This window comes from Gossypium raimondii, chromosome 6 (genome assembly GCF_025698545.1).
Source record: "Gossypium raimondii isolate GPD5lz chromosome 6, ASM2569854v1, whole genome shotgun sequence".
In the NCBI taxonomy this organism is placed as follows: Eukaryota; Viridiplantae; Streptophyta; class Magnoliopsida; order Malvales; family Malvaceae; genus Gossypium; species Gossypium raimondii.
Window position 1 is genome coordinate 34,840,798 of NC_068570.1, and position 72,089 is coordinate 34,912,886.

The window sequence follows — 72,089 nt, forward strand, 5'->3', positions numbered from 1 at the left end:
TAAAAGGTTGGGTATATTTCCAGTATAAATGCCAAGGCAATTCTAGGAATGTAACAGTCTGATTTTAGGCCTAGTCGGAACAATGGTTTCGGGGTCACAAATTTGACGAGGAAAAATTTAATATTCTTATATTTTTATGACCTATAGTTGTACGAAATGATTTTGTGAAAATTTCATTCGAAAATTTTGATGTTTGGGCACTCAATTTAGTCAAAAGGACTAAATTGTAGAGAAGTGCAAAACTTGAGTTCTAGAAGCTAGAGGTGTCTAATTACTATGAAATTTTAAATTGGAGGTCCTTAAAAGGTAATTAGACCATTGGTTAATTTGTTGGACAAAAATGGACATGAAATAGGTGAAATATAATATTTTTAAGGTAAAGGCATTTTAGTAATTTGGTGATTAAATGAATTAAAAAGCCGAATTAAAAGCAAATTTTTGCTCATCTTTAACCCCTGAAACAGATGAATCAAATAAATTGCCTATGGTGATTTCGCACATGTCTGGTCAGAAATACATGAGAAAAGGGTGTAAAGCTTATCTTGCATACATGTTGAATACTGCGATGTCTGAGTCAAAACTTGAATCAGTGTCGGTGGTTTGTGAATTCCCAGATGTTTTTCTAGAAGAATTGCCTGGGTTATCTCCGATTAGAGAGATTGAATTTGCTATTGATTTATTACATGGGACTGCACCAATCTCGATTGCTCCGTACAGAATGACTCCGACTAAATTGAAAGACTTAAAAGCTCAGTTGCAAGAATTGATAGATGGGGTGCTCCCATACTATTTGTAAAGAAGAAAGACGGATCTATAAGACTTTGTATTAACTACCATCAGCTCAACAAAGTGACTATAAAGAACAAGTATCCGTTGCCAAGGATTGATGATTTGTTCGACCAGTTGAAAGGGGTGACAGTGTTTTCAAAGATCGAATTGAGATCCGGTTACTATCAGTTGAGAGTTAAAGAGTCAAATGTGGCAAAAACTGCTTTCAGAACGAGGTATGGACACTATGAATTTCTTGTGATGCCTTTCGGTTTAACTGATGCTTCGGCTATTTTTATGGACTTGGTGAACCGAAATTTTTGACCGTATTTGGATAAGTTTGTAGTTGTGTTTATAGATGACATCCCGATTTACTCCTGAGATGAGTCTGAGCATGCCGAACACTTAAGAACTGTGTTGTAGATTTTGTGAGAAAAGAAATCGTTTGCTAAGTTCAGCAAAAGTGAGTTTTGGCTTCGTGAAGTTGGATTTTTGGGACACATAGTTTCAGGTGATGGTATTCGGGTTGATCCGAGCAAAATTTCGACAATTGTTGATTGGAAACCGCCAAAGAATGTATCCAAGGTTAGAAGCTTTTTGGGCTTAGCCGGGTATTATAGATGTTTTGTCGATGGATTCTCAATGATTGCCTCTCCTATGACTAAGTTGCCACAAAAGAATGTTAAGTTTGATTGGACCGATAAATGTCACCAAAGTTTCGAGAAATTGAAAGCATTATTGACTGAGGCGCCAGTTTTGGTGCACCCTGAGACGGGGAAAGAGTTCGTGATTTATAGTGATGCGTCATTGAATGGTCTTGGTTGTGTGTTGATGCAAGAGGGCAAAGTGGTAGCTTATGCCTCGAGACAGTTGAAACCACACGAGAAGATTTATCCGACGCATGACTTGGAATAATTGACCCTAAAATGTTGGTCTATGTTATTTGACAGTTCATTTTGTATAAGGCCATTGATGTTGGCTATTATTGGTTAAGTTTTACGTTTATGATAATGTCATGTTGTGTGTTGATAAATTTGGTATAAGTGTGTAAATGTTTGGATGGAAAAAGGCTTGGTAAATAGCCTAACTTTCATCCACACGGCTGGCCACATGGCCATGTGCTCAGGGCATGTGTTCCTATTTTTCAAGAAAATGAAGATCTAGTCACAATAATGCCTGATCATTAATGGAAATAAAGATTAATCAAGTAATTCCAACTCGATGAGATTAGCTCATGGGTTGGACATTAACGTCAAAAATGAAGGTATCATTCAACAACATCATTTAAAATTTAAAAATCTATAGAAACTAATGAAGATAATGAAGGAAGAACTTCAGAAAGCTTTCGCCAAATCAGCTCTCAACTCCAGTGTTGAAATATTGTGCAAGACTTAGGGTTGAATGCTTCGTCCCCTTCCTTGCATCTCTGCTTTTCTTTAGATTTTTTTATGAGAGTTTGTTGGAGAAGAAGAATCACTCCTTAAATCTTTTGTAAATCCTCTTCCTTTTATTTTTCTTCTCACTTTCCTCTTTTACAAGGTAGGCCCCCTCTCTCAGCACACAGTTTTCTCCATCTTTTATAGGTGGATTTATCTGGTATACATCCAGCTGGGTAAGAGTGACGAGACTTGAGTGCTAGACCAACTTCTTCCTTGTAACACCCCTTACCCGTGTCAGACGTCGGGACCCGGTACGAGGCATTACCAAACTTAAACATAACCAATCATACAAAATCGAGTAATGAAATTTCATCCAAATTAAAACTTTTCATATTTCATCATAAAGTCCCTATTATGGGCTTACGAGACCCAATACATACTTCGAAAGTGGTTCGGGACCAAATCGAGAACTTTTGAAAACTTTGTAAATTTGGTATAAGTGTGTAAATGTTTGGATGGAAAAAGGCTTGGTAAATAGCCTAACTTTCATCCACACGGCTAGCCACATGGCCATGTGCTCAGGGCATGTGTTCCTATTTTTCAAGAAAATTTTCAAAGTTTTCAAAAGTTCTCGATTTGGTCCCGAACCACTTTCAAAGTATGTATTGGGTCTCGTAAGCCCATAATAGGGACTTTATGATGAAATATGAAAAGTTTTAATTTGGATGAAATTTCATTACTCGATTTTGTATGATTGGTTATGTTTAAGTTTGGTAATGCCTCGTACCGGGTCCCGACGTCTGACACGGGTAAGGGGTGTTACAAGGAAGAAGTTGATCTAGCACTCAAGTCTCGTCACTCTTACCCAGCTGGATGTATACCAGATAAATCCACCTAAAAAAGATGGAGAAAATCGTAGGCCGAGAGGGGGCCTACCTTGTAAAAGAGGAAAGTGAGAAGAAAAATAAAAGGAAGAGGATTTACAAAAGATTTAAGGAGTGATTCTTCTTCTCCAACAAACTCTCATAAAAAAATCTAAAGAAAAGCAGAGATGCAAGGAAGGGGACGAAGCATTCAACCCTAAGTCTTGCACAATATTTCAACACTGGAGTTGAGAGCTGATTTGGCGAAAGCTTTCTGAAGTTCTTCCTTCATTATCTTCATTAGTTTCTATAGATTTTTAAATTTTAAATGATGTTGTTGAATGAGACCTTCATTTTTGACGTTAATGTCCAACCCATGAGCTATTCTCATCGAGTTGGAATTACTTGATAAATCTTTATTTCCATTAATGATCAGGCATTATCATGACTAGACTAATGTTTCATTCAATTTGCATTATTTTCAATACATGCCTGCAATATCTAGACATAGATGGATGTATGATATGTTCACAAACTTGATTTAATTCTAAAAGGGTTAGACTAGATGGATTGTGATCGAACGATACAGACGTGTACTTGAAAGAATATTCATAGCACTCTAGACAGAGAGTTGTGCTCTGTAGAGAGTAAGAAAATATATTGGGTACCATCCTTGAAGAAAATATATTGGGTACCATCCTTGAAGCTTGTAGACATACAAAGCCTTAGGAATGGTAGCTTGAAGTCTGAATCTTGAAAGAAGCAAACTATTGTAGCTAGAATCTGAACAGTAGATTGGTTACAACTTTGGCATGACATTATTGTGTTTTAAGGATGTATTTGAGTAATTCCAACCTTCTCATTCAATAGTGTTTTTCCTCTCAACTTTGTCTCGCTACATTGCCACAACATTTAAAGTTTGTTATCTAATTTTAATATTTCATACATGACTATCCTTTACAAATTTGTTATTTTGTTTCTTTTGTCATAGCCTTATTCATATAGTTCATAGTGATAACTTAACAAATTAATCCTAACCAATCCTTGTGGAGACGATCTTACTTACTACTTTATTACTTGATTCGATGTGTACACTTGCACATTCGCATATCATTTACACGTGAAATTAATGTTTGATAAATTGTTTGCATGCTTGTTATTCTAGGCATTCACTAAGCTTGTTAAGCTCACCCACTCCTTTTAAACCTTTGCAGAGTAACTGTGTGAGAGGTATGGTTCCAAGGGGTGATCCAAGCAAGTCCTTTTCCATGATTTCGTAAGTGTTATTGTTATTTGTTTATGTTTTGGGGATAAGGCAATGTGGTAGACTTTTATTGGTATTTACCATGATGTTTTGGATGATTTCATACATTATTTGTTCCTAATTTTATGAGATTCATTTCGTATTAATTGATTATAGCTCAAACTTATTTTCAATGTTGGAGACTACTATTATGATTGTTTTGATGTTTATTTGATGACGTTATGTTAGCATGATGGATTGGTACATGTTGGAATGATTTATTTGCTCAAGTATGCTGTATTTTTCTGGTCTAGAGCAAAGGTATCAATATTCGTATTGTAAAATCAATACCTCTAAGATTTTGAAATGTATAGGGAGACAGTGACTTAATTTGCTATCGATACCCTACCACGAGTATCGATACTTAGGGTAGAAATATTGATACTTTGACAAAGTTACAGATAGTTTTTGAGGATTGGATTTTTAAATGAGAAATAGAATGCAAGTTTGGTACGTATTTTCCAAGCAGTATCGATACCGTTTGAGAGAATTATTGATACCTCACCTTCAGTATCAATACATATGTATTTAGTTTTGAGATTTTGCTAAATGAACCTTATACATGCTTAACAATGATTATAAGAATTTTAGATATATGTCTAGCATGTGATGATGATAATTAAATAGTATGTTGACTTAAAACCTTTATAAATGATATTATGGAAGGCGTTTCATTCAGAATGAGCTTTTACTTGTTGCGTATGACATGAGACGGTGGTGTGGCATCTTGATATTTGGGATTGGCAACCAGGCTGGGTATAGGGTGTTACACTTGGAAATTTAACAAAATTCATTCCTTTCTTTTCTTTCACATGTCAGTGCTAAAGTGCATGCATTTTGCCAATTTTTTCCATTTCACAATTTTGTCTAAATTGCTTCCTAAGTCCCTTTCCCTTTCCACTTTCCACCATTTTCATTTAAAATAATTTTTATTAACCAACTAGCATGATTAATCTCATGCATAACTAATTCCCTTTTTAGCTTTAGCCCGATTATCGCTCCGACAAAATAATCATGAGATATAAACTCGAACTAATAACTTTTCAACAGGAAATTTGCTATCACTCTAAAATATGGGATAGTACAAATTCATCCCTTAAAATTAGTTCAATTTCATTTCAAAAAGTGCACGTTGGGTTGGAGTTATTTGGCATACAGTTGGGAGGTTGAGTCAGTCATGTTGTATTCGAATTCCCGCGAACAAATTGGCATGTCTAGGTAGGAAACGGCCAGTTGGATTTAGTCAAGGGAGATAGTGATCAATTTAAACAACCTATGTGGTTGAGGTCGTTGATTCGATTTGGGTTCTTCAGAGCGCAAGGCTTTCGGGTCTTGAATTGCGAACATGTGTATCGCTGTTAGACAATCGATAAGGGTTGGTTTGCAGGTCGTACCGGAATCAACTATGAAAGAAAGAATTGGCGTTGGGATGTTCTTAATCGCTATATCCAACTTATCGCTTGGAAGGGAAAATCCATTTTTTAAGGATTGGTTCATGTTCGGAGTGTATCGAGGTCGAGGCTACACTTTAATATATTTAATTTACCAATTTAATTTAATTCATTTTATTTTGCAAACATAATTCTGTTTTTATTTTATTTTATGTTTGTTTATTTTATTTTCTTTATCAACTTAATTCCTCCCCTTTATTTATTTATTTTACAGCTTCACACATTCAAGTTGAGGGCACGACAACTGCCTAGACTCAGAAATCTAGTCACAAAAAAAATAAAAAAAATTAGGAGTCCCAATCCTTGTGGGATCGACCCTACTACTTTATACTACTATTTAGTATTATTTTCTCGTAGGAATTTATATTTAGTGGTTTCAACACCCATCAAATTTTGGCATTGTTGCCGAGGATTGGAAATATTTTTTTTCTAATTGTCATTTGTTTTCCTTATGATCAGGTTAGAATCAAGGACTCTAGAGTTAGAACCAGAAATTGAGAAACTAGCTCGAATGCTAAAGTAAAAACTCATTTTTCAATGGTGTCGGAAATAGTGGTTTCAAGACTATAAATTCGACAAGCGAGTCCGTAAATATTATTTAATATTTACGACTCAAATATAGTGTTATAATAAATTTTGATTTGATAATTTATGCTATTTGAACGAATAATTAGGTTCAAATGGTATATCCCTAAAGTCAAGTGGTTTTAGAAAAGGTGGTACCGATACCTCATTTTTATAAATCGGGCCCTTAAATATTTTATTAAATATTTACGAGTATTATTAGGTCATACTAAAATTTGATTAAGAATTTTAACATTTAAATAGTTAATTAATTGAAAATGACTAATTTATAGAAGATGTAAAAGTTAATATTTAATAGCTAAATGCGTTTATTGAGTTTAACAAAAATTGGAACGGGTTTATTATGTAATTTGACCATTAATCATTATGGTGGACGGTTGGTGCATTGAAATGAATAAAATATATGTTAATTTTATAACTTAAAATGCTTAAATAATAAAAGTAACATTAGTGGAATTAAAAAGAAAGACAACATCATTTTCTTGCTTTTTTTTTTCCTATCACAGTTGCAACCATTAAAGCTTTGGGGAGGTTCGACCAACTTAATTTCAATTGTATGGTATATTTTTCTATTCTGTTTTGAGTAATTTTTATATTTTTGTTATCGTATTAGCTTAATTTAGTCGAGTCGGGGGTCAATTTGTAAATTTGTTAAAATTTTAGGGACTTTCTATCAATGATTTTGATGTGTTTTTGAATTTAGTTGATGAATTATTAAAGTTAATAGCTAGATATAAGTATTTTGTTAAGTATTTTTATGATTTTAATGCTTATGGATTAAATTGTTGAAATAGTAAAATTTAATGTAAATTGTGTGAAATGAGGAAAAATATGGGATGTTATAAGACTAAAGGAAAATTAGCTAGCATGAATTTTAATTAAAATTTGTTAAATTGCAAGTTTTGAGTTTATGGACTAAATTGCATAAAAGGTAAAATATTGGAGGTAATTTTGTAAATTTTCCATTGATAAAGGTTATAAGTTGAATTAATTATATTAAGTTATTTGAATGGTTTAATTGAATGAAAATCTTTATTTAGATCAAGAAACAAACCAAACGGATCTAAACTGAGGAAAAGCTAATTTGTTGGATTAGTTGTCGGCTTCGTTTTTACAACTATTATTGTCGAGGTAAGTTCGTAACTTGATTAAGCCAATTAGTTGTTTTTCGGTTGTTTAATATCTAATTTTTTTTATATATTCAAGTTCGTTGGCTTGAAGGAAATGATTTAGACCATAGTTTAAAGACACTATGGCACTATACCAGAAATAAATAACACCAGAGATGAAAGACACTATGGCACTATACTAGAAATGAGTAAGACCATGGCTAAAAGACGTTATGACATAACGATTCTATCGAGTAAGATCATAGCTGAAAGACGCTATGGCATCACGAATCAAACAAATAAGACCATAGTTGAAAGACACTATGGCAACATGACAGAAAATGAATATGACCATAGTTGAAAGAAACTATGGCATCATGACAGAAAATGAATAGCACCATAGTTGAAAGACACTATGGCAACATGATGGAAAATGAATAAGACCATAGTTGAAAGACACAATGGAAACACAACGAAAAATGAATAAGGTCATGGTTGAAAGACACTATGGCACCAAGTCGAGAATGAATAAGAACATGGTTGAAAGACACCATGACATCATCCGATCATTTACTATTCAGGTAACATGTTTCAAGTGAGGTACATATCATAAGTATGAATACGAGTTAAACATTTGACTAGTATAGTTTGATAATGAATATTAATGCATTGGTGTGATTATATGCTTCATTTGTTTATAAATATGTTAACTCGTGATGTTGTGGTGTGTTTAGGGAATTAAATGGTTATATGAGTATTTTCCAAGTATTCGATGTTATTTCATTTGATCTAATGGATGATTTAAGTTTTAATGAATGGATATTTAAATGAAAAGAATTGTGTTATGGAAACATGAAATGGAAAATGTTGGTATATAAATATGAAATGAAAAGAGATTGAGGAATTTTGTATTGACCTTCATATTGATATGTTTCATGTTCAATTGATTGTATATGCTCTTTAATACACCTACTAACCTTGTGGTGTGTTGTAAATTAGAAGGAAAAGTATGCATAATTTTAAATGAGCAATGTTTTAATAGTTTAATCATTTATGTTCAGTAAGTTAAGTTTCCTTTATACGAGCTTACTAAGCACTAATTACTTACGTAGTTGTTTTTCCTTGTCTTGTAAATTGTCGAAAAGCTCGACGATTGGAATCAATTCGGAGTACATTCACACTATCCATCCTTTATCTCAGCAGAAGATTTGGATATACTAATATCAAGTTATAAATGGATGAACTAGGAGCCGTTAATTTATTTTGTTTATGATGATGTTTTTTATAAGTTAGATTGAGTAAGCTTTGTGGTTATAAATGTTTAGTATCTGGAAACAAAAAAAAATATAAATACTTTCTCAGCACCTTTTGAGCTCTAATTCATGCAATTCCATAGTAATTTTTGTCAAAATTCATACTTTATTTATAAAATAATTAATCTGGACTTAAATTATTAACATATTGAATTTTAATTATTTTTATAATAAATTTTCACAAATTTGTGAAAATTAGCTCGGTAGACGCCTCAAAAGGGTTAAACCATTGTGGTAATTTTTGCATCATGTGAATCAAGAGCATGGCTAAATTATTTTCCAGCTAAGGACAGTCCAATAATGATTATTATACATACTTTATATTTAACGTTATCCAATATTAATTGGGTCAAAAATTAATATAAAGTCTGAAGAAGAAAGTGGCCCAGTGTGCTAACTATAGAGGGCTGAACCACCAAGCAATTGGGCAGCCCAAAGTCGTCCCTGTTGTTGATCCAATCAGGTGATTTTAGCTTATTTTCATACTTGCAAAATAGCCCTTAAGCTTCCCCTAAATTCTATTCAAACCTCTCCACTTTTTTTCCTCCAGCTAAATATAGCACAGTTTGAAATATTCAAACTTGCTCAATTAATAGTATTAGAAAGAACATATGTTTCCTCCCTACTTATTGGTTAATTTGTCCCCATTTAGTTATCTTTAGCACATATTTTAGCACTTTCAGTTCAGTAAATTGCATTTTATAACTCATTGGAACTTATCCTATTTATCCTTAATTTTGTCATGTTTTGGTACCAATGTCGCTGCATGAGTATTTTCAGATTGCGCCCAGAATTGTCGCTGCACCTAACAACTTTCTGGATAAGAACAAAAATGTGTGCACTGCCCAATCTGGTATAACCAACTTGTATGTACAGAGGCAGCATGATTCTGATGAAAGGACACTTGGGCTATTTGGGAAGAATATAAATATTCATGTGAAAAGAAAAAAAAGAGGCTTTTTGGGAGAGTATCTTCTTTAACCTATCTTTTGAAGCCTTTCGGCTATGGTGACTTAAGCTTCCTATGGGTGAACCGATGTGAAAGGGACGCAGATAAGCTCTTGACGAGGACCTTGAGTGCGACACAAGAGGGAGTTGAGAGATCAAGTCGAGATTTTTTAGGAATAGTACTCTCTACTTGTTTCTTTTATATTTCATTTCTAACTGTTGGTGGTTACTTTCTATTTCATGTTTGTATGGAAGTATACACTCTACTGTTTGAGATACACCACAACAGAATGGGATGGCAGAACGTATGAATCGGACTATACTGGAGAAAGTTATTGTAGTTACTAACACTAGAAAGTGCAACAACAATTCAAGCTAACAAGCATGACAAAGGAAGTTGCTTGAGGATTAGAGGAATTTATTGTTCTTAATAGTGTTCCATTGCCATCATCGGAAGGTGTGGTTAATGTGCATGTTTAAGTCTTTGATTAAACATAGAAGTTAAGCTTGGTAAGATATTCATTGCAATTTAATGCATCGACAATCACCTATCCTTTTATACCTTGTGAGCACTTAGTATTCCGTTGAATATTCGCGTTGGGGATCCAAGTTTATCATTATCATAATTTATCTTATTGTTTTCAAGTTATTGCTTCGACAACTACTCTCACAATTTATCTCGTTTCTATTTATTTATTGCACTGACATTAATAGATGAAAGACAACCATCCTTATGGGATTGATACCGACAGACTCATATTTGTCTACTATACTTGCATCGACAGTGTATGCTTGCACATTATTACTGTGACGTTAAACAGCCGATCAAGTTTTGGTGTTGTTGCCGGGAACGGCTTTTGTTTGATGTTTATTTTTGTTTGTTTTTATTTCTTAATATTTAGTTGTTACTAACTTGTTTTCTTTTTGTCGCTATTTTCACATTCTATTTTAGGTGTTGTATAACCCGAAGTAATTTAGAGTTTATTGCCGAATTTGATCCAGAAATTGAAAGAACCATTAGAGGAGAATTCATCTTCTATTCATCTTCTATTCGGGCGTTGGAGGCATAATTAGGACAACTTGCTTCAAATCTGAATACTCGACCACCGGCCACACTACCTAGTGACATGGAAAATCCCAGTCCGAAGGGGAAAGAACACTGCAAGGCTATCACTCTCAAGAGTTGTAAACAAACAAGCGAGCCAACTACAGGCTCTACTGTAGCACCTCAAGACACTGGTGAAGTGATCCCTATTGAGAAGGTTGAATCTGAAGAGCTTGTCAATTTGCCAAACAAAGAAGTTCCACAAATTGTCACTCATATGCCTAAGGTCCGACCTTCGAGACTGTCAACGCAATCAAAGGTGTCGGCACAATCAAATGTATCTCCACCTTTACCTTTTCCACAAAGATTCAAGAAGAATGAGTAGGATAAGCAGTACCAACAATTCCTTAACACACTAAAGCAACTTCAGGTCAATATTCCTTTAGTAGACGCTATTGTGCAAATTTCGGATTATGGGAAATTTATGAAGGAGCTCTTTTCCAAGAAGAAAAAGCTTAGTTATATAGAAACTATTGCACTCACAGAAGGTTGTAGTGCTGTTTTGACAAATAAGTTGCCCCCACAAAATGAAAGATCCTGGGGGCTTTACTATCCTTTGTTCAATTAGCAACCATTATTTGGGCAAGGCTTTATGCGACTTGGGGGCTAGCATCAACCTAATGCCACAATCTACTTTTCGAAAGTTAGAAATTGGTCACATGAAACCTACTACAATGACATTGCAACTAGCTGATTGATCAATTGCTCAACCTGAAGGGAAAATCAAAGATATCTTAGTTCATGTGGATAAATTCGTTTTTCCGACTGATTTTATCATACTTGACTGCGACGTAGACAAGGAGGTTCCCATAATCTTAGGACAACCATTTTTACCACCGGACAAACTCTTATTGATGTTTACAAAGGTGAACTGACCATGAAACTTAATGATGAGCACATTACCTTCAGTCATTTAGAATCTATTCAATGCAAGGATAAAGAATAATGACATACTGTCAATGTGCTAGATGTCTAATTGAGGAAGAATTCAATGACCAAAGCACAATACTTTCTGACAAGTTTTCAGTAACATCTAATGATGAATTCTTAGATAATTGTGACAACATGGTTGAAGCTAATAATATTGAACTCAAGCATGGATGGAAGATTGAATCCTTAGACTTAACCAATAGAACAGGTCCAATTTTCAAGTCATCTATCGACGAAGCTTTGACTCTGGATGTAACTCAAGAAGAGAAATTGGTCTATATTCTTAAGCAACATAAAAGAGCTATTGCTTGGAGTATTGCCAATATTCGAGGCATTAGTCCATCATTTTGCATGCACAAGATCAAGTTGGAAGATGAAAGCAAGCAATCGATTGAGCAATAAAGGGGATTAAACGAGAAGATGAAGGAAGTTGTTAAGAAAGAAATTATAAAATGGCTTGATGCTGGAATTATTTACCCTATTTTTTATAACAATTGGGTAAATCTAGTACAATGCGTTCCTAAAAAGACTGGCATCACTGTGGTTAGCAACGAATAAGACAAATTAATTCCTACACGCATTCCTATAGGATGACGAGTCTGTATGAATTATCGCAAACTTAATGCTACCACAAGGAATGACCACTTCCCACTTCCTTTCATTGACCAATGTTGGACAAGCTTGCTGGAAGAGCCTATTATTGCTTCTTAGACGGCTATTCTGGGTACAATCATATTGCTATTGCATCGAAGGATCAAGATAAAACAACTTTCACCTGTCCCTTTGGTACTTTTGCTTTTCGTCGTATGCCTTTCGGTCTTTGCAACGCACCAACCACATTTCAAAGGTGCATGATGGCGATATTCTAGGTTATGGTTGAAGATTCTTTAGAGGTTTTTATGGATGATTTCTCAATCTATAGGAATGATTTTGATCATTGTGTTGATAGTTTGGATAAAGTATTGAAGCAATGTGAAGACACACATCTTGTTCTAAATTGGGAAAAATGTCATTTCATGGCAACTGAAGGCATTGAGTTAGGCCATCGCATCTCTAGTCGAGGTATTGAAGTAGACAAAGCTAAAGTGGAAATCATTGAGTAATTGCCTCCACCAACAAATGTGAAAGGTATTCATAGTTTTCTTGGGCATGCGGGTTTTACCGAAGATTTATTAGAGATTCTTCGAAAATTGCAAAACCCTTATGCTTATTACTGGAATAGAATCGAAAATTCTTCTTTAATGATACATGTCTGGATGCATTTATTCAATTAAAGAAGCAACTATTAAATGCACCCATAGTCGCTGCACCAAATTGGTCTCAACATTTTGAAGTTATGTGCGATGCAAGCGACTTTATTGTGGGTGTTGTTCTAGGACAATGCAAGGGAAAAATATTTCACACCATCTATTATGCTAGCAAAACTCTTACAGAGGCTCAAATCAATTATACTACTACAGAGAAACAATTGTTGGCTATAATCTTTGCTTTCAACAAGTTTCGTTCTTATCTTGTTGGCGCAAAGGTTACCGTATTTACTGATCACTCGGCATTGAGATATCTTTTTGCGAATAAGGATTAAAACCAAGACTGATACGCTGGATCTTACTATTGTAAGAATTTGACATCGAGATAAAAGACCGTAAAAGTTTAGAGAATCAAGTTGCAGACCATCTGTCTCGATTGGAAGTTGGAAACATACTTCAAATTTTCGATGCATTCCCAGATGAGAAGTTATTTTCTGTAGATGCAACCCCTTGGTATGCGGATTTGGTTAATTACCTAGTGTGTGGAAAACTCCCATTGGGTGTCACAGGCCATAAAAAGAAAGATTTCTTCATGAAGTAGTGAAGTATCATTGGAACGAGCCCTATTTATGCAAGGTATGCAATGACAACATCATTCAGCATTGTGTTCCAGAAGAGTAGATGCTTTCAATTCTAAAGCACTGTCATGATGCTCCTTATAGAAGTCATTTCGGAGGTATGCGAACTGCTCCTAAGGTTCTCAAATTAGGATTCTACCAGCCTTCATTATTCAAAGATGCCCACAATTTTCTGAATCAATGCGATAGGTGTTAGTGCACTGTTCTATACCTTGACACACTGAAATGTTACAACAGCCAATTATGGAGGTTAAATTGTTTGATGTTTGGGGTATGGATTTTATGGGACCATTTCCAAATTCATTTGGAAATCTTAATATATTAGTAGTTGTTGACTACGCCTCGAAGTGGGTTGAAGTTGTTGCAGTCCCAAATGATGATGCAAAGATAGTGCTTAAATTTTTTCATATGTATATACTCACCCGCTTTGGCTCACCAAAGGCATTGATTAGTGATCAGGGTACACACTTTCATTGCAACCAAGTGAGACGCACTAAAGAGATATGGAGTTAATCATAGAATGGTTACTACTTATCATCCGCAAACTAATGGACAAGCCGAAGTATCGAATCGACAAATTAAAAAAATTCTTGAGAAGGTTGTAAACCCTTCAAGGAAAGATTGGTCTTCCAGACTGGATGACGCTTTATGGGCATTGTAGACAGCATACAAAACTCCATTAGGGATGTCACTGTATCAATTGGTTTTTGGGAAAGCATGTCACTTGCCAGTTGAACTGGAGCACAAAGCAATGTGGGCAATTAAGTAAGTGAACATCGACTATGAAGCTGTTGTAACACCCCTTACCCGAGACTATTGCCGGATTCGAGCACGAGGCATTATCTGACTTAACTTACTAGTTCAGAGCATAAAAATTTTACTTTTAAAAAAAATTAATTCACTTACATTCAATCAATGTTCCTAAAAAGGACCCTCGAGACCCTAAAACATGCAACGGAAACGGTTTGGGTCCAAACCAGGAACATTAAAAATTTTCCGAATACTTAAACAAATCAAAAATATTTTATTTCACTACTCAGAATAAAACTATCCACTAATTTAATTATAACTCAAGTTACAAAACTCAAAATTTAGATCCATAAATTTTCCCTAAAACTAGACTCATATATCTTCTTATCATAAAATTTCCAGAATTTTTGGGTTAGCCAAATAGTACAGTTTATTCGTTAAAGTCTCCCATGTTTCACTATCCGATGGTTCTGACCTCTATTCACTAAAAATAAATTATCTCATTTTACGGGCTTTATATGGTGTTTCTGCTTATTTATGTTGAAAATAGACTCACTAAGGAATCTAGACATATAAATTATGACTCATAATTCTTCTACACATTTTTTAATGATTTTCTAAAGTCAGAACAGGGGACTTCAAAAACCATTCTAACCCTGTCTCACTAAAATTCAAATATCTCATAATATATATTTCTTTTGCCTACATTTCTTTCATGTGAAAATAGACTCAATAAGCTTCAATTCTATATCTCATTCACTCTCTAATTCCATTTCTACTATCCTTGGTGATTTTTCAAAATCACGTCACTACTGCTGTCCAAAAACTATTCCATTGCAATTTCTTTCTCTTTTATAATTTCTTTGTATTAACTATCCTTTAGGCATACATAACACCAAAACATGTTCTTAAATAGTCATTTCAATAGCTAATCATTGTTGAATATTTACATGCTATTCAGTAGCCATATCATAAGGACACAGACACAAAATGACTAAGTCCCTATACATGCCATAACTTTAAATGTTTCATATCACAAAATACCAAGATGATCTATTGATAGTGTGAAACGATCTCCGGCGTCCTTACGATCCCCGAATTAGCTTGGCTATACTAAAAAAAGAAGGAACATAAAGGGGGTAAGCATAAAGCTCAGTATGTTTACTAGCAAATAAATAACAACAATTTATACTCATAAATCATCATCAAGTATCATGGTCTTTGCTTCTTCTTTACTTACTCTCTTACTTATTTACTTACTTGCTTACTTAAATAACTCATGATTATAACTTTCTCCTTCCTTGCTGAAATTTCTTTCTCAACTAATAATTGAGATATTCTTAATCCTTATAACTCAACTGCATCTATTTATTATGCTTTTACCTGAACTTTCATGTAACATAGTCTATTTACTAGCCCGTTGAATCACTTGGAATACTAAGGATACTCGAGTCTCCTATCTAATAATAACATGCCAAAGGCATGTCCCAGACATGTCTTACATGGGATGTTTCCTGTACTTCCAATGTCATATCCCAGATATGGGCTTACATGGGAGTTCTCATATCGGTGCCCATGCCATGTCCTAGACATGGTCTTACGGGGGACCTCTCATATTGGTACCAAGGCCATGTCCCAGACATGGTCTTACATGGGACCTCTCATAACGTCAATAATGCCAATGCCATGTCCCAAACATGGTCTTACATGGGATATCATCCCCTAATGTCATGACACTTGTATCCGATACATTCCTAATGTTTCAACGGGACTTTTTAACACTGATTCTCTATAATCTCATACTTGAGTCAACATTAAATAATTTCATGAAATAAGTACATAATAGCTGGAAAATAACAACATTAATAATAATTATTGAAATATTTCATTTTTTTACTGTAAACTTACCTCGGTACAAAATACGATCAAATCTAGCAACTTAATCCTCAACTTTTTTCTTTCCTCGGTCTAACTCTAGATTTCGTTCTCTTGATCTATAATAGAAAATTTAGCTTATTTAATACTCGTATTCATCAAAATAGTCATTGACTTGAACTTTGGCAAAATTATGATTTTGCCCATAAACTTTTGCATATTTACACTTTTGCCCCAAAGCTCGAAAATTAAACTTCATTCCTTATTCTTATTTTTTATGACATGCAGAACATATTTCCCTTTTATGGCAATATCAAATTCCTACTCTAACATTTACTTATGAACATTAGGTATTTTTACCTATTATGTCGTTTTAATCGTTTTCACTTAAAATTGCCTTGCAAAAGTTATTTAACATAATTTCAAGCTTTATATTCTACCATAAAACGTCAAAATAAACACATTTCACCTATGGGTATTTTTCCAAATATGAACCCTAACATGAATTAATGGTAGAATAAGCTAAATCGAGCTACGAGGCTCCAAAAACGTAAAAAAAAAACATTAATAACGGGGCTTGGATGCACTTACTATGAGCTTGAGAAAGTGAAGAAACCCTAGTTATAGTGTCCCTTGAAGTTTTGGCCCTATGGAAGAAGATGAGCACATTTTTCCATCTTTTTCCCTTTTAATTGTTTTTATTACCAAATAACTAAAATGCCCTTCATTAAAACTTTAGTTATTTTTATCTATGCATGCCCATTTTTTATCATGAAAATCTAATGGTATAATTACCATTTAAGGACCTCTAATTCAATTATGCACTTCAATTAAATCCTTTATCATCTAAAACTCATATTTACCCACTTTTGCAATTAAATCCTAATATGCAATTCAGACATGCAATCGCTGAAATTTCTTATCGGTATTCTAACAGATGCATCCAATCAATCGGTAAATCATAAAAATTAATCACACTAAACTTTTCTATCTCGAATTCGTGGTTTCGCAACCACTGTTCCATTTAGGCCCTATTTTGGGATGTTACACTGCTGGAAAGAAAAGGCTGTTGGATATCACTGGAATAAAGGAGATTAGGCGAAATACCTATGAAAATGCTACAATTTACATGGAAAAGACCAAACGATGGCATGACAAATTATTTTGCAATGACAATGTATCGCGGGTCAACAAGTTTTATTAGTCAATTCTAGACTGAAATTTCACCTAGGTAAATTGCGCTCACGTTGGTCTGGACCTTTCAAAGTTGTCGAAGTATCTTCTCATGGTGCAATCACAATCAGAGATTTACATGATGGACACCAGTTCAAAGTGAATGGACAGTGGTTGAAACACTATTTTGGGAATATTCGTCAAAAACAGGCAGAGACCATTAAATTGGTCAAAAAATTTTAATTTTTATTGAATTTATCATCATGTGATTTTATTTTATATTTTGTTTTTGCTCAAGTTTGTTTTACTTTTTTTCAGAATAATTAGGTACCATTGTCGACACACTTGGGCTTTATTGTCAACGCAGTTCGTACTATTGTACTGTCACTTATGACTCATCAAGGATGAGGGCATATTAGAAATTTCAGATCCCGTCGTTTGATCAAACGTAACCTAGCCGTCTGATCCATCTGAGCGGGCACAATTCTTATTAGACATATTTATTTCCGCCAGCTTTATATCCGTTCACAAAAGGCACGCCTTTCCATCTTCTTCTTTCACTCTCTATAAACACCCTCTCTACTTTAACACATACAAAGCAACCATTTTTATTCACTTTCTCTTCCCTAAGCTCATACCTTTACAACTGTAAACTATCTTCACTCAAAAATATATGGCAAGAACGAGAGGATCAATCAATAAAGCCACCAAGTCTATTTAATAACACTTATCCTCTGCAATTGCAGTTCATGAATCAGAATCCTCCATTCCAACAGAGAAAAAAGAGTCCGTGATCTTTTTAACGAAAGCGGCCAAGGACCGGTTTCAAAACAATATTTTGAAGTAAAATTTCCACCCAGGATAGGGCATTCTCCTTTCGCAACAGCGAGATTTGGGCAAGCAAGTCTACAAAACAATCTCTAAGTTGAAGTGGGAGACTTTCTGCACTCATCCTATAAGCTATTCTCCTTCATTGGTACGTGAGTTTTATGCTAACCTTTATGACCATGAGTTAGAGTTTATCTTTGTTCGAGAAAGCTTAATCCCATGGGATGCTAAAAAAATCAATGAGCTGTACAACACTGAAGTGAATGCAGATGAACATTCCGAGTTTATTGAGGATATCACAAAAAATGACCTGTTGGTGAATGATTTATGTATCGAAGGAGCATTATGGACGGGTTCACATCAAAAGAATTGTACGATGCACCGCCGCCTCCTGACACTACAAAGAAAAATATGGTTTCATGTTATCAATTATAGGCTACTACCCTCTACTCACAGCACCATAGTCAACCTTGATATAATGTGCCTAATACATTCAATTTTCAAGGGCAAAAAGATTGACGTCGGCAAATTACTCCACTAGGAAATTGTTGACTATGTTGGAAGCCAAACTGGAATTTTGGTTTTCCCATCGTTGGTGATGCTACTATGCCAGTAAAAAGGGATCATGCCCCGTAATTATGAAGAGATCCTGAAGAATAAATGCTCGATAAATAAAGCCTTTATTGAAAGAATGACTCGTGGAAAAGATACACTGTCAATGAAGGGGGCAGAGACCAGCAAAACAAGGAAAGGCAAAACCAAGGCTAAAAACAAGGGAACAAACCTAACTACAGAGACATCATTGTTGCACAAAATGTAGGATATCGAGAAGTTGGCCAATTCCATCAACAATAAGTATATCAGGCTTGTCGCTACAATAGAGGATATGGACAGATCACAAAATTTGTTCTACGCTTATACCAAGGCCTATAATAACTCTATTGTAAACGCATTAAGTCAGTTACGCCCAGCCCCACTCCAAGAATTTCTAGTGTTCCCAATGATCATTAGAGATTATGAACCCTCATCCGAGGAAGATAACTTAGGGGACCGAGACAAATCGGTGGAATCCTCTCCCATTATACACGTCTCTGATGATGAGAAAGAAGAGGACTCAAGGGACATTGAAGAATGTATGTGAAAGATTGATAGCCTGGTTGAGGGTGACTTCATTGATGATCAAGAGGTGCCTGCTGGCTGTTAAGGAGGAAGTTCGTGTTGCAGTTGTGAACGAGAAGGCTGAGGAAGAAAATATTGAGAAAGAATCTGCTGAAAACATTGTCAATGCATCCGAGTTTATGGGTACAACTATTGATAATCTAGAGCGAGATTGAGCTAGAGTGGCAGAAGCTGCAAGGGTAACCAGTGAGAAGCACCACAACTCATTGGCGATAATGGTCTATACCAGACCACTCAAGGTGACCCCTCCTACACAAGAAGCAACTGGTGATGTCGGGGCAACAATGAAAACTAAGGAGTGATCCGAGGACCGTACAAAAGCCAAAGAAAAGAAAAGAAAGCACTCCAAAGATAAAAAGTGCAAGAAAGAGGAGAAAAAGAGGAAGAAGAAACATCGTGCAGCCACATTGATAGCTGAGGAAAACTGAGTTAGTTTATTTTAAGTTTTAGCTGTAGTATTCATGCATTGCATGTAGCAGTAATTTTTATTTTGTTAGTGCATATTTTCGTTGCATTTTTATTGTCATTACATTTTAATGTTAGTACATTGGAGACAATGCAAACTTTAAATTTGGAGGAATACATATAGGGTTTAGAAATACACTCACATTTCAAAAAAAATTGAGTTTAATGAAGCATGTAATGTGATAACTTCCCATATGTTTCTCCAACAAAATAATTTTGTTTTTAATATGTGATATTAAATAAAAGGAAATATTATCCCCAATGGGTGTTAAGGTTTTTATAGTAGAATTAAGTATAGGATCGTTTTTACTCTCTATAAAAAAGTTCAAAGAAAATTTCTTTTGTTGTACGTTCTTTGACTGAGTGGACTACGTAAAGGCTGAGACACTTTTATTGTGGCTTGGATTGACATCATTCAAAGGGATCCAATCAATAATGTTACTTGTCACTTTTCAAATTTAAAAAGGTATATCTTCAACCCTTTTTTCAACTCGACTTGTTACTAGTACATGGATCCATGGTTGATGATCATCGAAATTTTCCACTGCTCCACGGGGCGTACTGGGGATTCAACAGAATTCTCATTCTTTTGAAGCGATTCCATATCTTCTTCCATTACAATGAGCCATTTGCTAGAATCAGAGGCTTGAACTGCCTCATAATAACACAAAGGATTGATTGAATCAATCCTCTCATCAACACTTAGAGCATAAGCCACTAAGTTTCCTTTACAATATTTCTTTGGTGGACAAATTTCTCACCTTTTCCTGTGACTAGCCAACTTATAATTTGTTAACTAAGTTGGTGAGGGTACCTAAGGGTCAGATGAAGTCCCAAACTGATCTGAAATAGCTTTAATTTCAAAAGAATCAAGATTTCATTATGTCATCGCAACGTCTCTTGCTTTCTCGTTGGGACAATGACCCTGTTCGTCGTGACGTTGTGATAAGGTTTTTCGTGTCATTGCGATGTTGCACCTTATTTTGACTTTTAACTCCACCTTGCTTGAGACACCCTTATTTGTAATGTTCTAAAAAGTACATGTCCCCTATTCTAATCAAAACATCATAGATTCATCAAACGTAACAACTCCGCTATCAATTATTTTGTCAGATTTCGAACACCAGAATTTAAAATCTTTTGTACTAGCAGAGTATCCTAGAAATATGCATCTAACAGCTCTTAGGTTGAGCTTTCCTTAGATAACTTTAGCATAAGTAGGACAATTGAAAATTCTAAGATTAGAATAATTCAGAGGATTACCTAACCATATGTCCTCTGGAACTATACCATTCAATGGTCGATGAGGAGATCAAGTCACTAAATAACTTGCCAGGTTTATGGCTTCAGCCTAAAATTCCTTCCCTAAACCTGCATTAGAAAGCATGCATCGGGGATTTGCCAGCAAGGTTCTGTTCATGCTTTTTGCAACACCATTCTACTATGCAGTTCCTACAACAGTTTGATGTCTTTCAATTCATTACCATTTATAGAAATCGTTAAACTCTAACGAACAGAACTCAAGGCCATTATCTATTCTCAACCGCTTCACAGATTTTCTGATTTAATTTTTTAACAGTGTCTTCCACTATTTGAATATTTCTATAGTGATCATCAATAAGAGTTACGAAATATTTATTACCTCCTTTTGTGATGTCAGGCGACGGACCCCATAAATCAAAACGAATGTAATCGCCTCACTTAGGTACAATCCTTAGAGTATTCCAATACTCTGTTGTGTAAATCAATATTACAACCTGACCCTTATACTTGGGGAAACCACCTAACGATTACATTTGATTGTAGGATTTACACTCTAGACGTTAGTACGTCTAGACGCTATCAAGTTATTGGCGCCGTTACCGGGGAGGCAACGCCACTAGATTAATTTTAGTTTTTATGTTGAATAGGATAGTTAGGAAAATTTTAAATTATAGATACGATGTTAATTTTTTTTATTTACTTTTATTCTCCCCTACTAACATTTTTCTTTTCTTTGAAGATCTCAGTGTACACCTCGAAAGAGGAAGATACTTGTTCAGTCGATAATTGAGAATAACTTGGCAGTATTATTTAATCATGGACTAATTTCATTATCTGTGGTCTAATGATGAAATGAATTATGATGATGAAATAAACGAAGAGGGAGTGTATGAAGAATGAGGGATTATGGAAAATAAAAAACTATTAATGATAGAGTTGAGGCAACGAAGAAACGAAGCCTCAACAAACCGGTGGAACAACAAGAAAGGTTTTGATATAGTTGAATATTCACATGAGTTTGCTAGCTTTCAAAGAAATATCACATACGATTCTCAAAAAAATGAGAAAGAGAAACCGACGACAACATCATCCTACACAGGAAAAGTTTTGAATAGCTTGGTCGATCTAACTTTAGAGAAGAATAAAAAAAATGCCAATGATTCTCAAGAAGAGAATACTCCAAAGGAGGATGCTAAAGCCAAACTAGAACCAGAACTCGAGTCCATAATTGAACCTGAGAATGTGCCAAGCACTGAACTTGTACTCACAAAGGCACCAGTCCCTTTGCAGTCAGAGAACGAAAAACAAAGGGATGAAATGGAATGCATAAGTTTTTTGAACATATTCCAATTACTTAATGTTAAGTTACCCCTCATTGAATCAACAAAAAAAGGATTCAAAATATACAAAGTCTTTAAAAGAAAAAATTGATGGTCGAAAGAAATTTGAAAGGGGAGATCAAATTAACATCGACACACACTCTGCATATATAATCAATAATCAAATAGCCCCAAAATTGAAAGAACCAAGGAGTTTCACGATTCTAATAGAAATAGGGAACATACACTTTGGTAAGGCTTTATGTGACCTAGGAGCCAGTATTAATATGATGCCCTTATCAATATCTATGAAACTTGGGTCAAGGAAACTTAAAAACACCCAATCCATACCAGAGCTAGCAAACAAATCTTCAGTTCAACCGAAAGGGGTGCTTGAAGCTGTGTGGTTAAGGTGCGTAAACTTACCATCCCAGTTGACTTTGTAATCCTAAGCTTTGAGACAGACTATGAGACCCCCATTTCGCTATGGAATCTTTTCTTAGCCTCCTCTAAGTCAATTATTGATTTAGAGAAAAATGAAATAAAAATAAAAATCAATGGTGAGATTGAAACATTTAACTGAGGTGCCCTACAAAATAAAGGATATATGGAACATTTAGGAAAAACATGGTATAAAATATATATAAATTTCTCTAACAACTCTGATCTGGAAAAGGTGTTTTCTGTAATAAATGAAGGATGGAAGAGTAAATTCTGATAGTGGAATAAATGGAGCATGGTGGAATGGTATGACGGGCATTGGAAAAATTCGGACAGACAACCAAAAGACAAAATGTCCAAACATAGAATAACAAAGCTAACAAATGAATTCGGCAGTAACACCTAATCCTCTTTAAACTATTTTAAATTTTTTGTAAATTATTGTATTCTATAGTAGTACAGGTAGATTGGGACTTAACTTTATTTAAACTATTTACAAATAGGTTATGTATGTACTAAACACCTTGAAATTCTAGAAAAATGGCTAAAATAGGGTTGGTGTCGCAACACGACACCTCCGTGTCGCAACACTTAGGCTAGACTCGAAGGATTTTAAAAATCTAGTCGATGTTGTGACACGAATACCCCTATGTCAGAACATCAAAGACAATAGCCTCCAAATCTAAAGATTTCAAGGTGTGTCGTGACATCGAACCCTGATGTCGTGACATCGAGACATTACCAACCAGGAGTGTCGCAACATCACTATAATTTTCTGTAGGGTTGACCTAGCTCGCTGTGCAACCAGTCGGCTTAAACCCTATCTTACCTAATTTTCTAACCTAAAAACACCACTTTTAGTCAAACAAAAACACCCTAACTCTAGTTCTAAACAATCTTAACTCTAAACCCTCTTAAAAAACCCCAAAATCCTTTTATCTTTAAAAATCCCTAATCTCCCTTTTCTTTTCTTTTCTCAATATTCTTGTTGCAATTTCTATTCTTTCTTCTCTTTTCTTTTCCAAGTATAAGTTACACATCAATAATGAATTTACAACAAATTCTAACAAGGAATCATGAGTACTCAAATGAGGTTAAGGGTTCTTTTCTGATTTTTACTGTTACATTGTATTCTTTGTTTTTGAAACATATTGCTTGGTTATTAGTTACTCTAATTGAATATATATTGAAATGCCTCTTAAGAAGTCTAGAAGAAGTAATAGAAGAACTAATGAATGAGAAGAACCAATAGTTGCAGACCCCTCTATATTCCAAAGACCCTATTGTCAAAAAATACTTTTTAGAACTTCAGGGGAAGATATTAATCTAAGAAAGGTTTCGAGCCATCAATGATTCTATGTAAAGAAATTTGGCCACTAGTTCAATATCATCAGTAGGAGTGTTTTTGTGTGACCCTCAAAGAACCCATTGTTATCCTAGTAGTCCAAGAATTTTATGCATCCTTTAGGGATCAAGAATTTAGGAGGCCGTTTGATAATGAAATTTAGGAGGATATAACAGTAAGGGGCAAGAAGGTGTACGTCAACCCTCGAGAAATTTTTGAATTTTACAATGCTCCATACTATGAAATTGATTTTCTTGAAAACACTGATTTTCTTGAAAACATTGATTTAATATATTTTAGTGATATAGATATGGATAACATTATAAACTATCTAACCGATGGGAGGGGTGAATGGAAACACCGACTAGATACCAGACAACCAACCGAGTTTAATCAAGTTATAATGTTTCATATTACGAAAATGTGGATACAAGTTTTATGCACCCGAATTGCTCCTACTTTAAACATTTCTAACATAAATGCTTTTTAAGCAGTTTTTTTATACATTGTTTTGCAAAAAAAAAAGGTATGTATCAGGGCGTAGATCTACCACTACATGAAAAGTTGCATTAGTGGCCAGAAAGCTGAGGTTTTCTTCCCCTATTTAGTGATGGCCTTGTGCAAAGAGGTTAGAGTTTTAATGACCACCACAGAACAGTTCATGAAGTCTTCTAAGAGTCTCATCAGAGATTCATTATACATGCAGTATAAGGAGCTTAAAGAAAATAAAGATGAGATTGGAACGAATGGCGAAAGGAGAAGATGGATGTCTCAACTTGATTAAAATGAAAAGCAAAATTAATGTCTCGGGGAGAATTAGATGAAGCATCATCTCAGACACAGAATAAATGATAAGGTGCATACAGGAGATGCGCTGGGTAGGACAAGAGTTTGCACGACAAAATGGTATGCAACTACCAAATTTTCCTCTATACAAATATGGCCCCATGCACAAAAAGTTGAGGATGAAAGCAAAGAAGAGGAAGGAAAGGATGGCGAGGAGGTTTGGAAGGAGGAGGACGATATGAAATGAGACTCTCAAGAGGAGGAGGAGGATGACTATGAGGCAACATTTCAGCCGTAACAGTTTACACAGGAAAGGCCAGTCATTCGCAGCTCAACCTGGCACACATATTTATTGGGTGGAGGCTCCTCTCAAGGACACATCTCAAGTAGAGGGAAAGCTTCAATGGAGGGGGAAACCACCCTATTTTTATGATTAAAAGACGATTTTTAAATTTTGGTTTTCTAAAACAATTAATTAGGATTTTTTTATTTTTTTGTTATTGATTTGGAGTAGGAGTAACACTAGTTTATATATATATGTTTTTGTTCTAAATTTTCTATGTAGGGACCCTATATAGGGAGAGCACTACAATTATGAGCGCAAACAAACAAGGAATAAAGCACCCACCATATGACCACAACAATGTCATGATCAATCGGGTAGCTTCGTTCCTTATCTATTTAGGGGTTGCACATTGTGTGGGGGTAACATAGAAAATTTTTGTTTTAGGAAATTTATGTTTTTTTTCTCTTGTCAAAATTGTGCTAGAGCTTGTAGAAACACAAGTGATTGGTTGGGAGCATATATATAGGTTGATTGTATTTATTGTAAATTTGGCATGAATGTGAATGTTTTAAAATTTTCAAACATTAGACTACTAAGTTCTATATATTACACTATAAATAGGAATTAACTAATTGAATATACCCGATGACAGAGAATATAAGGAAATGAGCATACTTGTATAAATGATCAATGGTTAGAATTGTAATTGCTTAATCAAGTAAATTTGTGAATATTGGGATACATAGCGATGACCTAAGTCATTGTTTGGTATAACCTAGTGCCAAAAAGCCAACCTTACTCATGAATCTTTAGTTTCCATATTTGATCCAGAAAAATCTTCTTGATGAACCTTTATATAAAACCCGAAACCAAAATGTGAATTTGTACTTACCATTTTGGTCCCTATATTGCACAAACCTAGACGTCGGGCCATACGTATTGAGGGATATGTAGAGACATAAAGGAGGTTTTGTAAAATTAGAGTGAAATAGGTAAAAGTAGTGTGATATAGTGATTATATGTCTAGCTAAAATGTGCAAACTAAAAGGAAAATTTAGAAAAAGTCAAAACGAGTAGAAAAAGTACTTGAATTATGAAAAAAACATTGTGAGTGAAATATGTTGAAAAAGTCAAAAGTGACTGAAAAACAAAGCCACAAAAATTAGAAAACTCAATCATTAGTGCACAAAAACTCCTAAGCTGACCATAGTTATTTTATCATTTTGTGACTTCCTACATGAAGAAATAAGGAAGGTGAGAGAAAGAGAAATAAGACGGTGAGTGGGAAAAGGTCACTAAGGGTAAATAAGGGACAATACGCTTTACATAACTAATTTCGTGCTTGAATTTATTTTACTGCTCCTTGTTCTTGAATTTCATACCGGCCTTAAGCCTCAAAACATTACAAGCTGAAAAGTGTTATATCACTTAGGTAAATCTATTTGTGAATGGACATTGTATTGAGTGATTGCAATAATAATTATTTGTATTCTGCCAGGATAATCAAATTACCTATATAATTTATCGATGGATCTATATATTTGAGGACCTTGTTGTTTGCAATTGAGAATGGTAAGTCATTTACAAATCATGCTAGAATTACGTGTAATTATGATTTTTTCCTATTTATGTGTTTCTAAAACGATCTTTGTATCATACTTGCTCAAGGGTCATCTTTTATATTTTTCATTTTTATGTTTTTTTGCTTAAGAACAAGCAATCACTTAAGTGTGGTGGAGTTTGATATGTCGCAATTCGTTGTAGCAGATCAAACCATTTTCCACACTTAATTCTCATCTTTAGTTTGTTAATAATAAAAAGTGTGGTTTTAGCCATTTATATGACCTTAGGGGTCAAAATAGGCCTAAAGGAAAGCTGACGTATTCAGTGAATGTGCAGGACATCATTCGGAGGCATATGAATAAGAAACTGACAGCAATGTTACAACACGAAGTGTCGATGTCACAATATAGTGAGAAGAGCACTCAAAAGGAGCAAACTGCCTTCACTATCATGACAAAGCCAGAAGGTGTCACGACACAACCCTGTAATCAAGCCTTAGCTCGTAAACTACCATCAGTGTCGCAACACAAGCCAGAATGTGTCACGACATTGCGTTTTAGTTCGCACAACAAACTTTAATGCAAGAACGTCAACCAAATTAGGTCAATGGATGACTGCCATCCTAATCCTATAAGTAGATGTCTCTAAACACTTCATAAATAGTTTTTATTCAAGTTTGAATAGATGACTTTTGTTTAGTTTTAGTTTTAGTTTCCTTCTAGTTTATTTTGTACTTAGGTTTCTCTTATCATTGTAATTTACTTTTGCTTCTATTTCATTCTTCAGAGAATCTGATTTATGGAGACAATCGAATCTTTATGGATTATCGTTCGTACTAAATCAATATACCAAGATTCTTCTTACACTCTTTACTTAATTCATTTATTATGTTTATCGTTGAAATTAATTTTATGATGTTTATAATATCTATGAGGAACTAATCCATTTATGAGGGATTAATGAGCAGATGTGGGAGTAATTAACTCTTATGTAGGGTTTCTTAGTGGATCAGTGATAACTCTTGAAAAGAGTTATATTTCAGGCCTTTAAACTTGGTTAATTGCTGGTACTTAGGTGAATTTAGTTACATTTTAGGGTATTATATTGGTATATTTTGTAGAACATTGCATCATGGAGCTTGGATTGTTATTATATGTTACTTTTCCTTATGGGTGGGAAGGATTTGTTTGTTGTTTGAGTGGTAGGTGCAGAATGAAGAAAACGAAGTAAAGGAGTGGAGTTTTGTCATGGCAAACGGTTGGTCAGTTTGACAACACTAATGCCATGGCAATGTCAGTAAGACACCTAGTCAGCACTCAATGTGTACTAGCCTCAGCTGTATTTTTACCAAAAAATCTACCTGGAAAGAGGAGGTGAAAAATCATGGGCTCAAGGACCTACCAAAAAAACAAAAATATAAAACGAAAGGAAAAATCTCTGAAAGGAGGGTGATTATTTTTAGAGTAGGATTTTGGAGAGTCTTTTCGGGGGAAAGATCATGAGAAAAAATGAGGGTAGCAGTAGAGGCTGAGCAACAAAGTAGAACACGAGGGAGAAGAAGAAGGCAGTCAACCTGGTCTTTGTAAGACATTGCGCCACCAGAGTTGAGGCTGGATCGATGAAAGCTTCCAGAAGTTCTTTCTTTATTTTTTTAAATTGCTTCTTTGTGAAATTAATTGTTGAAGATGTTGAATGATATTTTAAATTCTAATTTGATTAACCAACCCATGAGTTAAATCTCATCGGGTTGGGATTACTGGATGATACTATAATTTTCCATTAATGTTGAAACTTGGATCTGATCTATTTTACTGTTTCATTAATTTGTTCTTTCAATTGCATGCATGCAGTCTCTAGATATAGATGAATGTACAGTGTGTTTATAAACATAATCTAATTCTGAAAAGGTTAGGTTAGTTGGACCACAATTGATTGATACGAGTGGGTGTTCGACGCAATGACTATAGCAAGCTCTAGAGATAGAGCAGTGTTTGTACAGAGTGAAGAGTAATCAGTACTGGGAATCACATCTGAGGTCTATAGACATATATTTCCTAAAGTGAGGTATCCTTAGGTCTTGCTCTCGAAAGAAGCAACCATTTTAAATCCATTCTGAGCAGTAAGTTGATTAAGAATTTGCCGAGGTATTATTGGTTTATAGGGTAGATTCCTAGTAATCCAAGCTTTTCCATTCAATAGTGTAGACCCTCTTACTTTTGTCTTGGTATCTTTTCCATGGCATATTTTTAAATATTTTTTTGTTTACATATTGCGCACATCAACATTACTTTGATTACCATTGCATTTCTATCATTTTTTGCCTTAGCATAATTCATATATTTCATAAGAGCAACTTAACGAAGTTAATCCTATCCGATCCCTGTGGAGACGATCTTACTTATCATTATATTACTTGATTCGACGTGTATACTTGCACATATGCACAATATATTTATATACAACAATCAGCTGGTTGGGATAGGAAGAACTTTAAACCCTAGGTCTAACATGTTATAGTATGCCCAAAGACCAATCATGAGATAATTGTAATCACATACTTATTTTACCTTGTTTATTAATATAAAGTATTGTCATAATTATTTTAGTTTCTTTCTGATTTCTAATAAAGTCCTAAGAAAAATATGATTATTCTTAAAAGATCTTTGACATAGGGATGTCAAAATCAATACATTAAGACTAATGTATTAAGAACAATAATGCATTAAGACTAATGTGTAGTTAATTGATGGCAATGTGTTGTCATTGACATAGGGATGTCAAAATCAATACATGAGTATGTGCTAGAGAACAACATTTTGGACTGACCTGCTATGACTATGTTTCTTGGACTATTATGAAATAGTCACAACATTACTAATAATGATAACTATGTATACGATTCTCAAAGTTGAGATCATTATTATCTCAACATCGTGAGTAACATGTTTGGATACAATCAAACGTCTTCTGTAACATGCTGTGCTGAAAAAGACTGATGTTGGATATACCATAATATATGTAGTGGGATATGGTTGATCAATATAGGATTTGTCCTTCCTACATAATGGGAGCAATATCTTAGGCCACTTGATTGAGAGAGACTAGAAATGCATGGCCATGTTTGAATATATTGATATGACATATCATACTTATTTGTTTATTGTAGTCTACCTGAGATATCAAGAAACATGAGATTGGATTATGCAAGTGTGAATGTTCCATGACTTGTGTCCAATCTAGATATAAAGCACAAAAGGATGTAATACATGAAAGGTTTATCACAGAAAGGTTTCATCGAATTACAGCTTCTTGTAACTTAGGTAGCAATGATGCAATGCTAGATGCCACTCATTGCTTATATTATTAGAAATATTCTATTATTACTACTAACGTTACAAGAACCTATAGGGTCACACCCTATGGTTAAAACGAACAAAATTCAAACACAGTTGGTATTGTGTTTAGCTGTCACATGAATTAAATTAATTATTGAATTAATTTAATTTGATAGTTAAATATTAAATGAATTAAATGTACAAACTTATTGTACACTAGTAGAGAACATAGTTAAAATTAATATATGAATTTGATTTATATAAAATTGTAACAAGATATAGTTTACCAAAATTATTACAATTATGATTTTGGTCAAACATTGAAACATGGTAGTTATAGTTCTTTTTGGAAAGAATATAATGTTTTTAATGCTTTCCATATGTTCTCTATAGGATGATTATGTTTTCAATATATGGATACCAAAATCCCAAATTAGAGTTCAGAGTGTTTTAAAAGAAAAACAAGAAAAAGGTCTAGCAACTGTTTTAGGAGATTTTCTCTAGAAAAGTTCCAAGAGAGTTTTTGTCGTTTGTTTCAATACCAGGTGGACTATGTAGAGGTAGGGACAATTTTCGTTGTGGCTTGGAATGTAACAGCTCAATTTTTAGTGGTGAAAGAATAGTGGTTTTGAGACCACAAATTTCTGTTGTATTGACTCGTAAATATTATTTTTAGAGTATTTATAGAGTCATTATAGTCGTATTAAAATTTGGTTTAGAAATATTAACGTATAGAAAGTTAATTATAGAAAAAGGACTAATTTGTAGAAGTAGCGAAACATAGTAATTATAGTAATTAAGTGATTAAATGGTTTGATTAATAAATGAGGGAGGACTTAAGAAACAATTATACCTTAATTAGAATAGTGGGACGGCAACTAAATGGAAAATAATAAAATAGTCTGAATAGGATGGCAGTTTTGTAAATAAATGGAAGTTTAATTAAAATTAAGCTAAATTAAAGAATGAAAAAACAAAATTCATTTCATTATCTTCTTCAAATGGTCGAATGCCATAGCTAGGGTGAGGAGAAAGCTTCAGTTTGCTTTGCATGTAAGTTCATTTCGATATTGTTTCTTATAATTTTTATGTTTTTGAGATCGTTGCAACTAGATCCAACTAGCCCGTACCTTTATTTTTTATTCTGTTAAAAATTTTGAAAGTTTCCATTGATGAATATTGAATGTTCTTGATGAATACCATGTATTCGGAGCTTTGATTATGTTATTTGATGAATTTGTAAAGTGTTTTTTGTTAGATTTTTATTTTAGAATTAAATTGTGAAAATGTCCAAATTTTAGGGTTTAATAATGAATTTAGTGATTATTAGTGATTTTTAAGGGCCTATTATATTTAGATAAAATATTGACTTGAGAAAATTGGTTAATTTGATGAATTTCAAGTTAAGCGACTAAATTGTAAAAGTGGTAAAAGTTTGGGGTAATTATGTAATTTTGAAAAATAAAAGGGTATTAATTGTAAAATGGTTTGGAAATGAAATATATGCTAATAAATGAAGAATTTTACATTTTAGATCAAAATCCTATAGAAACTCGTAGAAAATGAAAAATAGTGGAATAGTCCCTAAACTTCTACAACGACTACAATTCAATCCAGGTAAGTTCGTACGGTTAAAATTTAACATTTTTATTAATTGGTGATTCGTATTTTATATATTCTATTGTTGGAAATGAATTGTTTTCTGAATTATAATATTGAATTTGATATTTGATTTGGATTGAACGTGGAATTAGACTACATTTGTGTTTTAGTGTATTACAGGGGTTTGGAGTGGAGATGGTATTGGAGGGAGATATTAGCATATTACCCAAGTAAACTAAGGTTCTGCATTTGTTAAGAACTCTCGCATTATACTTTCTGTTTGGCATGATTTGGGTGGATCAGCTCTTTTGAGCTTTTGTTTAGCTCTTTTGTGCTTCTATTCAGCTCTTACGAGCTTCTGTTGGCATGTTTAGGAGGACCAGCTCTTATGAGCTTCTATTGATGATGTACTATTACCATTAAGTCATTCTTCGAATGGAAAATCTCAGTAAGGTAATCTATTTAATAAATTTGAAAGATATGTTATTTATTTCATATTGATCTAAATATGGATGTATTTATCGATTGAAGTTGTGATGACAGGGAGTTCTCTGGGATGATTATTATTGTTTGAATTATTATTTTAGTTAGTTCGGTAAGATTTATCATTTAACTCATCAAACTTACTAAGCTTCATTAAGCTTACTTGTGTTGTTTAATGTCATTGTAGATTCTCGAAAGGTTGGACAATGAGATCGGCACTCAAGTCACACTATCTAGCTTATCTCGGTAGTTTTTGAAACATTTAATTCAGATTATATGGCATGTATAGGCTCTTGTGCGGTTTTCAGCAATGTTTGGCTTATGTAAATACTATGAATGATGTTTTGTGCAAATAACTAACTTGCATATTATATGAGAATGAGGTATAGTTGTTATGCTAGTATGTGTGGTATATATAATTGAATTGTTGTGAGTGGTACCTTTGTTAGGTATTTTGGTTAGGTATTGCTTGAGTGAATTGATGAATTGAATCAATGTTTATTTTGTTGTAAACTTGCATATACTTGTGGTACCAATGAGGGTACATTGGTTAGGCACTTATTAGGTTGGTTTTGATGTGTTTTTGACTCGATTAAGGTCGTTTTGAATTAGTATTTTGGTTGGTATTTTAGTTTCTTAAGGTCCAAGCAAACTTGAAATGGTAAACTTGTGTTTTAAGATTCATTTTAGGGCCATACGGCCTGAGACATGGGCGTATGTCTCAACTATGTATGACACACGGCCATGCGACACGGCCGTGTGTCCCATGTAGGTTCAAGGCATACAAGTCAAGTAGCCGTGTGGCTTGGCCGTGTGACCTAAGTCAGTGTGTTACATGGGCACGAACACGGGCTGGGACATGGCCATGTGTCCCTATTTCGAATCTCCACACGGCCTGAGACACGGGCGTGTGTCTCAACCATGTGACCCCTGCAGTCCAAATTTTTTGACTTTTTCTTAAAATTTCCAAATGTTTTTTATTTAGTCTCGAACTATTTCTATAGTATTTTTGGGGCCTCGAGGGCTTGATTAAGGGAAATTATGAATGCCTTTGAATGAAATAATATTATGTTTGCATTAATGTATGAATTGAATGAATTACTATTCCGTTTGTCTGGTAATGCTTTGTAACCCTGTTCCGGCGACGAATACGGGTTAAGGTGTTACATGGAATCAATATCAAATTAGCAACATTGTTTCATCATTTTAATTTAAGAAGGGTAAATCTTCAACCTTATTTCAACCCGTTTCTGTTCCTCGTACATGGATCTATGGCTGAGGATAGCCGAAATATTTTTTCCATTGCGCCACGGGGCGTATCGACGGTCCCATCAAAACAACCTTATTTAGATGTTTAGGTGGGAATAAACCTAAAATTGGTATTGCCTATCCGTGAACACCTTACCCCAATCTGGTATGGATAGTGAGGTCGCGAAATAAGTAGTTCTTTTCGACTCATTAGTTTAGTGGAAAATGGAGAGATTCTACTAGGTTAATGACTAGTTGATTGATTAGAACTCGAAATAGGAGTGAGTTATGACCACCGAAACAAGTTAGTCTTCAGTTCTTAGAATCGATAAAATCTACAAATTATACTCTCTTCTTTGTCCTTATGCATTTTAATTATTTTTATAAAATATGATTTTTCATCACCTTAGGATTCATCATAATATAATTAAATTACTAGTTAGATTTGTTAACAGAAGAATTAGGATTAGTTTAGTTTCGCCTCCCTTCGGTAAGGTCCTCGAAGTACTCTAATACTTCATTGTACAAATCTATATTACAACCTAACCTGTATACTTGTGGAAATCTCCTAACAATTGCATTTCATTGCAAGATTTGCACTCTAGATGTCAATACATTCGGAGGCGATCAATAAGTTTTTGTGAAAGAAATAGGAGCAAACAATCCACAAAAAAACTATGCAACTCTAAGCCAAAGGACTAAATTAAGTCTTGTATGAAATCGCAAAGAAGATGCAGCAAGAAAAGAAAGTAAGAAAATGAGTGATGACACCTTAATCAATAAGCAAACAAAACAACATTGTTATTAGAGGAAAGAAAATCATATACTATCTATAACATGTATAAGAAAAAGGCAATATAAGAACAAGGAAAAAAAATAAATAAGGCACAAGAGAAGGAAAAAGAAAAAAAAGTTTACTAAACAATGAAAGAACGAAGGAAACTTGGATGATGGCACTACCTACACACTAACACCACCAAATGGTATGCAAAGCACCAAGAAAAGGCTAGGAACTATGGCTAGAGGCATAGTTTCTGTCTCTAAGCATGAAGAAAATTTTTTCACTCAAGTTGAAAATGAAAGTGATAGAGGCTTCACTTATATAGCCAAGAAAATAAGGTGAAATAACCCTACTTAATTTGTAAAAAAACTGATGTGGCCAATGTTTAAAGAGTAGAAAGTGTAACATCCTGCAATAGGACCGAAGAGTTTGGGCCTGACGAGCTAGTGTTGTCCAGTGGGTTTTACAAGTTAGGGTTCCCTAGTAGGCTTGGTGAGTTGCGGTTCGCTAATAAGCCTAGCGAGCTGGGGTCGCCAATGGGCTTGGCAAGTTGTAATTATTGGTTTAAGCCTAGCAACGGGTCTGGCGAGCTACAATCGCTAGTCAAAAGTAAGAGTAGCCAAAGGGCAAGTATACCAAAGTTAGGAAGATAACTTATTTTCCTCTTCAAAAAACCAATCATGCACATAACTCTTTTCTACTTCTACTGCGACTAGGGCATCATAAGAACATGAAAACACTTAGTGCCTACAAATTAAGTTATTTCTATTAAAAAATCATATTATTTTGAATGGAAAAACTGTCTCAAATTTTTTCATCGATTACTTCTTTCTTTTGTTCTCAAGTTTCTACGAAAACAAGAACCCAACACTTAGCCTTTAGGAGTAAAGGTAAGACACTGCTTCTCTATTAGGTTAGACATATAAAAACTAAGAAAGCTCATAACAAAGGAAACTAGGTTCGCCAAAAGACTTATTACGCTTGTGTTTATGTATGAGTTTTAATGTGCTTTGTCTGTTAGTGTGACTTGTGTATGTTTGTTACATTGCGAACCTAATAGAACCGCCAACAAGCAAAGACAAGGGAAAGGTGAAGCTTGTTTAAAACTTTCAACAAATTGGAAAGTGTTCAAGGATCGCCACATGTATGTGAGAACAATAGTGTTAATCAGAAGCTTAGGGTTTTATCCTAATTTTCGAGAGTAAGTCTTCTCTAAACTTTGCTTTGTGATTGTATTAAAAATGTGTTTTTATAAACTATGATATGCAAGCTCTATATTACGAGCTAGATATGAATTGTGTTCAATGAGCTCCTCATGACTTGTGAGCTCTATGTTTAAGTAAATATTTTGACACTATAATCTTTTGAAATTGTTGGATATAATGTAATGTCATTGGATTATGACTCACCTTTGTGTTTGTGTTATGGGCAAGAGGCCCTAGGACAAGTTAGGAGGAATAAAGGAATGTCGTGCAAAGCTACATTCAATGGGATATGTTGGTGTGTTTGGAGAGTACTTAGCTTTATGCTACACTTATGAGACATGTTAAGACTTTTTGAGTCAAAGTGAGGAGCTATAAGGAGATTCGCTTATCCAACTGAAAAGAACATGTGAATAAGATTGTGTTTTCTAAAATACTATGTTTTACTGTTTTAAGTTAACTAACAGCAGGTAAACATGAATCGAACTTCACATAAATATAGTGAACCCAGTTTGCAGAATAGAAAATTTGTTAAAAATTTTGCTTAATTTATGTTTTTGTGCATGCTATGTGGTTTTCCTATAAATTGACTGAGTTTGCAAGAGCACACACACTCTTTTCGAAACACTGCAGACAATTAGACGCACGGTGTGTAATGGTGAGGTGAGTGATCTAGGCAAAGCATAAACACTAAAAGGTGGTACAAGAAAACTCTGGACATAATGGCAATGTGGGATTCTGCTTGGGCTTTCAGATATTTTCTTTCTATATATAGACTTCACCGATCATTTCTAGGACTTAGTTTTTTTTGTTTTTTTTTCTTTATGTTTTTAAATACCTCATGTGACCTAATAAAACTATATATATACAAACCTGAATTTCCAGTATATAATTATAGTCCAAGTCTAGTTTGATGTTTTCTTCATCTATAAGTTCATACTTACGTATTTAATTTCTAAGAAAGTGTTCACCATAAGCAAAAGCATGATATAATCAAAATAGACTAACTTATATAGAGTTCACCAAGGTTGCTACAACGAGACAAGGTTGTTGAACTGTGTAATGTGCGAACCCTAACAATTTGGTGAACTACTACCTTCGAACCCTTGATAACTTTTGATACATAAAATAGGAGAACCCTACAAAACGTGTTCGCAGTATCTAAATATGTAGGGGTTGTTTGTGAAACCTAACTTGCTTAAAGAGACTTACTTTACGAAGACTTAGAATGTGTGAGCTATGTTAGGAGCAAACCCTTATGATGAATTGGGTATCATACAACTAATGAGATAACTATTTACTTAATCATAGAATACCGCTTAAAAAGAAGCTAGTTTAAATGTTTTGAAGAAAGTACTTATATGATATTCTACTGTATATTAGTAACTTAAGCATGTTTTATGTTTTAACTGGTGGTGTGTTGGAGGATAGGTTGGTTTAAATGGAGAGTCACTAACGTGGCTAAAATAGTGTTCCATAGCTCGAGTTTAGCAATCGGATCGGGTATGAGGTGTTACATTTATTGGTATCAGAGCTAGCCAGGTTGGTTAATTTGTTAGGTTCACCAGGTTTGTAAACTATTTGAAGTAATAAGTATAATCGTTTGTTATTAGGGTAGGATTGGGAAAAAAATGCATTGCTTTGGTTCAGCTACTTCTTTTGTAGGATTATGCTTTAGATAACTTTCTACTACTCACATTCCTAGTGGTTGGGATCATAGATATGCTTGGCGAGTTGTGCTCGAAGGTGTGGTGTGCTCGTATATGTGCTTTGGTGAACTAATTTCGTTGATGTGTTTTGGCGAACTAACTTCGCAATTGTGTTTCACAAGCTTAGGATACATAACTGTATGTGATTATTGTTTTTGCTTAAACATGTGTCTTATGTACGTTTAAAGTTAGTAAAATGCCTCCCAGAAAAGTAAATGTGAGTGCGAACTGTGTTCATGAAGCTACAGACATGTCACTGCTAATCGTTGGTACAAGCCATGATCGGGGCTTTCGAACATGTTGTTGGTACCAATGCTGCTCCAACTAATCGAGGATTGCCATTAGAGTGTCTGCAAGCTCTAGGTGGTAAGGAATTTAGTTGTGTCAAGGGAGCTCATCCTACTAAGGTAGTGTATTGGCTTAAGGGTGTCAAAAAGATCCTTGAGCAAATGGCCTGTTCTGAGGAAGAAAAGCTAGGATGTATTGTGTCCTAACTCCCTGGTGAAGCCCATCACTGGTGGAACACTGTGAAGTAGGGAACTGTTGTGAACCACCTAACTTGGAACTTTTTCCTGGAAACGTTTAAGAAAAAGTTCATGGGTGAGTAGTACATGGAAGATCGTAAGCGTGAATTTATTAATCTAGTGCAAGGCGAAATGTTTGTAGCGGAGTACGAGGTAGAATTTGTGTGACTCAGCTAGTACGCTGCTGAAATGGTTTCTCTAGAAAGGGATCAGTGCAAAAGGTTTTACTTTGGATTGCATCACGACATCCAACTCTATCTGGTATCACATGACCCTGCGAACTTCGACGAATTGGTGGAAAAAGCACAGGTTGTCAAGGAAATTAGAACAGTAGCTCCACTAATTGTAACAGGGTTTGAAAATGAATATCTAGACAATCTAGACGAACATCCAAGAGGGATCACGAATCGCATAACTCTAGTAAAAATTTTAGACACGGTTTCTAATTAGACCATTCGGGTAGCAGGGAACATCGAGGGTGGAAAAGGAGGCTCGTGTCAGAGACCTATTCGGGTCCTAAAGGTCTTTTAGGCTTGTAACGTTCTAAGGCTAAGGTTGGTACGAATTCAAAGAAAGTTCATCTAAAAATGGTTCAAGCACTATGAATAGTATATCACACGATATTGTTCCCAATTCCCCCCAAAATGTGATCATTACATCTCATCGCCTTATTTCTCGTTCTCTTACCTTCTTTATGTCTCCAATAATATGGAAGAGGATAATTGATAATATCTCTTTTTTTGCGCACTATGATTTCGAGATTATTTTATTCTCCCTTCTTTTTTCTTATTTTTGAGCATATTTACACTTTGTTTGTTCTTTTCTCTCAAAGTGCTTTTGATCCTCACATTTCTTTCATTTTTTCTTTTCATTAAGCAATATTTCTAGAGAGAATCATTTACGAGCTAACTCAACCCCTCTTCACTAATCACTCGAGTATATTTTTGTGAAAGACCTCCATAATGTTCTTACCTAACCCTCGATGTCCATAGCCTGACATTCATTCAATCGTGTATTACAAGGTTTTGGGACAGTGAAGGGTTGAGTTTTAAAGTCAATTTAATTTAGGCTTAAGGTTTCAAACACAAGGTGATAAGGAATGCGGCAGATGAATGTGGAAATGGATCGTAAAGTTTGTCAAAGTCACGGATTTGACTCAAGGATCTAGACATTCAAAAAGAATCTTGGATTCTGACACAACCTGAAACGCAAACGAAATCCAAGTCAGATAAAAATAAAGAAAAACAATTAAAAATAAATAACTAAGATGAATAAAATAGTATAATGAAATCTAATATTAGAATTATAAAGAAGATAGTTGGAAAGATAGAACGTGGTATGTAGAAGTCCTAAGAAGCCTTGGAAACATGAAAAATCCACAACTCCCTTTAAGCGGTTGTAATTTCCTTCCAAGAAAGAAAACTTGGCAAGAGAAAAATCAAGAGAAATTCTTAAAAGAAAAACTCAAAGAAAATTTATTAAGTTAAAACAAAAGTTGAATAATAATCAATTATATCCATTGTGTACAATGCAAAGGCCTATATATAAGCTAGCTAAATAAATCTAAATAAAACTCGTAAGTATACGAGAACTCTAATTAATCTATATAATAAGTAGTTTTAAACTAAACATTCTTGTTGATATAAAACTCTAAATAACTTAAACTACTACCTAATAATTATTAAAATTTCAAATAATAAAATAATAAAATAATAAGAGCTGATAAATACAATACAAGGTTCATATATAATAAAAATTAAGCCCAAAACTAGAACCCAATATGATTTAAACTTGAATTAAAAGCCTAAAACTCGTAATTCCAGTCATAATCACGTCTAGAATAATTTTTATTAAAATAATCATAACTTGAGCTCCCAAACTCAAAATGGAGTGATTTAAAGTGCATTTCGAAGCTAACAAATAGATCTTCTAACACCATGGAGACTTCTCAAACCAGAAATGTTTGGATCTCATCCAAAAAGTTGTTGCAAGTTTATTGAGTTCCCAAACTTGAAAATTAGCAGCTTTGGTGAATGGAATTTAATAAATTTCACCCGATCCGTGCATGTATCATTCCCCTTTTCCTTGAAAAGATTCATCCACAAATCTTGTCTTTGATTGAATCTTGGTTTGATTTGCTTGGCCTTTGATCGAATCCATGCATGTATTATTCGGATACTGTAGAAACCCAAGTCATACAAAGGCAACATATTTCATATTAAGGGATACATTGAGACCTCAACGTTGCTAACATTCATTTTTTTTGTACAGAAATTGATTATAATGCTTCTTTTTTATACAAAATTTGTTCATTAATTTTTTTGTATTCCATTTGTATTTGCCACTGTCTAATAGCATTCATATAGTGGAAAAATTACTACTTTAAGCCCTACTTCAGGTACCAATTACAATTTCTTTGGTGATTGAACTTTTACCATTTTTACTATCTAGTCCCTATACCTTAATTAATCATTAGTTCGATAAGGGTACCCATCCAAAGTTACATATTTCATATCAAATACTCATATATGGAAAATTACGTACAATTTACATTAGATTTTAATAAAGACAAATGAGTTGCAACATAAATATAAAAAAATTATCATTTTTTATTTATATTATTCATATTTAAATTAGAAAAAGTAAATGAAAAATACATCATCAGTGACATCGGGTCGAGTATGTGCCACAGGCAGCGGCTAATGGTTGTGGGTAGGATTTCTATGTACAAGTTGTGGTGTCAGCTCCTCCTCTTGATAATGATCATCATCCTTATCTTCTTCTTCATCACCTCGACCCTCATAGCCATCTTCATCTCCACCCTCATCTTCATCTTCATCTTCATCTTCATCTCCACCCCAGTTTTCGTCTTCATCTCCATTGCCTTCATTCATGCTTGAGTGTGGTGTCATCCCAGCCTCCCATCATGTGTCCTCCATTCCATGAAATGGTGGTTGCCACGATGACCCATATCGATAAAATAATGACGCGATGGATGTTTGTGACACTATTGGCAAATAATCGTACAATGTCGCAAAACCTGGATACGTTGGCATTGATGTGGGCATTGATGTTGGCATTAATGACAACATTGGTTTTGGTACATGTGGTGGAATTTATGTCGGCATTTGTGTCGGTATCAACGTCGACATCGGGGCGTAGTATGTTAGGGATGGAACTACCTAAAAATACGTATTGCAAGAGGTTTAGATGCAGAGTGCTATGGTGATGTATAGTGTGGTGCATAATGTGGTGCTTGTGAATAAAACATGGGGTTAGTGAAACGAACAGGATTATATGGAGGGAACTAACTAGGATGTTGTGTAGACATTAGTGGCATTTTTGGGTTGGAGCCGGGGACGAACCTGTCACGGCACCTCCTTCAAACCTATGTTGTTGGGCGGTCATCGTGGCCTATTCAGACGAAGTTGCCTACTCTTCACCTCTACCGACAATAGATATAGCTTGTCGGCGACTCTGAACTAAGGCATGTACTCCAAACAAGTCGTCTTATTTGACGAGAAAAAGGGTTCGCGGATGGGTAAGGATTTCATCCTACGATCCCAAATGTTGATATATTCCTTGTGGTAATCTCGCCAATTTTCGTTGGTATTCCCCTGCAGATCAAGCTTGTGCAATGCTTCCATGTCTTGTGAGGGCGATGAAATTTTTTGCCTCCACCCGAACTGCTGCTTCACTCAATCCAATTTGTACATAACCATTGTCGCGTAAACCATCAATGGCACCTTCGCATCCCACATACTCCAAATGGCCAAAAATTTGAGCGAGACACATTCTATGATATCCGGATCAATGTATGACATCCATACAAACTGTAGTGCATAATTATAAATCTTGTTATGTATAGAATTTTAAATTTCAAATCATTGTGTAATTATTATAAATTTGAAAAAATCAACAACTAACTCGACTTTCAAGCGTTGATCTAACAACAGTTGGATATATTCGAGCTACTTTGGTAGTCCCACATGTAACAGCCTGTTTTCTGTGGTGTCAAAAATAGTAGTTTCGGGACCACGATTTCTACAAGTGAGTCAGTGTTTAAATATTTATTTAATATATTAAAATTTAATTTTTAAGGTTTAAATAGTTAATTAAGTAAAAATGACTAAATCGTAAAAGTTGCAAAAGTTAGTAATAATACTTAATTGGTCATGGAATTATAAGTTAAGGGCTTTATGTGGTAATTACACCATGTGAATGCATGCTGGATGGTTATAGGCTTTGTTTTGCTTTTTGTTAAAAGAAATCTTAAGGGTAAATTGGTAATTAAATAAATAAATGCATAAACAATAAACCAAAATGTCATCATCTTCTCTATTTCTTTTTGTTCTAACTGAAACCACCATTAGAGGAGTAAAAAGCTTTCGATCAAGCATTGTTGGCTTCATGGTATGTACTCATTGCCCGTTTTTAATGATTTTGTGTTTTTGAGATCGTTTTAGCTTAAATTAACTAGCCTGGGGTCAATTTGTAAAACTATTAAAATTTTAGGGACTTTCCATGAATGAATTTAAAATGTTGTGAATTTTGTTGATAGATTATTAAGGTTGGTTATTAAATAGATGTATTTTGTTAAGTGATTTTTATGATACTAAGGTTTAAGGACTTATTTATGGAAATGGTAAAATCTAAGGAAAATATGGTAAAATAATTGAAAATATGGGTTGTATTGGACCTTAGGAAAATTGGCTAGCATGAATTCTCTTTAAAAATGGTAAAATTTCAAGTTTCGAGTTTAGGGACTAAATTGCATAAAAGTTAAAATGCTAAGGTTAATTTTGTAAATTCATATTAAAATGGGCTATAAGCTTGAATTAATTATTTTAAGCTATTTGAATTATTTAATTGAATGAAATTATTATTTAGATCAAGACACAAATCAATCGGACTTGAATCGTGGTAAAGCTAAGGTTTCGGATTAGTCATCAGCTCTACTTTGCAACTGTGTTAGTCGAGGTAAGTTCATAGAATGGTAACTAGTTAATTTTCATTTTGGGTGAATGAATGATTAATATGATGCTTGTGTAACTTTGATTGAATATAAATTGTTAATTAGTAACTTGGATTAAATTGAAATGTTTATTCAATTTATGAATATATGTGAAAAAGGTGAGTTTCATGGATGAGTATATTAGAAATGATATAAAGAAAGAGAGTTAAGGATTGATATGGAAAATATCCCGTTTGAACCTTGTGAATACTTAGGATACAAGTGGCATGTCACCAGGGGTTATACATTTTTTAGTGTTGGTCTTGGATGACCTACCGATGGCTGAGGTCTTGCATTTGTTGCAGATTCTTCACATCTCGTGTGAGCAACATCGTGTAGCTTAACATCCCGGCCCACAGCTCGTGTGAGCAGGCCCATTTTACAGCTTGTGTGAGCATTACAGATACAATTACAATTATATGTACAGGCACACTTTATGTGAGCATTTCCAGAGTATCCGATGATATTCTATTTGGTTCAACGGGTGACTAAAGTTTAAATTGGATATGTATGTATATGAAATGAGTTATGTGTTATGGAAATATGGAATGATATATGTTAATATATGTATTTGAATTGAAAGGTCTTAGTTGAGTATATGATGGATGAACTGTATTTTGAAATCATTATTATGATCTATTTTATGTTTAAGTGGGTATGATCTTAAGTGCACCTACTAACTTTTTGGAGTGGTGTGGATAGGCAAGAGAAATATCCATATGATTTATTGAACAATGCATAAATGGTTAAATCGTTTTATGTTCGGTAAATTAAGTTTCTTTATACGAACTTACTAAGAAATAATGCTTACGTCATTTGTTTTCCATGTTTTGTAAATCACCGAAAAGCTAATCCAGTTGGAATTCTCGTCGGAGCATCATCACACTATCCCTCCATCTTTTTGGTAGTTTGTGGTTACTTTGGATAATGGTTATAAATGGCATGTAATAGGGTTATAAGTTTATTTTAGTAAATTTGGCTTGTTTTGGATTAATGTTCTTGGTTGTTGGCATGTAAATATTGGAGTGAAAGTGTGAATTTGAACCCTTATGCATGCTTATTTGAAAGTACATAATATATGATGAAATGACATGTTCTTGGAACGGCTATTTGGCATGAGTGGTATATGTTTAATGAATGATCTTGAGATGTTGAATTGGATTAAGTTTGATAGGTGAATTGTGGTGCCTTTTGATGGCATATTGGTTAGACATAGGATGAATGATTTTTGGCATGTTTTTGGTGTCTTTAAATATGTTTTTAACCATGTAAAATAAGCTTGGTATGATGTGTCTTGGTGTGCAAGATTTGGTGCTTGATTTTGCTTGTCTTAGAGGTTAAATAGGGAGCACACGGCCTGGGACAAGGGTTGTCACACGATCCTGTGTCACATATGGCCACCTCACATAGCTATGTGTCATTTAATTTTTAGGTGTAGGATGAACCACACGGTTTCAGAAGAGAGTTACACGGCCTGGCGACACGACCATGTGACCAAAATTTGAATGCACACACGGTCTAGCACATGGCCTACGACATGACTGTATGACCCTATTTCGAATACCCACACGCGCGGATACATGGGTTGGGACACGGTCATGCGTCCCATACATCAAATACTCACATGGCCTAGTCACATGGCCATGTGACCCTTATTTCCAAAAAATTTCAAATTTTCCAAAATTTTCTGTTTTGTTTCAAAATGGTCTCCAAATGTTTTCAAAATGTTTTTAGGGCCCCATAGGCTCGGTTTAAGGCCCATAAGAGTTTTTTTTATTTAATTAACTTGAATTATTGAATTTTTTATTAAATTTTCTTAATTGTTTTTATTTTAAGTTAAATGTTCCAAATTCTATAGTAATGCTTCGTAACCCTACTCTGACGATGGAGACGGGTTAGGGGTGTTACACCACATAACACCGCCCATAGTTCCACCTATTCAAGAAATATGTTAATTCAAACATATAATAAATAAACAACATTTACTATATTAACTACATATTATTATCAAATGAATTTTACCTTGTCATCAATAAGAATGTATAAGGGTTGTTCACTCGGGGGCGTAGAAATGGTAGCCACCACCTCGCCCATGACTGCAACAGGAGCAAGCAACCACCAATTGACATATTATCTAGTTCTGTCGCCCGACACAACTCCCGGTACAATGTGGCCAATACGGTTGATCCCCAACTCAGTTGTTCGCATTCTTTGAAGTCGATTAGGTGTAGTAGCCACCTTATGTGTACCAAATTTCAAGATTTATCGAGCATTAGAATGTCCTTGAATAACCTCAAGATGAATACTCAGACGTATTGTTCTTTGACGACGTCAATCGCGTTTGGAGGAAGTTTTTTAAAATTATTTTTCAACCATTTTATATCTATCCGATCACATTGAAACTTGTTCAGCACCTTTTACAAAAATGCCTCGTAAAGGTCCTCTTTATCGGGAACGACCGCTAACCCCATAAGGACTGGCACATCCACCGAGTAAATTGAGTTGTAAAGCTACGTCTTCGAGTGTGATTGTACACTCACTGCATAGAATATGAAATGTTTGTGTCTCGAGTCTCCATCTTTCCACCAATGCGCTGATAAGTGTAAGATCCAATTTGCAGCCCTCGAGCATACGAAATACATGTAAGAATCCCGTATCTTGCAAATAATCGTGAATTTTGGTGTCTAGACTCATTGACAAATTATGTATGAACCCCTCCAAAACGTAATCATCCATTTATTTATATCGATAAAATAAAATAATTTAAAATAATTTAAAATTTTAAAAACTTTAAATTTAACTTAATTGAAAATAGCAAAATTTTGAATTTCTCCTTACCATTATCGCTTGAGTGGCAAAAATATGCTTGTCATTGAAACGAATCAAAGAACTTGTCATTCATGACATTTTAATCGAAATGAATATACAAAATAATTAAATAAAACTATAGTATTTTTAAACAAGTGTGTAGGAAAATTTCAAACAAAACTAGAGAGAGTTGAAAGAATTGAAAGAGTTGAGAGAATTGAGAGAGTTGGATTTAAGTGAAAAGAATGAAAAATGACTGGTAACGTTCAAAAAACCATTGAGAAAATGACTATGGGAGGAAACCCGTCTAGCTGAACAAGCTTCACACACCCTCTTCAAAAACAATATATTTAACTAAATTAAATAAAAAGCCTAAATTACGAATTAAAAAAAAAAAGCAGCATATAAGTCTAATTTAGCCCTAGATTATAAGAAGATATTATTATATATAATTTTAAAAATAAAATAACCGACTATTTATATACCAACTTGGTCGTGCTAGCGGTAGTATAAATGAAGGGCTTCCAAACTTCGGACTCATTTCGCGAATACCCAAATTTATTTAAAACCCTAAAAAATTAAAGGAATCATCAAAAACTCTGAAAGCCAAATTGAAATTTTAGGGAAAAGGAAACCATATAATGCAAGGAACAGATGAGCTAAGCATAGATGACCTGGCTTCAAGTCTCTCTACGTATAAGGAACAGCTTCAGCAGGTTTCCAATTTTTCTTTTGTTTTTCTTTTCAATTTTCGAGTTAATACTTGCAATTAGCTTTAATTTATAGCAATTATTTGTATGCCGAAACAAACATATAACGACCCATGTATGTGATTGGACTGAACCTCTTGTTTTCGATGAATTATTTGTGTCTAGGGTTTTGTTTTTATTACTACTATGTTAAAGGATTATTTCATGATTAACTTAGCTTGTCGAGAAATTGGAAGAATTTTATGTGGACTTGCAAAACACGACTAATTAGCTGATTTTGGTAAAAATCAGGTTAGACAGCTTCTGGCTGATGATCCTGGGAACGCTGAATATGTGGACATGGAAAAGGAGCTCGCTGAGGTGATTCTTGCTTATGATTATTTTCTTTTTGCTGTTCTTACATTTTATTTTTATTGTAGCTTTCTATTTTTTTCTTGTTCTTTACTCTGACTTGTCGTGTCATGGTTACAATGCGGTTATTCTGTTTAGAAATGGATCCAACACTTACCGGCACCAAAAAGTGATCAAAGTATCAGTTTTAGTTTGTTGGCCTTTTTTTTTTCTTTTAGATGTTAAGTTTTTTGATAAGGTGAAGAAAATGTCATTTCTCTTCCTTCCATCTTTTGAAGGAATCAACATGTTGCTCAATGAAGCAACGCCAATTAACTGCTAATGGTAATGGCTCTGCTGGAGGTTTGTTTTCATTTCAGGGTTGAAAAGGTGAGGGCGGTTAATATTAAAAGAGTTCACAGCTGCAGAATGTGAACTTTAGGGAGAAAAAGAAATTTCTGAAATATATAGCTTTGGAAAGATGCCCATCACTTTGATCTTGATTCCTTTGCAGGTGTGCTATGTGTCGTGATGGCCAGCCTGCTTCTCATTCACCTGATTTCCGATGTTCATCTTGAGATTCTAAGTTCGAAATATGATAACAATTCGCCCTTAATTATTTTACTGAACATATAGGTTCATGTTTAGATATATGCTTGTGCTGAACCTCTGACGTGCAGGTGATTGCTCTGACAGAGGAACTGCTTGCAACTGCGAAGCAAAATGAGATTTCTGGATCAGATATTGGGACTAGTGTCAGTGCAGCTGCTGCACAATCGAAGGTAATTGAGATTCCTGATTAATCCTTGATTTATTTTTGTAGTTAATTTTGTTTGTCCTAAAGTGGTTTATTCACTTAGGCAAGATTCTGAATTGAAATGGAAATTTTTATTTTCTTTATACTATTTATTGTACAAATACATGCATGTGAGATGTCACAAATTAAATTTTTTCCTTATATTCAATTTGTCCAGTAACCGTTCCTGTCTGATGAATGTATTTAATGCAATAAGTTCTTAGATGTCTTAACAGTGTTAGCATAAGATTTGGGTAGTTGGGACAAGTAGTTGAATAACATAATTTTTGCAGGAATTGAACTTATCTCCCATCATTTCCATGAATTATTCTTTTTTTTTTTTCTCTATTACATACTTGCATTGGAAAATTCATTATGGCAAGCATATATTCTTGCTGGTGCAGGAGTTCTCTCTCTTTATTCTTTTAGGTACTAACATCTCATAGATTCTTTTCTATATCTAGGAAATGGTGAAAACATCAGATTATGAAGATAAATTTCCTGTTGGCACAAAAGTTCAGGCTGTCTGGAGTGAAGATGGAGAGTGGTATGTTTAGGAACAAGTATATTTTTATTTTAGCCAATAGTTTTTTCCCTCCCACTTCATTTGCTTACTTTTCTATGTTTCATTTGTTGAATATTCAGGTATGATGCAACTATTGAGGCTGTTACTCCAAATGGGTATTATGCGTCTTTTGATGGATGGGGAAACAAGGAAGAGGTACCATTCTGTTTGCCACATGAGATTCTTACATAAATACATCCACTTGAATTTTAGTATTCTATTACTTTTACTAACCTACTAGATTTTGGTTATGTTAGCATCATGGCTTATTTTCGTTTTCTGTTTAAAGATGGACATCAATGAGTTTTGACATCAGGAACATGGAGAAGTTCAATAATCATTTTAAATACATATTTTTTCTTCCTCTATCTTCTAATATTCCTATTGTAGCATTCCGATCATGCATTCTTTATATAAAGAAAATTGATAATTCCATGTTAGCTTTATGGGCATAAATTGTGCTTTTGGAAGTCTAACGTGCATGTGCACGTGCACATAAACAAACTAGAAAGCACAAACATGCTTATACTTGTACATCATCTTTCACTACTGCATTAGTTCCACTAGTAACAAAATGAAATTTGCAATTTTTTAGTGGGTTCGACATTTTAGTGAGAAAGGGAAGAGGGAGATTTTTCTTTTTTGTTTTTTTTTTTTGGGGGGGGGGTTGCTGGTGTTCTCGAGTAGAGATGTAATGAAATAGCCAAGTCAAGCTTCACTGTGCCTCTGAATTGGCACATTTTACTGAAGTTGAGCTTGAGCATGGGCTCCAATCAAGCTTACATTTATCTTCAAATTCAGCAATGTAGTAGTGCTTCGGCTTGGTTGGAACTAATTTGTGTTGAACAAAATAGTCTATTTCTTCTAGAAAACAATATCCACAATTTAATTTGGAACAACATAACAAGTCGAAATTAAGAAAAAAATGTTTTGCATGGAGATAGGCTAGAAAATTATGTGGAGGTCACAAGGTAAAACTTGAAAGATGGAAATGGCTTGGGAATCTTGAAGAGAATGAGGAAATTTGAGGGCATGGAATTGGTAAGAAGTATTCAAAAAGGAGTTGTGCATGATAATAAAAAATGTTGCTATGATGATGTGTTTGGGTTAAAATGTCGGTAGAGAATGGGAGGCTAGGTAAGAAGTATGCATCATTATAAAAAAAAGAAAGGAAGAGCTCGGAAGTTGAGTCTTTTTAGATGGAGTTCAAATACTTGATCCAATAGTATTTGAAGTAGTCATTAAGATAAAATTTCTGACATAATTCAAGGTATAGTTGGAACTTTAAAAATCAAAACAAAAACTTTAAGAAATTCTACTGAAAATGTTGAAGAGCATAATAAGTTGAGCTAACCTATGTTCTAGCTTTGTTTTATTCATTAAACAACCTTAATAAGGTATATACAAATGAAGTTTCTCTCATCCCCTAACTCTTGCTCATAGTTGTGTTCTAAACTTTTTGTTTTTCTGGGAATGCCTAAAAGATGTAATGAAAGAATATACTCACTATATCTTTAGAAGTTTGGCAGACTAGTTTATTTAATAGATTAAATTCATGCAAAGACTTTTTTGCCTTAATTTGTTTTTTAATATTACAAATATATTCTAACATGAGACACTCACAAATTGCAGTTTCCATCTTGTAGTTTCAAAACCTATGTTTTCCCTGAACATCTGCAATTGCCTAATTTCCTTAGACTTTTGGGATCTCAAAAATACCCTTGTTGACATTGACATTGTATGATTAGATTTTATGAATAAATAAATTGGTTGCACTTCTATGGAGGATCCATCAAACTTCTGACTCAGTAACAGTTAAAAGGACTTGCAACAGATAATGACATGCATTTGATTAGTATTTAAAGAAATTATTAAAAACATGTTTAATTGTGCATGATTTTTCAAATGAGTTAAAATTAAAAAATTATCCTCCAAAATCTTTTCAAAATAAAGAAAATGGGAGGCTTAAGGTACTTGACACTTTGATCCCATAACTAGAAATGATGATTTGTCAATTTATACCATTGAATAATCCACAGAGCTAATTGTAGATGATTCCTTCGTGACATAGAGAGGCTTCTTAGTGGAATTCTGGGCAGTTTATATGAGTGAAGAGGCCTTTATATCTGTTCTGCTGATTGGGCTTTGGAGCTTTTTATCTCAAAAGACTTTTTTCTTCTTTTGGCTTAGAGAATGAAGGTTTGATTAATTTAAGAGTTGAGTTTAGAAACATAATGAGCTTTTAGCTGTGTCTTCAAGGGTTTACTTTATTTATTCCTAGTTTGCTTCCCTACATCTTCCATTTCTTTTTGGTCTAAGTTATGAGATGAAATCGGAATTTTTTGACCAAACATGATTGAACTTTAATGTAAACGCAGCATTTCTGTGTGCTTACGGGCATTGTGGTTTTAGTTCCTTATGCCAACAATGACAACCTATGTTTTCTGCTTCTTGTTTGTCAATCCTATTTGGTGCCTACTAATTCTTTTACCATGTGCAATTTCACTGCCAGGTGGATCCTGCCAATGTAAGGGCGATTGAATACAATGCTTTGCTAGAAGCTGAGAAGGTTGCTGAAGCTACAAAACAAGCTATCAAACGGAAGATTGCTCAAGCTGCTTCTGTTGACTTTCAATCTCGAAGTTTACCAGCAAAGCTTCGAATCACTTCTGATGACCCTGAGGATGTGGTAAGATAATCTCTGTTGCTGATATATAACTTTAACATTATGCAGAGGGGAATCTGAAATTCAGTTTATTTCCATGTTTAGTGACTTTTGATGTTCTTAAAGCTGTCTTATTAACGTGCAATTTTATGAATAATCATACTTGGTTATCCTGTATGAGTGGATTTTAGATCTATGTTGCTCAGACTTGGGTACAGTCATGTGTAGTGGTTGACTCTTCAATTGAGTTAAACTCAAGACTCGGGATATGGCATGAAAGGATCTGAGAAGAGGATAGGGATGTGAGGACTTTTTTTTATATATATTTAATATAATTATTAACTTTAATAACGTAAATGATTGGTTTGGTTTTATATATTATGAGGATATATATCTCATTATTTCTGTTTTTTCTATAAAAACAAATTATCTAATTTCTTTTAACCATTATTAATTATAGATGCTTTTGAAAATTTTAAAATATATTAATGTACTATTTGGAATGAATTTATACATTCAATTAAAATTAGTTTGGACCTTCATATTTTGGGTCTTAAAACCCAACTAAGATAAAGGCCCTGATTTTTTTTCTAATATTTACTTTTTTTAACTTTTTACTTGTACTTAGTGACTGATCAGCTTTTTATTCCTTGATAATCGGGATTTGCATCTGATCCTTTTTCTCTTTCATCCTGCCTCTTCTTTCTTTTTCATCTCTTCTCACCTAGTCACAAGAGTCCGACAAATCCGACACATATCCCTTGTCCTTGTCCATGTTGTGTTGACATGGTTATGCCTTGCATTTTGCCGAGTCTGAGAGTTTTAGACTTACGGTTTACATATAAAAATGACCTATAGTTGATACCCTTGAAAATTCCAGAGCTAGTAATGCATTTATTTTCTACTTGTGATCTCCAAATGCTGTAATTTTCAATCAAATCATTTTACCTACCACCTTCTGTTGAAACGTTGGCAGAAGTTTATTTTCTATTGACTTTATGATTTCTTGCCCTTTGGTGCATAGAAAGCAGCCAAACGGAAGAAGATACATGCTTTCAAGTCAAAGATGCGACTTGAACAACTTGAAGTGGCACAAAATAAGCGGCAGAATGCTTGGCAGCAGTTTCAGACAACCAAAGGCAAGACTAAAAAGGTCAGTCTAGCCAGCATTTTATGATATTTCCCGATTTTGAACTATTGTAACCAGGTCCGTTTGGTTGATAAGGAAAAAAAGAGCTGCCAAGGATGACCCTCCTTTTTAAACAAGATGTCCCTTTGGTAGTGTTTGAATAAATTAGTTTTGTTAAAATGGTGAAGGTGTGATTTTCTTGATGGTGGAAACTTATCTCTTGCTTGGCACATAGAATGGAAAAAGGGGAGGATTAAAAATTTGTCAATCTAATGCTTAAGCTACAAAGTAAGAAAGTGGTTATGAATCTGAACTTTTTGGTTAACAAATTTCCCATCCTCATTCTTTTCCTATCCTTTGTACATAGAAAAGCCTTAATATGGAATTGTAAGATAATGTGTCAGTGAACATAATCTCTTTTGGGATGCCCTTTCCAAGTTTTTTCTTGTGGATTAAAAATTTGTCAATCTAATGCTTAAGCTACAAAGTAAGAAAGTGGTTATGAATCTGAACTTTTTGATTAACAAATTTTCCATCCTCACTCTTTTCCTGTCCTTTGTACCTAGAAAAGCCTTAATATGGAATTGTAAGATAATGTGTCGGTGAACATAATCTCTTTTAGGGTGCCCTTTTCAAGTTTTTTCTTGTGGATTAAAAATTTGTCAATCTAATGCTTAAGCGACAAAGTAAGAAAGTGGTTATGAATCTGAACTTTTTGATTAACAAATTTTCCATTCTCACTCTTTTCCTGTCCTTTGTCCCTAGAAAAGCCTTAATATGGAATTGTAAGATAATGTGTCGGTGAACATAATCTCTTTTGGGATGCCTTTTTCAAGTTTTTTCTTGTTGATAATTAGCAAATTAGTTAGATACATAAGAATGTAGACTGAGATGCTAAAATCTTAATTGAAGGTATTCTTTTTAAATTTATAATAGCCTTCTCATTTAGTGAGTTATTAATTCCATTGACAGGTTGGTTTTTTCTCGGGGCGTAAGCGTGAGAGCATTTTCAAATCACCGGATGATCCTCAAGGTAAGGTTGGTGTGACAGGGAGTGGAAAGGGCTTGACAGATTTCCAGAAAAGAGAAAAGCACTTGCATCTTAAGGGAGGTAATGTTGAGATAAGTGATGACTAGGCAGGTAGAGTTCCTACTATACTTTTAGTTGCCTTAGCTTTGTTTCGCACTCCATTCGGTAGTTTGACAAGTTCCCAGTTAGGGGGTGTTGTAAACATGTACTTCCCATCATTCTCTGCGCCAGTATTTTGTGCTTGCAACTTGTTAATCATAATGTAATTGCTCTTTTTTTCTTCCCTTTCTAAGAGAGATCGCATACTCATTGTCTCAGCCTTTGCGTTTGGTTGTTTTCATGATGCTTCTACACTATATCTTTGTTGAGACGGAGAGGGGAAACTAGGGATGTCAGTGGTTAGTATATATATATATATATATATATATATATATATATATTTTAAGTATTAGAATTGTTTATAAATGAATCCGAGCTTAGTTTAATTGCTTCATGTAGCAAACGTTTATTGATATGGAATTCCAATACTATAATGTGCAACCCTTTTTCTATCATTGAGAAATGATAATTTTATGTTTTTTCTTTTTTAAGGTGGAATAAATGTTATAGGTATTAATAATACAACTTAGCAACGACGATTATTATTTACAATAGTTTTATGAAGTTCAATTATTAATGGTAAGTACTACGAGTCTTAATTTTAAAAGGGTTAATTCACTTCTTGCGTTGAGTTTTAGCAATTTTTCTTGCGTGGGGTTTTGAGTTTTTTCTTAAGTCCTTAAAATTGGTAATTCATTTCGTTTTGAATTACATTGGGATTTAAACTTCTTTTAATCTAATGGTAATGTAATTGTTTTTACAATGGGGTTCAATGTTTTTAAGTAATACAAAAAGTTCGTTAGAATAATTAACCTGAGGGAGTAATATGGACAGTAAAATTCAATCCCGGATTGATTTGGAAAAAGAAAAGAGGTGATCCAATATAGAAATAATTACTCTAAAAGTAATTATTGATGAAAGTATTAAACACATGTTTTAAGTCTAGATCATGGCAATACAGTAAGGATGAGAAATACACTACGGGATACTATATGCTGTCCTTTGAACTTCGTATCTGTATTTATTTATTTTAAATTGAACTAGTACTTAAATTTCAATTTTGTCCTTTGATAACTTTGAAATTGATGTAGCATTTATAATCAATAACAGTTTTTCCATTATGATGTATCACAAAAATAAATATATATAAATTTATTAAAATTATGAATTTTATTTCAAGTTTAAAATAAATATGAATAAATGATTGTCTAATTATCTCATCTGAATATGAAAATCAATTATTTATATTCATTGTGGATGTATTTTCTTGTAGTAAGTATATCTTTTAATTTTTTTTAAATACTAGGTTTTAGGGGTGAGTAAAACTCGATTATACTCGAAAAAATCGAAAAAAAATTCGAATTCGAGTTAAACGAATCGAGTTATTCGAGTTAATCGAGTTATTCGAATCAACTCGAATTTTTTTTCGAATTTCGAGTTCGAATCGAGTTGAGTTTTTGAATTCTAAAAACTCAAATAATTCGAATAATTCGAATATCAAAGTATAATATTTTAAATTTTTACCCCAAACTCCCAAATCTTTTTACTTTTCCCTCAAAACTTTTACTCCTTCCCACTTTTCCCCCAAAGCTTTTACTCCCTCCCAATCCCCAATCTACCCAAAATCCATTTCCCACCAAAATTTTACTCTCCCATTTATTTTTTTTCAAAATTTTACTCCCAAAAACCCTCAAAACCTTTTATTTTCTCCCAAAATTTTTACTCCCTCTCACTTTTCCCTGAAAACTTTTATTCCCTTCCCATCCCACCTCCCATCTATCCCAAACCCTCCCCCCTCCAATTTTTTTTAATATTTTCCCTCCAAAATTTTACTCCCCTTATTTACTTTCCCTCAAACTTTTATTCCCCAAAACTTTTTATTTTCTCCCTAAACTTTTACTTCTCACCCTTTACTCTCAAATAAAAATCAAAATTATCTAAAAATCACTAAACATAAATAGTAATAATTTTATTTATATCTACTATTTATATTATTAAATTAAATTTCACATTTTATATTATTGAATTGTTTAGTCATATTGAATATTTATATTAAAATTGAATTATTAATTATGTCATAAAATATTCGTGTTAAAATTTTATATTGGTATTAATTTCACATTTTATTTTTAAAATAACTTTTATTAAAAAATTATATTTTTACATTTAATATATTTTTAATTCTAAAATACATAGTGACAAGAATCTGAAGATAATTGAAACAACTAAGCAAGCAAAGAAGCTAACCAGTATTTAAAAAATTAATAAATAAATTATGAAGTGATGAAAGTTAATAAAAAATTTGATTAAGGTGGACAAATTTTATTACGATGGGTGACAATGGTTACAAGGACCCAAAATTATTTTTTAAAATGTAACTCGAACAAATATATTCGATTCGATCGATTCGATTTCCATCTCACTCGACTCGATTCGAGAAAACTTCAAATAAAGTTAGGATGATAAAATGAGATTCGAAAACTCGATTAACTCGAAAATTTTCAATTCGATTCGATTCGATTCAATCGAATGCTCACCCCTACTAGGTTTAATATTATTATATTACAATTAGAAACATATAAAAACTTTTAAGATACATAAAACTGTTAAAAGATTATAAAGTTATTTATGTTGAAAATGAATTTAAACAAATATATGTTTAGATTTAACTGAATATAAATCCCAGTTTATCCAAATTCATTTCATATTTACTTTTTAACATTTATATATTTTAACTTTGTATATAAAGATTTTAATTATATAAATATTAAGTATATAAAATATCAATATTTTACAAAATCTCAAGAAAAATAAGAAATATGGCATAATATATATAGTACCGACTAAATATGTTTTTAAATATTTTTAAAACTCATGATAGCTCACATACGCCATAAAAGTTATATATATTTTAAAAAGTAATATAATTTATCTAAAAAAGTAATATAATTGGCGCATTAATTTTATAAAATATTTGAAAATGATCTTTGAAAAATATGTTTCCATAAAAAAGATAAAGGTCGGTAAATTTTTTTGAAAACTGTATATGAATATTTTATTAAGTGAATGTCCATCAAGATCTAAATAAGTTTTGATATATTTCAAATTCTAATAGTCATTAGAAGTAGATCTCTACTTCATTTATACTTATTATGCCTCTATAAGTAGACTTGAGAAATATTGTAAATATTTCGATTGATCAATAAAATGCGCTCTCTTTTGCTCTTTTATTTTCTTTGTTCTTTACTTTCTGTCTATTTATTTAATAACATGTTATCAGCACGATTTTATTTTATTTTATAATACAATCATTATAAACCTGCTGCTCAAGTTGTTGTCGATTGCCTTTTAGAGCTATTGTAATTTCAATTTTCAATTAAGGCTTGCACACTATAGGTAATCATTATCCAAAGAAATCTATAGAATCCTTACGTGGGTGATGACGATGATGTTAAAGATCTTCAGGTATATTTTACTATAATTTATTTATTATATCATGTTTATTATAAGTGGAGACTGATCATGACAACATGAATAGATAGTTTTTTTATTTGAAATTCACGTATATTTGCAATGGTGATTATGAAATAAAGAATCAATGGAGACGTTTAGAAGTCTGTCTTATTAGATTTGTTGCATTTCCCAAAGTAAATGCAAAAATAAAGCAAATAAAAGATATAATCATGGACCACTAAAACTGGGAACATAGTAATAAATAGGAGAACAATGAGAGTTTTCAAGATAACTCTTCAAAAGGTAAAGATAACTTATGTTATCAATGTGATATGAAAGATTATTAGCCACATATGTGGCGTATGCCCAAATATTTTGTTTCTGTTAATATTATTTGAGGAAGGATATGAGAATGTAGTAATGAATTATATCATTATAGATAGAAAATATTTATCTTATTTGGATATTTGAAGATTTTGGCATATTCCCTAAAGCGAATATTGTAACACCCCAAACTCGGCCTAGACGTTTTGGCCGAATCTAGAGATGTTACAAAGGAAAGTTAAGAACCCGATCTTATAACATTGAAGCCTCATATAATTTATTACTAAAAGAGTTCACATTTTAGAAAAACATATTGTAATAGCCAATTTTTGATGGCCCAATATAGATAATAAAAATTAAGTAAAAAATAATTATTAAAGTCCAATAGCAGTCTAGTTTTTACAATAGCAGGCCTAAACCCGAATTACCCAAAATTCAAGCCCGATTTATAAACCTTAACCCCAGTCCAAACTCACTAACCCAATACACCTAACCCTAAGCCCATTACACAAAAAAATAGAACCAAACCCTATGGCAGCCAGCAGCGCCGTAGTCGAACCCAAGGCTCCCCCACGCATGCTGTGCCTCTGCACGCGTGCATCTCCTCCGCACATGCCACGTCCTCCTCCATACGCCTGTACCTGCAGCGAACACAAACAAAAGTAGTGGCAAATAACAAAAAAAAAAGGAAAAGAGATTTGTATTTTTTTATTTTCGGGTTATAAAAACCCACGGATGTACTGAGGGTGTCCCTCTACGCACACAATCAATAAAAAAGATACAAAAAAGGTGATCAGAGTTTTCTTCCGACTATTTCTTTTTCAATTGTTTTCTTTTTTCTTTTTTGCTACGTTTTGGCTACAGTTTTAAAAAAGAAAAACAAATAAAAAAGGGAGAGCCCGTACCTGGTTAAGCCCGCCGTCGAATCCCTCGTTGGTTTTAATCGGAACCAGATGGTTGGGGACTCTGATGTTGAAGCGGCGCATGGGGGGTGCTTCTCTGTTTTAGGTTTTCTTTCAAAATAAAAGAGAGCTACTGATACTTTAGGGTTTATTTTTTTGTCTATAAACAACATAAGAAACGACGTCGTTTGATGCCAATGCAATGGTTTCAAAACGGTGTTGTTAAAGGCTGAGACCTACGCGGTGGCCCGACCCGAGGGAAGGATCCGCATGTTTTGCCTAAAGGGTAAATTTGCGCATTGGGTCCTCTCTCTTTTGGGGCATGTTCAAATCATTTTTTATTTTCGCCCTGCATTTTGTTTTTGTTTCATTTTGGCCCAGGTTGAAATGCTGCGTTTTGGAGGGATGGGAATATTTCCTATTTCAGTCCCCCACGTTATTCGCGCATTTCACATTGGCCCTTATTTGGCTTTATTTATGTTTGTTCCCTAGTAATTCTGTTTTAGTTGCAATTTAATCCCTTTCGTATTTTTTTTTCATCAATTAATTTAATAATATTATTTATTAATTATATTATTATTTGTATTATTATTAAACTTTTCATTTCATATATATGTTACTTATTTAGATTAATGTATGTATATTATTTGGTATATTACATATATATATTTATTTACTTTAAAATTCATTTTAATATTATAATTTCACATAGTATTTCTTTTTATCGCCTTTAAATCTATTTCAAACTCATATATATATTGTTTATGATAAAATTTTATGCATGTGATTTATTGTATATTAATAATTTTCAATTTCCGCCGTTGCATGCTATTCATTTTTTTATTTTATTTTAAAGCTTGTTTTTATTAATTTACTTGATATTCCTTTTAATTCTTTAGCTTTTAATATTAATATTTACCAACATATAATATGAGATTCTTACCATTGTTATTTTGTATTGTTTATTTATATTTATTGATTGTTTGACATTCATTAGTATACGTTTTAGTTTATGAATCATCATCTCGCATTGTACATTATTATTCAATCGGTTTTTTATTTGTTCAAAAGATTACGTTTAATATCATTTAAGTATCAAAATCGATTTTTTCAAAAACTTTCAAGATAACGTGATACTCGAAATTTGTGACCTTCGAGAGGATTGAGTCCTAACGTATTGGGTTCCAATTTTCCTCGTTGAATCTAAACAATCGAGAATATTCTTTAATCAAAACACATAAATAAAAAGCTCATTCTCGAGAATTCAATACGTCGTGTCCTAACGTATTGGATATGGCATGTCGTTTTCTCGAGATGAAGATTTTTTTAAAAAAATAATAAGGGCAATATTCAATGCTTGGAATTTTGAGAAATTGTGCCCTAACGTGTTGGGCTTCGATTTTTCATTTGACTTAAAGCAATTGAATATCCTTTTTAAACTTCACCGCACGAGTTTTGAAAATCAAAAGACAAGCTTATTCTCAAGGACTAAAAATGTCGTGTCCTAATGTATTGGGTATGACATTTTATTACTCTGAAACAAGAAGGTCTTTAGCATCCGCTTCGATTTATCCAAGCATCTTTTATAAAATTAACATTAATAAAAAAGGGAGGATCGTATTTTTAAATTCTTCACGAATTTTTGATATTTGGCATTAAGACCTTAATTAATCAATTCGGTACTAATTTTGGGCGTTACGAGGGTGTTAACCCTTCCTCGTGCGTAACCGACTCCCGAACCTATTTTCTCAAATTTCGCAGACCAAAATCATTTTTAAGGTGAGCCGATCACACCCCATTAAAGGATCGGTGGCGACTCAAATTTTCGTTTTTTAAAGTCGACAACTAATTGTTGTTTCAAAAAGTGGTTTCGACACATATTATTATGCTCATTAATGAAACCATTAATTGTTTGCTCTTTCAAGTAAAACGATAATTTGCAGCGGAAGTTTAAAAGTCGTTACATTTTGAAATTTGAGTTTATGTTCGCAAAAACGTTTATTTGTGTAAAACCATCGTTTTCGTAAATTGTTTTATTGAGCGTCGGAAGAAACTTAAATTAAATTCAAAACTAACAACAAAACCAAAAAAAGTCCAGATAGTCTCATATTTACAAAACTCTCAAAATAAACCAGAAATATAAACAAACTTTTTAAATAAACAAAATTTACGGATGTGTGGACACCTCTAAGCCTTCGTCGCATCGACCCGCCTAAGCTTGAGGATTACCTGAACAGAACAGACAAACAGAAAGTGAGTTTTAAAAAAACTCAGTGTGTAACTCAACGGAAACATATAAATGCTCAGTTTTCGCATAACAGAACAAATACGGGCATAAGTCCCTAACAGAATCATATTAACAACAGAATCATTTTGATATGCAAGGTCCTACCCCTATCCTCTACACACCAACACCGACCATCCCAGCATACCACGTGGGGTATAAAACACCCAACTAGCCCTACACACCACATAGTGCCCGTACGACACTTATCAGAATAATCGCAGTCATGCTGCCAGAATAATGGTGAAATATCGCCTAACAGAATACTTCCTCCCCATAAACATATCCCACTCGAAACACAGATACAAATAAACAAAATAACAGATAATATACACACTTATACATAACAGACATAATACACGCATATGCGTGACAGAGCAAATCATACATATCATGTCTCATTAATATCATACAAACCTTATTTAAGCCATTTTCAGTCTAACAGAATAACAGGTTTCATGCTTAAGGGTTTGCTTTGCCCATACTGACCCTACGGAAGGCCCACAGTTGATTAGAACAATGCGTGAGACCTTAGGAAAAATTTTGAAATTTGGGCCCACATGCCCGTGTGGCTTGTCCATATGGGCCCACAGGTTCGAATTGGCCTAGGCCGTGTGACCCACATGGCCGTGTGTCGCACACGGCCTACCACACGGCCGGGTACACGCCCGTGTGGCATCGATAGGCCAGATTTTTAGCTTTCGTAGAATGTCATTTTCTCATGTTTTTGTTACACACCTGGTTCGTTTTTTATGTGAAAGAAATCCCGAGACCTTTAAACCTAAGAAACAACATTCAAACGTCTATTTTAGCAATCAATTTATGAATTTAACAAGACTAAACTGAGCAACGCACACGAACTTATTGCCAACGAACACGATAACACACAGAGATTAGACTGTTGGAGTGAAAACCACTGCTTCACCGTCTTTTCCTACGCAATAGATGCATAATAATCAAATCCCGTAACTACACACCACTAGGCCATTTGAAAAGAAAACTCCTCAAATGATGTACAGAAATTGAAAACTAAAACAATAAACAATAATAAGCGACACACCACTTACCAAACCGAACGTGAACATAAAAAATCGAAGCACAACGATTTGAGAGAAAGGTTTGTGATAGAATTAGAAAGAAGAAAGAAGAAAAAATATTTTGACAGTGAACAGGAAAGAGAGAAAAAAACATCAGATGGGGAAATTTTAGGAAATTGAATTAAAATAAAAATAAAAATTAAAAAAACTAAAATCCCAACTCCCCACTAAAACCGACAGCCGATTCTCATCCAACAACCTCAGACTTCCAATTCCACCAAGCTTCTACTACACAACTGGCACACACTCACAGAAGTAAAAATAACATCATTTGCTCACACGGAGGTTCAAACACGAGACCATAGGGCAAGCTAACACCTTACTACTTGAACCAGCAAGCTCATTCTAATATAAGTTGACTGAAAATATAACATAGGCCCACCTAAAAGGGATAAGGCTAGGATAAAAAAATAGCAGAATTTCCAAAAGTGAGACTTGAACCCAAGACCTCAAACATATCCTCAAATTACTTAACCACTGAAACATATATATATTAATGATATAATTCATAAAAACAAAGTTAAATAAACCAGGGCGTTACAAATATTGCATATAATTATTTGGAAATTATAACACCCCTAACCCCTATCTGTCATTGAAACAGGATTACAGAGCATTACTGGAGTTTACAGATCATATACAGTTAATTCATATAATTTACTGTTCATATCCAAAATCAATCATATTGTCCCTTAAATAGGCCCTCGAGGCCCAAAATATGTATTTAAAACAAGTTGGGACTAAACCGAGAACTCAGAGAATTTTTCACAAAATTCTAAAATTTTTCCTAGGTGCAAGCGACACACGTCTGTGTGGCCAGGCCGTGTGGCACACACGGCCAAGAGACATGCTCGTGTCCTACACCGTGTGGATATTCGAACTAGGGCACATGGCCGTGTCCCAGCTCGTGTTCATTTTAGGTTGCTTACTGACTTGCGTCACACGGCCAAGACACGTGCCCGTGTGTCAGGCCATGTGAACAATTTAATTTGCATTAATTAGGTGCAGGGATCATACGGCCAAGACACACGCTCGTGTGCTAGGCCGTGTGTCACACACGATTGAGACACACGCCCATGTCTCTACCAGTTTGAAAATACCTAGGCATTCTGTTTCTCAATTTCAAAGATGCAGGGGACACAAGGCCAAACCACACACCCGTGTGCATGACCGTGTGTCACACACGGTTGAGATACACGCCCGTGTCTCTGCCCATATGGACAAAAATAGGCTATTTTCAAGGCCACATTTCTCACCCAACTTGACTACAACCTAACCAACCAAATTTGCACCATTACAAGTCATAATAAAACCTTCAATTAAAGCCAATTTCAAGCTCAATACATGTCATAACATCCCATATTTCTATGTATTCAATCTTACCTAATTGACCATATAATATATGTAAGTATATTTTACCAATCCATGCAACCTTTAACATACTTATGTAACTTCCACCATTCAATCATTTCAACACACATCAAGCATGATAAGTCCTTATATAATTACAACAAAATATGTTTAACACTAGCCATTCCAATGGCTAGTTACAACCAAAACATTATCATGCCAACATTGACTAAATAACCTATACATGCCATTATAACTTAAATTAGTGTTCTAGTTATACCAAAGTGAGCCTAGGGATAGTGTGATGATGCTCTGACCAGCTTCCAACCTTTACGAGCTTCCGAGTACTATAAAACAAAGGGAATAAAATAGAGTAAGCAATTAATGCTTAGTAAGTTCATATAACAGGAAGTTAATTTACCATTCAATTCAATTTAAAATAAGCTCATAAAATACATCCAAAGCAATTTAGCCAATAGCGTAAACACATATTCTCATCAAACTTGTTAGTCATGTAATTCACATGAATTCCAAGAAACAAGGATGAGCTCATCATGTTACAATCATATACATGTATTTCAAATACGTTTCAATGATATTTCATCTCAAGTTCAAATTATCCCATGTCGGAACTTTGTCCACTGAATTTATTTGAAATATCGATGGACATCAGGTAGTACACATGAAGTGTACGAATCTGTAATTCGTCAATTATATTCAGGAGTGTTCATAAGAACACTTAAACAGGAAGCACTCTCTCGAGCCATATAACGGGAAGCCCATGTGAGCTATGTAACGGGAAGCTCATAAAAGTCATAATCAGGAAGCTCATGTGAGCCATAACGGGTAGCTCCGAAGAGCCATTAACGGGAAACTTCAGATAGCCATATATCGGGAAGTTTAAGCGGGCCATATGAGGAAGCTCACAAAGAGCCTTTAATCGGGAAGCTCACGAAGAGCCATATAACAGGACGCTCATAAGAGCTGCAGTGTATCCACAACACATGCAGGATCACAATCAATCGGGATGCTCTAAAGAGCTATTAACGGGAAGCTCGCAAGAACCATATAACGGGAAGCTTGAGAAGGCAAATATCGGGACGCTCTTTCGAGCTATGGTGTGTCTACAACATATACAGGACCACAACCAATACGAGAAATCCTGTATCCATCGAATTTCATTTATTCAATCGGGACTTAATACTTGTCGGGTAATATTGGATATATGATTAATAATTACACATGACAATTCATACAGATTTCATACATAGCAATTACACCATTCAAATACACAACATTCAATTCAAACATATAGATATACAAGTTAGTTACATGAACTTACCTCGATAAGTGTTCGTGTACGAAAAATCTACTAATCCGATACTTTTTCTTTTTCACGATCTAACTTCGTATTTGAATTGTCTGGATCTATACGAGTAAATTTAACTCAATTTAATACAATTCATATTCAATTCAATTCACATCCTAGCCAAAATTACCATTTTGCCCATATACTTTTAATTAATGATGATTTCGTCCCTAGGCTCGGAAAATGAAATTCATGCAATTTAATCCTTATTCCAAGCCTAGCTAATTTTTACATATAATGTTTACAGCCCATGTTTTCATAAATTTTAGAATTTTTCCATGAATTTTACAACTTTACAATTTAGTCCTTAAATTACAATTTCATCAAAATTCACTTTACAAAAGTTATTTATCTATCAACAACCTTTCATTTTCTACCATAAATTTCATAATTCATCTATACTCATTCATGGTAAAACCCTAGTACTTTGATAACTTTGCAAATTAATCCCCGAGATAGCTAGATTAAGTTATTACGATCTCGGAAACATAAAAATTACTAAAAACGGGATAAGATTACTTACCCAATTACGCCAAAATAGCTTGCTTGAATGATTTTCTCCTAGCTAGGATTTCCATGGAAATAATTTGGGAAAGATGATGAAAATAATGATATTTTATTTTTTCTTATTTTTTTAATTTATCATCTTTTCATCTTTTCTTTCAAATTTCATCATTTTCTTTAATTAAATTTCCATGGATGACTAATCATCCTTATCTACTAACCCCACTAATTGGTCTAATTACCATATAAGGACTTCAAATTTTGAATTCCATAGTTATTTGATACTTTTAGCTAGTAGAACTCAACTTTTACATTTTATGCAATTTGGTCATTTCCTACTAATTAAACATGTAATCGGTAAAATTTTCTTAATGAAATTTTCATACGTTATTCCTATCATAATGCAAACCATGTAATAATATTAAAATAAAATTTTCTTTCGAATCGATTTGTGGTCCCGAAATCACTGTTCCGATTTCACTGAAAATAGGCTATTACAGAAATTATATATATTAACTTAGTGGCATTATAAACTTCACATTGATTTAGACATTTCCAGTAGTAAATGTCACAATAGTACTTATATGTGGATACAAAGTAAAAAGAATGATAGTAAAATTATCAATTTGTTACAATTTAGTATAATTGAAACGCATGTTAAAGTAAACCAGAAGTTTACTGATACAAATGCATTTACTATTTGGCGTGACCAATTACATCATCCTGAATCATATTTGATGTGAAAATTAATTGAGAATTCATATGAACATTCATTAAAGAACCAAAAGATTCTTTAATTTAAAGAATTCTCATTTGTTGCTTGTTCTCAATGAAAATTGATTGTTAGAAACTCACTAGCTAAAGTTGAGATTTAATGTCTTACAATTTTGAAATGAATATGGGCCCATTCATGCACCATGAGGATGGTTTTGATATTATATGATTTTGGTAGATGCATCTACAAAATAATCACGTATGTGTTATCAATTTGCAACCTGTCGTTTGCAAGATTGTTTGTTTAAATAATTAATTTCAGATCATGCAATTAATGCAATTCATCTTACTATTGATGAGTTTATATCTCAATCTTTTTATTGATTGAGTTTGAAAAACTTTTGTAAAAGTTTGTTATTTATGTGCATAATGATTTAGAGAAATTATTAATTGAACGCCTCTAATTAATGTCTAAACCATTACTTATGAAAACTAAACTTCATATTTCGACATGAGATTATGTTGATTTATGTGGTGTACGTATCAAACCAATAAGTTATAAATACTCCCCATTACAATTGGTTTTTAGTCAAGAGCTAAATCTTTCTCATCTTTGAATTTTTGTATGTGCATATATGTTCCAATTGCTCTACCGCAACGCACAAAGATGAGTGAATCCCCAAAGAAAGTTGGGAATACATATTAATTATAAGTCTCCTTGTATTATTATATGTTTTAAATGTATTGGATATTCAATTATGACATGATTTGCGATTAATATTTTGATTCAATAGTTTTCTCGACATTAGAGGGAGAGAAATAATAACTTGTAAGGAGTTAGGGGGAGAGTAATTTGAACCAAAAGTTCAACAAAGACAATTCATTACAAGTTTCAACTATGAAAATTTTCATAAAAGAAAATAATTCTTCTAGATGGTCATATAGTGGAGGCGGGTACTCTAAAAGAGACCCAATACATAACTAATAACTAAAACTCCAAAAGAGATTCAGGTACCTAAAACTGAAGATTAAAATAGAGAAAATAAATCTTGATAAGTTATGTCAATTTGAGAAAATGTCGAACCAATAATAAGAGTGGTCGACAATGATTCTGCATGCAATATTATTGTTGAAATAATGAAATAAAAGGAGGATCTTGAATAAATCTATTGAGAATTATGGGTATGGTATAAATTGGTCAAAATGAAAAGACGTAACTCAAGTACAATTAAATTTGTGGAGTTTTTGGACCAGTAGTCCAAATATCTAAAGGTATAAAGCCAATGAGGGTACAAATGAAGTAGTTTTGCAAAAAAAAAAAAACACAAAATAAAATAAAATATGAAGTTTTTGCTAAGTTCGGCATTGATTATGAAAATATATAATATTCTTTTGTGGTGGATACAATAACCTTTAGATATATTATTAAATTGACAGTTCATAAAAGATTTAATTTATGTCTAATGGTTGTTGTTACAACCTTTTATGAATCACTATATAGTAAAATTTATATTAAAATCCTTATAGGATTTAGAATGCTAGAAGCATATTGAAATTCTCAAAAATTATTCATTTATAGGTAAAATTGACTTAGTGAATAGTAGTTGAAAGAGGATTATAAAATGATCCAAAATACCTATTTGTGCTTTTATAGAAGAATTATGATTAAAGTTTGCTATGATTATTGTTGAAAAATCAAGAGATCAAAATATATTTCCCCAATATTTCCCCACTCATGACTTTTAAAAGAATGGTGATATAAATGCTTAGAAAATACATTCAAATTGTCATTTGAAAAACTAGTATTCAAGATTAAATACGTAGAATACGAAAGTATGTGATGTTTTCATGAGGGGAGTAAATATGTGCTGTACTTTTTTTTCCTTAACCGAGGTTTTGTCCTATTTGGTTTTCCTGGTAAGGTTTCTAATGAGGTAGCATATTATATGTATTATAGATATGTGTACTCTTTTTACTTCACTATGAATTTTTTTCTCACAAGATTTTTATCTTAGTAAGGTTTCTAATGGGGAGTGTTATGACTATTTTATTAAATGGATATCCATCAATATCTAAATAAGTTTTTATATACTTTAAGTTCTAATAGTCATTAGAAGTAGATCTCTACTTCATTTATACTTCTTATGCCTATAAATAGAGACTTTGGAGAAGCATTCTAAATATTCGATTGATCAATAAAATACGCTCTCTCTTTTGTTCTCCCATTTTCTTTGTTCTTTACTCTCTGTCTATTTATTTTATAACAAAAAGTAATTATTTTATATAAAATAAATGAAATTTTCTCCCATTACTAAAACCCCAAGATCTCTAATTATTTTATTTTATACTTTAAAGTGAGCCTTTCGATAACAACTTTTCTATTCTTTTCTAACATTATTGATTAAATTCTTAAAAATTAAGAGTAACTTTTCTTGTGATAGATTAGGATAGTTATGAAAGATTTAGCTTTTTTTATTGAATAATTTTGGGATATTGATTTGTATAAAATTCTTAGCATCATATTTGGGTAATAATTTTAGAGGTTGATTAATGCAAATCTTTAAAGAAATTAGGATTGATTTGTATTTATAATCTTGAATTTTTTAATATTAATTAGAAATTTAACGTTTTTATTTAGAGTTTATTATTGCTAGTATGATCATCGTGAATCTTGCATTTACAAATTGAATATTGCATTCTCATGAGAAAAAAAGGGCTTCAAGGTGCAAAAAGTCCTCAAACTTTTCCAGAAAAAGCAATTAAGCCCTTACTTTTTTTTGCACTCAATTGGGTACTTGAACTTTCAAGATGCATAAAAAACACCCTCAAACTTTTTCAGAAAAAGAAATTAAGCCCATGCTTTTATCAAAATTTATAAAAAAAATTATAAAAAATTAAAAGCAATAATATTATTAAATTTTAATATTAAAATATTAAAAATTAAAAAATTAAAAAATTGTAAAAAATAAAAAATTATAAAATTTTATAAAATATTAAAATATATAGAAATATAAAATTTTATAAAATTTTATAAAGTTGTAAGAAAATTATACAAAATGTAAAGAAATATAAATTTCAGTAACAAAAATTTATAAAATTATCATATCAAAAGAAGCATTTTATAATTTTTATATAAATTTTATTAATTTTATTTTTATCATTTTTCGCCACATGTCACGCTTGCTACATGTGACTTTAATTGAAAAAACTAGGGTCATTAATTTTTTATGATTTTTATAAAATTTTACAATTTTTTATTTTTCTACGATTTTTATAAAAAATCTAATTTTAATAAATTTTAATTTTTATATTTTATTAAAATTTAATAATTTTTAAAATTTATTATTTATTGTTATTTATAATTTTTTCTAATTTTTAATAAGAGCAGGGGCTTAATTGCTGTTTTGAAAATTTTGAGGCTTTTTTTGATGCATTTTGAAAGTTCAAGTACCCAATTGAGTGAAAAAAAGCAGGGACTTAATTGCTTTTTTTGAAGAATTTTGAGGGCCTTTTTGATGCATTTTAAAAGTTGAAGTGCTCAATTGAGTGCAAACAAAAAAGGAGGGGCTTAATTGCTTTTTTTTTTTTTATGTTTGAGGGCTTTTTACACCCTTAAGCAAAACAAAAAAAAAACACTAAAATGTTGGCTTTATGTGTTTAGGGCTTAGATATCTTTGTTCTAAATATTTAACAAGAATAACAAAATATTTTTAAAGAAAGTCTACTAGTGAAGTAGAGGAAAAACAAATATATATTATGTATTTATTTATGATTTTTATAAAATTTATAAATATTTTAATTTTTAAAATATTAACCGCCCAATCTAAATTTCCTAATTCAGTCCCGCATAAAATTTTCAAGTAAACCCCACAGTTATTGAAGAAAAACAAAGAAGAATGTGTATAAATAGGGTGAATTAACATACAAATGAATGATCTATTTATTGTGTAAAAAAGTGACAGATAAGGAGAAAAGATTCGAGAATAAAAAAAAGTAAACTATGTATATTTAGAATATTAGTGGGAGGGAGAAAACATCTCCTCCATTCTCTCTTTGACTGTCCAAATCAAGAAACAAAGAGAAAGAAACTTTTCCTTCTCATTTCTACCATTTCCATGTAGCAAGTTTTCATGGTTGGAAAATTTGAGAAATGTGATGTTAGAAGATTAAATTCATGAATGAAGTTAAATTAAATTAGGTGTGAACATGATAGAGAATTGGTTAGTGATAGTGAATCAAGTTGAAATTAAGATTAGATTACTAACAAATTATGTTTTACCAAAACTTATTTGTAAAAGTGAAAACTTTGGGAGTTTATTAATAAATAATAAAATTAGGACCCTGTACTATATTTGTTAAGTCAAATCTAAATTTGATCGGATAAATTGTGCAATATAAATGTTTTGAATATTAGAGTAGTTAAGGACTAAATTAAATTAAATGCATTCACGTTGGATTTCGTTGAATTGTGTTGAATTATGTGATTAAAAGCGTTCTTGTAATTGTGTTACTAAATGTAGCCAAAGACAAAGCTAAAATGTTTAAGGCGAAAGGAAAAGAAAAGTTGGATGTAGTTTAGCTTTTGCAGTTTGTGCTTCAATTTCAATTTGCTTCTCGGGGTATAATGAAAGATCGAGAGGCTCAACTAGAAGGAATCTGTGGAGAAATTTTGTGTTATATATGGTAATCTATCCGATATACGAATTGTATCCGAAACTCTCCATTTGTGCAAAAAAAAAGCACAGGTTGTCTAATAGAACTCCTCCTGCCCTACAGTAGTTGATACATCAAGGAAGTTTTACCTGGAATAAAAGAACAAAAAAATGGATTCACGAAGGTTTAATTAGTAAATCACTCCCACTCCGAATTCCTTTAGATAATGAAGATCTGATTTTAGGTTATGTTTCAAGAGAGTTTTACCAACATGGGATAGAGTCAACAAAAGTGAAGTAAACTTCGCAACAAGGATTCGAATGATTAGGTAGTTTTTTCAACTTCAAGATTCCTTTCGGGGGGATCCAATTCAAATTTCAAGAAACTTATTTTCTTCCAATAAGCGAATTTGGAAAAATTTAAAGAATAACAACTATGAAAATAAGGGCTTCCGTTCGTAAAATTTGTGAAAAATGTCACCTAAGCCATAGGAGGGGACGAATTACCGTAATTTGTTTTAACCCGAGACATAAACAAAGACAAGGATAATCTTTCTATTCTAAAAAGAACACTAACTAATCTTTATAATCAATATGTTTATGCATCAAGGTAATGGTATCTTTCTCTATAAACTTTGAATAATGGATTCGATTGGTGATACTTGAAATATGTGATAAATATTCGAAATTGTGTTTACTATGTATATAAATGTTGAGACGTTGATATTATGATGATATGTGTTACAAAGGTGATTATGATGTAATGCCCCGTTAAACGATGCTAGACATTGTTCAGGTATAGTTTGGCATGCCATAGGGTCATCGATATAATGATTTACAAGCCATCATTATCCGGCAACCCGAGATGGTGAAATGAAAAATACAGACAAATAGTAAAAGCCAATGCTGCCAAGAAACCCGAGATGGTAGAATATAAAAATTTTAAAATTCATCATTGTTGGACAACCCGAGATGACAAAATAAAATAGATCCATGTATCCGTCCTAATGTCAATCATTGAATAATAGGGGCTAGAATGAATAAGTGTTGAAATTGATACTAAAATGTGAAATGACTAAGGAACTTCGAAAATGACATGATGAGTAAAAATAGTATTTATCAAAATAATTTATTCTTGTTATATATACCTAATTTATTCTTAATGCAATATGTTTGAATTTGAATTATATTAGCACCGCTGAGTATTCTATGCTTACCATACGATTATGTTTGTTTCTGTGCACAGGTATCAGATGTGAGTAGATATAGATTATAGTGATCAAGCATCCAACTCAATAACTCAGCTTGAAACACACTTTATTACCTCTTTTTTATGTATATATGTCTGTCTGTGTATGAGTGTGTGTGTGTGTGTGTGTGTATGTGTTTGAGTTGAAATGACATGTACATAGGTTGTTTTGGACATATTTCTTAAATGGTCATATCGGTATATCTGGTATATTAGTTAGAGTGTGCCCAAAGACCAATTATGGGACGATTATAATCGCATACTCGTTTTACCTTGTTTGTCAATATAATACATTGCCATTGTTATTTTAGTTTCTTTTTTTTTTTTTGTGTAAATAAACTGATTAATAATAAAGTCCTGAGAATAATATGATTATTCTTAAAAGGTCATTAGTCAAGTATTATTGTGGGCTTGGACAATAATAATTCATTAAGACTAATGTCTAGTTGATTGATGACAAGGTGTTGTCATTGACATAAGGATGTCAAAATCAATACATGGGCATGTGTTAGAAAATAATATACTAGACTGACCCGCTATAAGTATGTTTCATGGATTATTATGAAATAGTCACAACATTACTCATAGTGATAACTATGTATACCATCCTTAGGCTTGAGATCATCATTGTCCCAACATTGTGAGTCATATATTTTGATACAGTCAAACGTCTACCGTAATAGGTTGTACTATAAAGACTGATGTTGGGTATGCCACAATCTATGTAGTGGGATATGATTGATGAAGATAGGATTTGTCCCTCCTATATAATGGGAGTAATATCTTAGAACACTTGATGGAGTGAGACTAGAAATACATGACCATGCTATCATACTTATTTGTTTATTATAGTCTACTCAAAATATCAAGAAATATAAGATTGGGCTATACAAGTGTGACTATGCCATGACTTGTGTCCAATCTAAATACAAAGGATAAAAGGATATATTACATGAAAAAAATTATCACAAAAATGTTGTGTCAAATTACAATTTATTGTAACTTGGGTAGATGTGATGCATTTCTAGATGCCATTCATTGCTTGTGACATTCAAAATGTTCTAATAATACTACCAACATTGCAAGAGCCTACAGGGTCACACCCTATGGTTGAAGCGAATAGAATCCAAATCTTATTGGTATTGTGTTTAGTTGTCACATGAATTAAATTAATTATTGAATTAATTTAATTTGATAAATGTTGAACACATTATATGTACAAACTTGTTGTACACAAATCGAGAATATA

At 33.2% G+C, this 72,089-nt stretch overlaps 1 protein-coding gene across 1 annotated transcript; it reads left to right on the top strand.

Annotated features, from left to right (window-relative positions):
• The first annotated feature begins 46,135 nt into the window (after positions 1 to 46,135).
• On the top strand, positions 46,136 to 53,160 carry LOC105773285 (uncharacterized). The gene is made up of 8 exons (XM_012595036.2): positions 46,136 to 46,334; positions 46,620 to 46,688; positions 47,339 to 47,440; positions 47,919 to 48,001; positions 48,100 to 48,175; positions 50,532 to 50,708; positions 51,709 to 51,837; positions 52,786 to 53,160. Exons 1-8 carry the CDS (start codon positions 46,260 to 46,262, stop codon positions 52,948 to 52,950), a joined length of 876 nt encoding a protein of 291 aa, XP_012450490.1. The 5' UTR covers positions 46,136 to 46,259; the 3' UTR covers positions 52,951 to 53,160.
• Positions 53,161 to 72,089: the final 18,929 nt, after the last annotated feature.

Coding starts and splice junctions, on each gene's coding strand:
- LOC105773285 (XM_012595036.2), top strand. CDS start 46,260: ATGCAAGGAACAGATGAGCTAAGCATAGATGACCTGGCTTCAAGTCTC. Junction 46,689..47,338: donor TGGAAAAGGAGCTCGCTGAG/GTGATTCTTGCT, acceptor TCTGACGTGCAG/GTGATTGCTCTGACAGAGGA. Junction 48,002..48,099: donor TGGAGTGAAGATGGAGAGTG/GTATGTTTAGGA, acceptor TTGAATATTCAG/GTATGATGCAACTATTGAGG.